At 42.5% G+C, this 72089-nt stretch overlaps 2 protein-coding genes across 2 annotated transcripts; one reads left to right on the plus strand and one right to left on the minus strand.

Moving 5' to 3' along the window:
* Positions 1-3277: 3277 nt before the first annotated feature.
* LOC119807107 (killer cell lectin-like receptor subfamily B member 1A) lies at positions 3278-34200 on the minus strand. Its single transcript, XM_042054511.1, has 7 exons — positions 34059-34200; positions 15674-15784; positions 12762-12860; positions 11544-11618; positions 10830-10984; positions 10381-10496; positions 3278-3425 (listed from the first exon to the last, which is right to left on the minus strand). The coding sequence occupies exons 1-7, from the start codon at positions 34198-34200 to the stop codon at positions 3278-3280; spliced, it is 846 nt and encodes a 281-aa protein (XP_041910445.1).
* An 8023-nt stretch (positions 34201-42223) lies between these two features.
* Positions 42224-58598, plus strand: LOC119807108 (killer cell lectin-like receptor subfamily B member 1A). The gene is made up of 7 exons (XM_042054512.1): positions 42224-42244; positions 43554-43680; positions 53462-53560; positions 54652-54726; positions 55606-55760; positions 56099-56214; positions 57905-58598. The coding sequence occupies exons 1-7, from the start codon at positions 42224-42226 to the stop codon at positions 58026-58028; spliced, it is 717 nt and encodes a 238-aa protein (XP_041910446.1). The 3' UTR covers positions 58029-58598.
* The last annotated feature ends 13491 nt before the right edge of the window (positions 58599-72089 follow it).

Raw genomic sequence — 72089 nt, forward strand, 5'->3', positions numbered from 1 at the left:
GCATGGTGGTTGAAGCAGAAGCTGAGACCTCACATCACGGACCACAAACAGCAGGCAGAGAGAGCAACCTGGGAATGATGCATGGATAAAGGCCACCCCCAGTGACATGCTTCCTCCAAAGCTGCACCTCCTAAACCTATACAAACCATGTCACAAGCTGGAGATCAAGTATTCAAACACCTGAAATTCATCTTATTTCTATTTTGTTATAATGCAGCTCTCTATCAACTGAGGTGGTTTGAACGAGATGAGACTATTCTCCATAGGCTCAAGTGTTTAAACACTTGGTCTCCAGTTTCTAAAATTATTCAGAATTTCCAGTAGATAAAGAGGAAAATTTAGGATACAGTGAAAAGATAAGATATTGTTACTATTTATGTTCTACATATTCTATGTGTGAACCACTTCACCCTGTTAAGACAAAGGGATTCTATAAATTAACCATCAACCTACATCAGCCTGTAGTATTTCCTGTAGCCCCATGACACATTGAAGCAAGTCAGTAGCAAATCCCAGTGCGGATTTCCTTTCCTGTGTTACTCATGAAAACCACTGCTGATGAATAGAGATGTCTGACTCTAAGCATCTGAACAAAGCCAGTCAAATGCAGAGGAATGAAGTCAGCCTTGGAATTTGATTGGTAATGGTTGCTGGTTGAATGTCTTTGCCCAGAAATGTTTAGTTGTGTTAGATAATTTTATGTCCACGTGACACAAGCTAAAGCCATTTGAGAAGAGAGAACCTCAATTAAGAAACTGCTTCCATAAGGTCAGGCTGTAGGCAAGCCTGTAGGACACTTTCTCTATTAGTGATTTAGCAGGAGGGCCCAGCCCTTGTGAGTGGTGCTATCCCTGGGCTGGTGGTCCTGGGTTCTATAAGAAAGCAGGCTGAGTAAGCCATGGGAAACAATCCAGTAAGCAGCACTCCTCCATGGCCTCTGCATCAGCTCCTACCTCAATGTGTCTGCCCTGTTTGAGTTCCTGTCCTGACTTCCTTTGATGATGACCAGTGATATAGAAGTGGGAGTCAAATAAACCCTTTTTCAACTAGCTTTTTGATCACGGTGTTCCACTGCAATAATAGAAACCCTAATGAAGACAGCGGTTACAGGTTACCTGCTTTCCAGTGTCATTTGCTGGGAATTTAGGATGAGGACAAAGCACACATGCACAGCAGACTCTGATTTCATTTTCCCAGGCATCTGAGAAAAGGCCTCAAGGTGGTGTTGGGGTAGTGCACAGCAGTGCAGTCAACTTGGGGTTCAGCTCTATCACTGGATTACCCCCAAATGTTGACAAACCATTCCACACTCTGCCTTATTATTTGAAAAATAATTCTCTTGGGAAAGTCACTGTTGCTACCCAGTTTAGGTACAGGGCAATGTCCATTATCAACAAATGAAATATGTGGTCAGAAGCCAGGCCAGAGTGGAGTGTTTCTTACCCAAAGCAAGGCTACAGTGCAGATTAGAATACACAGTAATGAGAACTTCCCGCCGCAGGAGTGAGTACTCTAGGCCCTGATTATTGCTTTGAGCTTCCCTTTAGGGGGTTCAAAAGGAGTGGAGTGATATTCTATTTTTATTTTAATAAATATAGCTTTCCAAAAGATCAGAGAGTAAAACAGCTGCCCTGGTCAGCCTTACAGACCAGGCAGTGGTGACACACACCTCTAATCCCAATAGCCACACTAGTTTGCTATAGAAACCGGGTGGTAGTGGTGCATGCCTTTTATCCCAGCACTGGAGAGGAATACAAGGTGGCAGGAGATAGCTCTCACACACAGTCTCATTCGGAGAATTCCTGTAGGCAGGGTCACCATTTTGGACTGAGGTAAGTGCTAGCGACTGGCTGTTTCGTTTTTCTGATCTTCAGGTTGAACCCCAATATCTGTCTCTGGGTTTTTATTAGCTGTGCTACAGAGGAGTTTTGTTACTAAGAGCTTAATCTGGGTGGTTCTCTATTTTGATTGACAAGCTTGGGTTACTTAAATCCTCCCCATAGCAATCTGTTGTTAATAATATGCTCTTCAGCTGTGCTAGGCACATGACAGTAATTAGGAGATTCTCTCTACTGCTTCACTTCTGGACACAGTTTGCCTTCTTGAGTGTGCAGCCCAAAGCAGTCTAGACCAGACTGACCCATTTACCATAGTTCCCAGATACATTAATAGTATGTTTGATTAGAAACTGTCAATGTTTGATTGATTTTATAGGATGAATAGCTTCTTCCATTGGTGAAAGTGGGCTTGCAGTGCCGTTTCTATGGGTGTGGTGGTCTTGGGTGCTAGCAGATTGCTAGGTGCATTGTTTAGAGAGTGGTGTGTGTGGAAATAGCCTGTACAGGAGAGGAACAGAGGGACCCAAATTCATTACCAGAAGAGAGGTATGTGCATAACTCAATTGAAGCAGGTTCCCAGGTGACTAAATTGTTCCCTATGCTTGCCAGCCTCACATGCAAATATATTCACTCTAATTCCAAGAGCAGGGGTTGCCTTGTTTCTAATGAGCTCACTGTCTTCCCCAGGGTATTAGTGACGTTTCTGCTGTTATGAAAATCACCATGACCAAGGTGCCCTACCGAAGTAAGAGTTTATTGTTGGTTCCAGAAGATTAGAGTTCATAATGGCAGGAAGAAGGCAGGAAGCGGGGTGGCTGGAGCAGAAAGCTGAGAGCTCACATCTTCAAATGAAAGCACGAAGCAGAGAAAACTACAAATTAGGCTTTTGATCTCAAAGGCCACCTCCAGGGACACTTCCTCCAGCAGGGCTGCACTTCTAAACCTTCCCAAACAGTGCCACCAACTGGAGATCAAGTGATAAAATGCCAAAGGCTATGAAGGACATTTACCATTTAATCCACCACACCCAGGCTGGCCTTGAACTCTCGATCCTCCTGGTTCAGCCTTCTCAGTGCTGTTCACACAGGCACGGGCCATCAGTCCTTGTATTAAGAGCATTTTAATAATGATTTTTCAAATGGCCTTCTGTGCTGTTTACAGATGACCTCAGACTCAGAGAGTGAGGGTCACAGACCAGAATAGAATTCAGTGTTCCTCAGCTGTCTGGGCTTCTTTCCACAGAGTACTTATCTGGAATGACACACCAGCTTCTCTATACCCTTCACAGAATTAAGAAACAGAACACGGGCATCTGTAAGAGTCACAGTGCTTTTCGAATGCATGCTTTGTGTCACCAACTGTGCACTGTTTGGGCCGACAGCCTAGACCGAGTGAGTGCAGAGATCTGTATGATAAAGTAATCCAAGTGAGATTCACTATCAGGAGTCATTAAACCTGGTTTCAGAGACATGTTTTGGTTCCTTCTGGCAGATCCAATAGTTGTCTGAAGCACAGTCCTCAGAAACCACTTTGTCCTTCGAGATGGAGGCACAGCTGTTTGTTTTAGCTTCACCAGTAATTTGGAATCTAAGGAGGAAGAGAACAGCCACTATTAGTGTTTAGGATTTTTCTCATAAATGTCTTGTCATTGCTTTCCTGTAGAATTTAAAGGAAACAGTAGAATGCACAGTTGTTAAGTGTAGTGAACACAAACATAATGTTATAAACATTAATGGCAGGGCTGATTCTAAAACCTGCTGTTTCTTCACTGACAAAAAAAAATCCTTACAGCAACAATCTTTATAATGAGGCATGAAACAGAGATGGTTTGAAGGGATGGAGACCTCCTCATTCCACTACTAACACGTTGCCTTAGGGTTTTTATTGCTGTAAAGAGACACCAGGACCATGACAATTATTACAAGGAAAACATTTACTTGGCATGGCTTGCTTACAGTTTCAGAGGTTCAGTCCATTACTGTCATGGTGGGGAGCATGGTGGCATGCAGGCAGATATGGTGATGGCTACATCTTGACATGCAGTCTACAGGAAGTCAACTGAGACACTGAGTGGTATTCCAAGAATAGGAAACCTCAAAGCCCACCCCCACAGTGACACACATTCTCCAATAAGGCCATCCCTACTCCAACAAAGCCACACCATCTAATAATGTCATTCCTTATGTGATTATGGGTGCCAATTACATTCAAATTACCACATCAATCCTGTGAAGAGCTCCTTTTTTTTTTAGTTTCAGTTTTATTTAATATACAAGTTTTGCAAGGGAGAGAGCCACTTGTTTGTCCCAGCCGCCAGCTACCTTAGCCCTGAAATAATCACACAGAAACTGTGTTCATTAAATCACCGCTTGGCCTATTAGCTCTAACATCTTATTGGTTAACTCTTACACCTTGATTTAGCCCATTTCTATGAATCTATGTATCGCCACATGGCAGTAGCTTACCAGGAAAGATTCGGCATGTCTGTCTCTGGTGGCTTCATGGTGTCTCTCTCTGACTCTGCTTTCTTCCTCTCAGCATTTCATTTCATTTCCCCCACCTACCTAAGTTGTGCCCTATCGAGGGCCCAAAGCAGTTTTTTTTTTATTAACCAATGAAAGCAACACAAAGACAGAAGGACCTCCTACACCTTACAAGGTTAGGGACTGGAGGGATGGCTCAGTGGTTAAGAGTCCTGCCTGCTCTTGCAAAGGACCTGAGTTCAGTTACCAGCAATCATATGGTGGCTCAAAGTATTTGTAAATCCAGTACCAAGGAATCTGATACACTCTTCTGGATTCCATGGACACCAGGCATTCATTCATGTGGTACATGGACACACATGCAGGCAAACACTCATATACATAAACTAAAAATTAATAAATCTCTAAAAATAGATTAATAGCAGAAAAACACTCATATACATAAACTAAAAATTAATAAATCTCTAAAAATAGATTAATAGCAGAAACACACACACACATACAAATATATGTACATACATGTATATGGTTTAACTACCTAACATTTGAGGAAGTATTATGGTATACGTGAATGGGTGACAACTGTTATACACAGTAGGTGCTCAATGAATGTATTCAGTATACAGAATGAGCTCACAGGGTCTAGATCACAGAACTGGATGCAGGGAGGGAAAGAGGCTCAGTTCACATGATTCATAGTCATGGTTCCTTTCATTTTCTTCCCTTAGGTTGGCAAGTATTTGATTAACACATGGGTTTCAAAATGCATAGCTCCATGGCCCTGTGCTCATGGGAACACAACTAGAATTCAAGCACTAACACACAGTATTAAAGTTTACTGTAAGGGAGAGAGGAGTTCTAAGCACACTCAAGGGTCTGATAAAGAAGGTGGCATCTGACAGTGGCCAGGCTCCTCACAGGTGTCCTTCCTTTGTTTAGTTCTTAGTAGAGCCCTTGAGGTTGAGATGTGAATCTGATGCCATCCTAGCGGTCAGCCTGCAATCCAGCCATGATTTCCCTTGGATTCTTCCATCCTCAGGATCTGTCTTCAGTTCTCAGCATCGTTTCCCTGTGGCTGATCTGTGTAGTCAAGGACTTCCTTCCACATCCCTTTAAGGCCTCCCAGGCCTTCTCCTGCTGGACTCCTGGAGAGTTCTCTGACATTCCTTACTGATCCCCAAATAACCCTGTGGGGAAACTGTTACTCTCTCCCTTTCCCTTACCTGAAACCAGGGACAGAGAGCTAAAGCAAAGGCAGGGCTTGCTTGACTGACACTTCCTACTGAGCACAGCAGCCTCCAGGCTTCTCAATTCCTTTAGTCTAATCATATGACATGTGATTAGAATGAGGAGATCACATGACATGTTAGTGATGGAATGAGAAGGTCACATTTTGTCCTCAGAGTAAAAGACAGAGCCGAGATTAATCCATACACTTCACATTTTTCTACTCTATGCCAACATTTTATGTTCAACAATTTCTATACTTAATAAATGGTCATTACATTTTAAGTAAATCTAAATTAGCATTTTACATTTCAATCTTTTCTTTTCTGAATAAGAAGTACATTTTCTTGTAAGATTTGCTTAAGTTTATTCAAACAAGATTAATAAAATGATTCTCAATATCACTCCTGAAAACCTCATAAAAAGCACTGCAGAGAAATTGGACTGAATCTTACATCCTTTTGCATGAATATTTTGTTCTCGTTATACAAAAAATAATGAATTCTGTTAAAATATATAGTTTAATTCTGAAATGTCAGGTCTCTCGTCGCACAGTTACCATGACAATCTCATATAATAAGAAAGTGGCAAGATACCAAGAGCAAACTGCTTCTTCATGAGCCACCATCCACAGTTATACTTCTGATACGCAGCAGTACCCCAAGAGGTCATGTGAAGGAAGGATAGCAGTGACAGTGTTAAGAGGTAACTGGATCATGGGTGCACTAACTCCATCAAGGAATTAACCCATTGCTGAGTTACCACCGAACAAAATGAGGCCTCCCAGAAAGATGTAGGTCATGGTGGGAAGCAGCCTTTGAAGGGCAAATCTCTGCCTCTCATCCCACCCTGGTGCTTGCCATCTCCTCTCCATCCTGCTCTCCTTCAGGTGAGCAACTTTGCTGTGCACTTATACAACATTTCTGCACTGCCACAGGGCCAGCAGCAATGCAGCAAGATTAAGAGGACTTGAGGCCCCCTGAACTGTGAACCAAAAAGATTTTCCTTTCTTGTTTATCTTGAAAGTTCTGTTGTCATCACAGCTCCTCAAATAATTGTAGCTTTCACAGCTCCAGCTAAGCTACACTGCAGCCTGTGACAATGAATGATGGGGGAGGGTCTTCTGTTTGAGTTGATTTTATTGGTGGGATCCGGTAGGACGAAAAGCAGGCCTGCCCGCTGCTGCTCACTACAGAATGGCTCCCACGTGGACAACTGAATGCACAGAAAGCTTGAGAAAGCTTGGGAAAGAATAGAGTAAATCAGGTTTTCTTGGTAGCAGCAATTTCTCGGGTTTGGCTCTGCTTGCTAGAGGCAGGAAAGCACTCTCATCTAAGAGAGGCCTCCTGACTCAGCTTCAGCTGCAAAACCCTGCTCTTTTAAGAGGTCCTGCCACGAAATACTTAAATGGTGTTGATGAAAAGCTGAACGCGTGTTTTTCAGTTTTTGGCCGTAGCAGGAAAAAGGTTGTGCCGTTTTGAAGTGCTGGCTTTCTGGGACATCCTGCAGGGGCAGGCTCTGGCTCTTTCAAGCATGCGGTTCTGACTATGGAGCTTTTGATTGCTGTTTAACACTGTTGCAGCTTGCCTGCTGGCAGGGACCTTGAACGGCCACAGAATTGTGGCGATAAACATGGCTACAGCCGGTACCTCTACCATGAGGCTGGAAAGCTAAGGAATGAGCTGGATCTAGCCGCCAAAGTCATGGCTTTAGTCCTATCGATATTCTTTCGTAATTAAAGACTCATGTGGTCACAAAAAGAGATATATAAGTAAAAGAAAGATTCAAAGTCGAAGAAAACGTCTAAATGGTTTACAATGTGTTGAAAATATATGCAGGCTAAAGGTTAAAGTTCTTAAAAGTAAAAAAGAAAGATAGTAGTTGTGTGTGGTGGTACACACCTTTAATCCCAACACTTGGGAGGCAGAGGTAGATTGACCTCTGTGACTTCAAGGTGTGGTAGCACACGCCTTTAATCCCAATGCCTCGGAGGCAGAGACAGACAGATTTCTGTGAGTTCAAGGTGTTGTAGTACACACCTTTAATCCCAGTACTGGGGAGGCTGAGGCAAGTAGACCTCTGAGTTCAAGGACAGACTGGTCTACAGAGTTATTCCAGGACAAAGATATACAGAGAACCTGTCTCAAAAAGTAAAAGTAAATGAAATAGAAGTTAAAATAAAGCCGCACAAAGATGGAAAATATATAGAGAATCTTGATATTGTATGCTATTATGCTCTCTTTGAATTGTTTGAATGCTGAGGAAGAAGCAACAGCTGTTAAAAGATACTTGTTTATAAATGCTGCTGAACTAATCCAACATAGATATTTTGAAAATACTTTGACTTCAGAATTTGGATCTAAGGATATGATACTTTGGAAAAGAGATTTTTCTTTTGTTTTTACAGAAAGTTGAGACCCTATGGATTGTTTCTATCCCAATATGGTATGATAGACCACGCCCTCCTGAAAGGTTGCTGTGAACACCCTCAAAAAATTACTTCACTCAACTGCCGACTGAGATGAACCTGGCACACAGGTTATACCATGAAAGATCTGATTAGCAGCGTCCCCATTCAGCAGGAAGCAGTTTGGAGAGAATTATCTGCGCCCATATTCCCAAATATTGTTTATAAATGTTCTTTTACATTTAAAGGGGGATATGATATAGATATGAATAATTTGCATTGATATGGATTTTAAGGTCAATTTTGTTATGTGTATATGTATTTATGATCTTGATTAAGGTATTATGATAGTGTGGTTCATTTAAAAATGTAATGTATAATTAGGAAATATAGGTTGTTAATGAATAATCATCAATAATAGTCAAGCTTATAGTTATGTTAGATTTTCTAGATATATAGAGATTTATTTCACTTAGATAAACATTCCTAATATCTTTCAAAGACTACAGAATATGGCATTTAATGTTTTAATAACTTAGATTTTTCATGACAATGAGACATGTCTGCTCCTGGCAGCACCAATCTACTTCAAGAGGAAGATGGGCATCGAAGAGGATCCTTATGGAGTTTGATAGCCATTTGGGCAAGAAACTGCTCTTGCCTGGACTATTGCATAAACTGGACATAGAGAACCCTCAGAGAGAGGACTGTTGAACTTGTCTAAAAGTGAGATGGTCTTTCGGGGTTCCTGATTCATGAAAGAGTCTGCGAGACATTCTGCAGGACACAGCAGATAGTGACTGAACTGCCTTTGAAATTTCCTGCTTCATGGAAATGTCTGCTGGACACTATGGGCCTGAAGGCCAAAGATGGATGCCCCAACAGTACAGAGGAACTTTGGGTGACTGTCCAGGCAGCAAGTTGTTTCTGTCATTTCTAGAGTTTGTAAGTTGCTTACTTCTTATTTACTTAGGTAATATTATATCCTTCTGGAGTCTTTGATAGAGTTGAAGAAGAGATAGTTATAGTTTTCCTTAGTTATGATAAAGGATAAAATAGATGTAAATATTGTAACTGTAATTCTTACTTGATAACTGTTTTGTTATATGTAATTTTGCTATGTTAAAGTTAAACCCTTCTTTTTTGTTTAAACAGAAAAAAGGGAAATGATGTGGGAGGGTCTTCTGTTTGAGTTGATTTCATTGGTTAATGAAGAAACTGCCTGGCCCATTTGATTGGCCAGCCCTTAGGTGGGCAGAGTAGACAGAACAGAATGCTGGGAAGGGAAGTTAATAAATCACCATGCCTCTGCTCTCTGAGCTAGACCACCATGCCTCTCCTCAGGGAGACAGATGCGATGAAGCCAGCCACCAGGTCAGACGTGCTGAATCTTTCCCGGTAAGACACCATTCGTGGTGTTACACAGATTATTAGATATGGGTTAGTCAAGATGTGAGTAAGAGGCTGAAACTAATGGGCCAGGCAGTATTTAAAAGAATACAGTTTCCGTGTAATTATTTTGGGTAAAGCTAGCTGGGCAGCCAGGAGCCGGGCGGCCAGGAGCCAGGTGGTGGAAAGCGGCCCACAGCTCATCACTACAAATGAGATCATTTCTCTTGGCTGAAAAAGCTCCCTGCTGACACTGCCTTCCCTTCCCCATTCACTCTTCCTCTGCTGGCTGTGACCTGAGCAACTGGTCTCACTGCACACTATGGCTCATTTCACCACAGCGTGGAAGTAACCACTTAAGAAATTCTTTGGAAAATATAAAAAATGTAAGAGTGAAAAAAAGCAAAATCCCTTCTGCCTACAGGCTCCAAGTAGGCATGTAAAAATGCATTATCTTTCCTAAGGAGTTAGTTTAGTCCCCAGCCTTAGAAGTTCATTGTATACATACATACACACATACGTACCTATGACCTTTTCATACATGGAAATTTTCAGCCACTTTTGTACTGTGGGACAATGGTCTGTATCCTGTCACTTGTATTATTTTTAAATAAATGCCGATTGGCCAGTAGCCAGGCAAGAAGTAGAGGCGGGGCAATGAGAACAGGAGAATTCTGAGAAGCAGAAATGTCAGTCTGCAGTCGTCAGCCAGACACAGAACAAGCTAAATGTGACTGCCTCGCCAGGTACCAAGCCATGTGACTAATATAGACAAGAATAATGGGCTAATATAGGATGTAAGAAAGAGTTAATAAAAAGCCTGAGATACTAAGACAATCAGTTTATAATTTATGTAGACCTCTTTGTGATTTCTTTGGGACTTAACAATGCGGGGACCAGACATGATAGAAACCTTTGTCAACACCTTTGGAGTCATATTTTCAGACTGTTCTGAACATCTTTAATCTTTGGTATTCTTATTAGAGCCCTGAGATGACCTGAAATGAACATTCGAATGAGCTCCTCCAATACTCACACATCAGAGCTTAAAGTGGAGCCGTTTATCCATCTCCAGTGCTTCTCTGGCAATGAGTAATTTAGTCCAATCCAAAATGAATTGCCTTTTTTCTCTATCGAATCCTTTATGAATCTCTACAATAAAAGCAGAAGAGAGGACTTAACCTGAGCCTGTGTGCTGTGACTCGTATTCCACAGCCTCCCAACACCTAGGTCAAGTGTCACCTGTGTTTGTTCTGAGTCCTCAGCACAGTTCATTCTTCCTCCCTTGAGGAATATGTGCCCAGCATTTACAATCCTAGGACACTCACTTTACATATGCAGTTATTGGCTCACATGTCCCATTAGTCTCTCAGACTATGAGCTTCCATAATGTAAAGTCTCCACTGCCTTTGCATGGAAGATCTGTTAAATCTAGAGACATTGATACAGCTTCAAGAACATGTTCTATTTTATAGAATAACTCACCAGTTCTTCTTGGTCTTGAATGAGCAGCAAAGTGGCTCCTCTTGCAGCACAGTCAGATCGACCTTCCTTCCAAATGTTAGAATCTCCAGAAAAACGTATGCATTTCTCTTGGTGTAGAAGCCAGTCTTTTGGGCACTGTAGCTTAGCTGGATTCCCTGAAGCGAGAAGGAGACATGGTAAATTTCTACCCTGTTCCTGCTGTGTATAGCAAGTTACACACAGTAGTTGCTTTACTAACACAATTATTAACATATGCAGGGAGAAAATTGCTATTATGACATATCAAAGAAATAGAAATAACAAGGAATTCATCTTTGTTTCTATCAATTAACTTTAAAGTTAACTGTTTGACATATCTGTTAAAACAAATATTTAAATTGACCATTTTTCTTTTCTCTTTTTTCTTTTCTTTTCTTTCTCTCTTTATTTATTTATTTATTTTTGCAGCTAATGATCAAGTATGCTAGCACGCTGAGACAGCATGCCAAACAGTTAAGATCTCAGGCTTCAAGGTCATGCATTTTCAGAGGAGTTCCCAGCAATATCAACTACCAGTCATCAGACCCTTAACAAGTTTTTATACAGCAATTCCCTCTAACATAAGACCATGGTGCTGTTTTCATGGGTGAGAATTTGAAGCCCCGGCTGATGTAAGTCCTGGTAAATAGCAAATGTCAACTGTTATTTTGGGGAAAGTGAAGCTGCAAAAATTACCTGTTAGTTCAGTTATGTTCTCTTGAATATACTCTCTGCAGTTTCCTACTGGTGGCTTTTGTATTAAGACTCGCACTAGTAAATAAGAAAACAAACAGAGAGGATTAAATACGGAAGTGAATGGTGGAATGGGTGTTTTTCTTCCCAATTCAGGAAATCGAGTTATTTCAGCAAAGCTGGACATGTGAACTGAGGGTAAAATGTCAGCCCCTGAGGAACCAGTCTGCAGACAGAACGTGCACACAAACATGAAAAGCACAGAACGTGTGACTTCAGAGCACACATCACATGTGACTTCAGACCACACATCACATGTGATTTCAGACCACACATCACATGTGATTTCAGACCACACATCACATGTGATTTCAGACCACACATCACATGTGATTTCAGACTCTGCTGAGCCACGTATCCTCTAATGGCCTCACAGAAACTGTCATCTTCCCACACTCATGCCGGAATTCCCATCTTCAGAACGAGGATCAGCACACTGTCTCTGGGGAAGGCAGCTTACTGCCACTGGGGTTCAGGAGCCACTTGATAAACTAAACACTTGAGCCTCTCCGTTTGCCACCTTGTTGTTTATGTCACAATCATGACTTTCTGGGTGCATGTGAGTTGTCGGGGTTTGGAGTTCGCTTAGAACACACACAGACACCAAATACTAAACACAAAAGAGATTTATTAACCCAGAGTGGGTGGGGCTGCCTCTTGATCTGGCATAGACAGCAGCAGGCGTTTTTTGCAGGACTGGCTTTTTAAGGAGAAAAGGGGAAGTCTGTGTTGGGATGAGTTGGTAAGTCCTGATTGGACAGGTTAGCCAGTGTAGCCAAAATATGAAGTTTGATTTTAGGCCCTTGGTGTTTTAATCATTGGACCTTGGTGCTCTGTCTCAGGAATGCTCCATGGACAAATAAGGGAGTGAACTTGGAAGCTAGTTTAGGGATATAATCTAACAGTTTAGCGAGGGAGAGGGAAGAAGAAAGGACAAAATTGGAAGGTGCCATGTTTGCCGTGCATGGGTCTGTTAGAGAGTCTGTCATCGGTAATAGCCCATAATGGCTCTCAGAGAAATTCAGAAGCACAGAAATGGGAAACTTCTGCACTGCACATGGGACACTGTCCTGTAACTACTCCTGCAAGGGGACAAAACACGTGAAGACGACCTGATAGCTAGAGGAACAATTCTGAAGCAAAAGCTCTCGGCTCACTTACCTAAAACACTCAGTCCAACCACGGTCAAGAGAAGAAGGATGAGACCAGCACAACTGAGTTTCAGAGCCAACCTGTGGGAACATGGGCACCGGCAGGCACCTGTGAAGTTAAACACCTGGTTACTGCTTAAGTCAGTTGAGTACATCTGGGATGAAAGTTAAAAGTGGTTTGGATTAATGTGAACAACTGGATTCAAGTAGAGGGTGGACTGTGGATGTGAGTGTTTCTCTGCCATTGTAAAGCAGATTCCAGGAGCTGAATTCTGTATTGTGTTCAGCTGTCTGCTCTGATAAAACAGGACTGAAAATGAATGCTCATGCCTGTCTTGGTCAATGTGAAGATCTGTTGAAAACTGCTGAGTGCTGGAAATCAAATGGTACGTCCTGCTGCAGGACTGGAGTCAACGCATCACTAAGGAGCACCTTCTTTACTCAAGAGACATTTTTGATGCTCAATTTTGAGGTAATTGTGCCTTTTGGTGCTAATGGCATGTGCTTCTATTCCTGAACATTAGGTCTGCTTCAATGAGGTCTACAATGTTGTTCTCCAACTTGAATTACAATTATCTCATGAGTCCACACCATATTTTCAGTATTTCAGTTGAGGTAGTTCCTCCTATTGGCTGATTTCTTTTTTTTTCTTTTTTCTTTTTTTGGTTTTTCGAGACAGGGTTTCTCTGCAGCTTTTTTAGAGCCTGTCCTGGAACTAGCTCTTGTAGACCAGGCTGGCCTCGAACTCACAGAGATCCACCTGCCTCTGCCTCCCGAGTGCTGGGATTAAAGGCGTGCGCCACCACCGCCCGGCCTTCTAAAGCTTCCCTAATGGATAGATGAACTGAAAATGTGCCTAATATCACACACACACTCACACACATATGCACACAAACCAAACACATGCTACACATTGTGGATATAGCTTCTACAGTGCTCTTTCCTTAAATATAGTACATTGATAATTGCTCTGTTCTTTTTCTGAGAGAGAGTTGTCCATTAGTGCAGGCTGACCTCTAACTCTCTGTGTGGCTGAAGATGACCTTGAGCTCCTCATTCTGCTGCCTCCACATCCCGAGTGCTGGGAATCTGTTGGGTGGCCCTGCTGGTGAGATGCTGCAGTCTACCACAGCCTCGCAGCTTTCTCTAAGCTCAGAAACATGGAGGACTTCTCTCCCCACAGAGAGGTTTCCTGCTCTCTGTCAGTTCTTATCTGGAGAGTGTCTCTGGGCCAGAGGTACCATCCTTGTTTGAAAGCTGTCTGTAAGCCTGGAGGCCTGACTTATCGTCAGCGTGACCTTTGGCACAGTTTCCTGCTAGACACTTTCCCCTTGCTGCACTTCTGGTAACTAAGACTAATACAGGAACATTGCCATAGGACCCTGCTGCCACATATGAAGCCTTATGATAGGAGCTTGCTGCTTAATACAAATTAAGGTTTGTCCACAGACTCCCCAATCCTATATATTTCCTATACTCTGGAATAAAGCTGAGCTGATTCATCAAAGTCATCTCCTCGAGGGCTATCTCTGTCTTACTGCCAGCCATTCAGATCTCATTCTCCACTTCTGCTCCTTCCACCCCCATGGACCAGTGCAGCCACCCAAGGAAGAAGCAGAACAACAGGATTCTATGTGTGCACCAGCCACAAGTGGTCAGCATGCAGAGAGTAAGAATCTACGAAGTCCTCCACCTTAAGTGGTACATCTGCATCCCATCCCATCCCCAGCCAAGGCTCAGGCGTTATCGCAGAAGGGGGCAGAATGACTGCAGATCCAGAAGTGCGGGATAACTACAAGGAAACACCATCTTCTGGACATAACAGGGCAGCGGCAGAGATGAACTTACACGGTGTGTGATGGCCTGCACAAGCTCAAGTCTGACAAAGGATGTGGGGGACTTGGGCATGAGGTTCCTCCCCAGCCTGGGAACATTGACAGCTGAGGGCAGCTAGGAGTGGGGGAGTCAGTTTTCTTCCAGGATACAGTCTCTAAGAAGCAACACGGCCTTCACCCATGCACACGCTGGCAGGGCTGACTGGACTCGGTGGGAAATCCAACCCCAACCCTTTAGCTGTTTAAGTCCCTTCCACTTTTACAGGTATAGACAGGAAAAATAAAGACTTTTTTGTGCCCACCACAAGTAACTTGCTCTGTCAAATCTTCCCTCTAGTTATTTAAATCCCCCACTTTTCCCAGACCCTTTGTACAGATCATAATGAAGCTCATTTGGTGACTCAAAGATTTTTTTCTGATTAAAAAATCTGCTAATTTAATAGTTCTTGACAAGCATCCTTAAAAAGTTGTGATTTACATTCTTGGCACAATATAGAAAGATTAAATTTAATGCATTGCAGTATTCTATAAGGAAGCTCAGTTACATCACAGAATCTGATACTATACCATAGCCATTTTAGACTTAATTTCTGCCTCACTGTCTGTCTCTTATCATCCACCCCTAAATTATCATATCCTTCATATTTGTCTCTGATCAGTCTTCAACATTTGTTCCCAATTCTTTCCCTCAGATTTTAAATCTTCTGGGAGACAGGGTGCTGATTCCACCAGTGCTCAGTGCTAGGATGCTGTGGAGCTGAGTCTTTGTGTTTGTGTTCTGTAGGGAAGTGTGGGCCAGGCAAGACGCTTCACAGAGTCTCTCTGCTAGAAGCATCCCTTTCCTTGTAGATGTAAAGCATCCCTTCTTCAGGGTCTTGCGACTGAAGCTGGAAAGAAGGGCTGCCATGTCTCACGTTAACTAACTGACTAGAAGGGAGGGCATGAGCTTCTTATCTCTAAAGCTGTGAGCATCTACTCTCTTCAGCATGGACAGAGCTGCTCACCTTCAAAGCAACAACAACACTGTAAGAGGAAACCATAACTCTGGAAGATATTCAAATGCCGAAGGAGAAATAAAGCTACTGACCTGTGGGACGAGATGGAGGCGATGCACACGGAGGCCCTGGAGTCGTGGATGTCTTTAAACTGTAGCAGACCCTTGGTGTGCCCATTGCGAATGGGAGATGTGACACTGAACCTGTGAAGAGGGACAAACTCCAGGGTCTAATAGGTGAACAGAGTATAAAAGGAAGTCCCCTGCGAGTGCCCTGCTGTGTGTCCACATCCACCCACACTCGTCTCTGAGGGTTTCTGTAGTCATCTTTTATTTCCATTTTAATAAATAAAGTTTGCCTAAACATCAGAGTGCAAAACTAAGTCACTAGAGGCCAGGGAGTGGTGTAGAGACCTTTAATTCCAGGATTCTGTGAGTTCAAAACTACCCTGGGCTACATAAATCGATCCCACAACAGATCCAGGTGGTGGTGGTGGTTTACACCTTTAATCCCAGTGTTTGCGAGTCAGACACCTTTAATCCCAGCACTAGGGAGGTAGAGACAGGAGAGATATGGCTGGGCGGAGAGAGAAATACAAAGGGGAAGAGACAGGAACTCATTGGAGCATGGTGGAGTCTTCAGTCTGAGGATTTGTGGAGACAGGCTCTTGCCCTTTCACACTGAAGATCTGGTAGAGATTAAAGGTCTCTCTAGTGGTTGCTGCTTTGTTTTACTCTTCAGCTTGAACCCCGATATCTGTTTCTGGGTGTTATTTCTTGTGCTACAGGTTTCTCCATTGTTTTGACCTGGGTGTCTGTCCTGCTCACACAGCTTACACACTGTTCTCTTTCTTTTTATTTTTTCTTCTTTCATACAATACGTCCCAACTGCAGCCTTCCTTCCTCCCCTCCTCCCAGTTTCTTCCACCTCCTCTCTCCCCCAGACCCCCTACTCTTCATTTCTCTCCAGAAAGGAGCAGACGTTCCAGGGATGTCAATGAACACGGAATATCAAGATGCAGTAAGACTCAGTGCAGGCCCCCATATCAAGGCTTGACAAGGCACCCCAGTAGGAGAGAAAGGGTGCCACAAGCAGGCAAAAGAGTCAGAGACAGCCCCAACTACCACTGTTAGGAGTCCCTAAGTTGAAACACCACAACATGTATGCAGAGCGCCTAGCACATACCCATGCAAGCTCCATGGTTGCTGCTTCAGTCTCTGTGAACCCCCGTGAGCCCTGCTTAGTTGATTCTGTGGGCCATGCTCTCTTGGTCTTCTCGACTCCTCTGGCTCCTTCAATCCTCCCTCCCCATCTCTGGGTTTCCAGAATTCCAACTAACATTTGACTGTGGGTCTCTGCATCTGCTCCTGTCGCACACAATTACCTTAAGAAAGGAAGGTGTGGTTTCTGTTTCTTATCAAAACTCAAGAGAGATTTCTTGTTCTAGTTCCTGTAACCATTTGTTTTGAGTTATTCTCTAAGGGGAAGCTTAGGGTGAGTGAAATGTAACATTCTTCCTCAATTCAAATTTAAGTGACCATTTCCCACAAGTTATCAGCAATTAAGATACACAGTATATTATGCTGTGCTGTAAAAATAAATGTTAACATGTGAACTTCATAGTTACAGTTGGCATAAATTGAAGCCCTAGAATCCTCTGGAAGCATCCATGCTGTGAAGGAAGCTGTGAGATATGGAAATGAGGACAAGACTGTGGGAAACACGCGTGACTGACACAACAGGAAGAGCAGTGAGGAGGGAACCGCACGCACTGCTCAGCCCTGTCCTGAAGGTCCATGAGGATGCGACATCATTCACCAGTGGAAAGACTTCGTCTGTCAGAGCATCAGAGAGTGGAGGACACGGGTCTGTGGGGCGTGCTGACTCCTCCAAGGATTTCCAGGCCTAGAGCCTTAGAGCGGGACTACAAATGCCAAGTCAGACACTCTCATATCAAGTGAAGAAGAAGAAAAGAGAAGATTTCCTTAAAGTCACTTTCTGTGATCACAGCAGAATTGTACTGGGCCCTCACAATTACGAGACAGCAGCAGCAGTCTGCTGGCTGTGAGTTCAGGAGACAGGAGGTGCACACATTGTATGGGGCTCACACTCATCCCCAAGAACACTGATGATTACGATGTAAGGGAAGTCTTGTGAGGGTCTCACAGCACACTTAGGACCCTGTGATACCTCCCCAGCTGTCACTGTTTGATGGCAATCATTTCACTCAATGCTAGGCACGTGGTCCTGCCTCATGCTCCATCTATTTAGTTTTGGAGCACTAGGAATTGAATTTATGGCCTCATGAGTTTGAGGCAAGCATTCTATCACTGAACTATGTTCCTGGCCCTTTGTGCTTTGCCTAAACCTAATATTTTAGCCATTACAGAAGATTTTCCAGAGTTTTCCATCTTGAGTCATTATTTTTTAGAATCAAATGTCAAGAATTTATGAAAATATTCTCAACTTTCAGTATATAACAATTCCACCATATATAAGGCCCTCAGGCATTAGTACATAGAGGACTCGCCTGATTGCTCATGAGTAATGCTGGTCCCTGCCTATAATCCTCTTCCCTTGCCGAGACACAGGTAGTTTTATGTGGGGAATGTGTGAATAAGCATTGCTACTATTTAGGTGTTTATCACCACCTAGTAACCTGGAAACCAATGACAACTGGGGGGATACATTAGAAAGATCAATAGGGGAAGTCTGATGCTCTTAGCAGAAGATTATGCTTTGTGGACAGTGAGGTTTCACTAAGTTCTGAAGCTGCCTGTGGCTATCAGGAATCCACAATAGCCGTGTGAAAAATAACAGATCTGAGTTGAGATATTTTCTTTAACATACTGGCAAAAGTGTGGAGTGACCAGAAGTGAGAAGAGCTCCATGCGTCTGTGGGCAGCATGCAGCTTGCAGCATGCAGTATGCAGCTAACTGCGATCATTTTGCCTAATACAGAATCTGGAATATCATCAGTCACCTACATAATCATTTATACAGTCAACCAGCATCCAGCATCCCAGGAAAGCAAAGCAAAGGTTCCAATAGTAGCTCTGGGATCTGTTAATCACAGATGATTCTTCAGCCCCAGCTAACCACAACCTCAGAGTCTTAATTCAAAAAAAAAAAAAAAAAAAAAACAAACAAGTGGCCCAATTAGAGCTTTTAAACTTTCCTCAGAGATTTCACAAGCCAGGCCTCCATCTTTTGCATTGTCTTCAACAATCTTATCTTCCAACCCCCTACAGAACAGCTCACCAAGCACTGAACACTCAATGACTTTTCTTGCGCCAAGTTCCAAAGTCCTTCTAGCCTGGCCTCAGGTAAAGCAGACGTCTTCTGTCGAAGTGTGCTGAAATACAGAACCCGGGGAAGGAGGTGCAGTCTGGGGTTGTTGAGTAGGCTCTAAGGAGTGTTAGCAGGTGGTGGGGGACCTGGGGTCCCTAGTACCAGCCTAGCCTTCAGTAAAACAGCAGGAGATGTGTAGGGGCCAGGATATGGAGTCCAGAGGTGGGGGTGCTCTTGGGAGGTATTGGTGGGCTTTAAGGAGTTTTAGCGGGTTGTGGACGATGTCCCTAGGACAAACCTGACCTTCACTAAAGCATCCGAACATGTGGACCAGGAGAATATAGAGCACAGGATAGGGAGTCTTTTTTTTTTTTTAAAGACCAGTAGTATTTGATTTTACCATAGGTCTCTCTGGCTTATTTGATGTCAAGTTTCTTGAGTTCTTTATATATTTTGGAGATCCACCCTCTGTCCTACATGGGTTAGTGAAGATCTTTTCCCATTCTGTAGACTGCTGTTTTGTCTTGTTGACCGTGTCCTTTGATTTACAGAAGCTTCTCAGTTTCAGGAGGTCCCATTTATTAATCGTTGCTCTCAGTGTCTGTGCTACTGGGGTTATATTTAGGAAGTGGTCTCCTGGGCCAATGTGTTCAAGTGTACATCCCACTTTCTCTTCTATGAGGTTCAGTGTGGCTGGCTTTATGTCAATGTCTTTGATCCATTTGGACTTGAGTTTTGTGCATGGTTATAGATATGGATCTATTTACATTTTTCTACATGTTGATATCCAGTTATTCCAGCACCATTTGTTGAATATGTTTTCTTTTTTACATTTATTTTTAGCTTCTTTATCAAAACCAAAAAGCAGATTATACTACCAGTCTACAATGGCACAAATTACACATTATCATTATAAAAGGGAGGAAAGGGTACATGGTGAGGAAACACTGAACCAAAGCAAGACTGAAAACCAGCTGGGCAAACTCTAAATTCTACATTTCCATGCCTGATGTCGAAGCACAGGCCAGATCTCCAACTCCTTTCAGCTTTGTGGACTGCAGCACACTTCTTTCTCTTGGACCATTTGAGTTTCCTCTATTGGGAATTCTCTGTTTAGATTTATACCCCATTTAAAAAATTGGATTATTTGGTTTTTTGATATCTACTTTCTTGAGTTCTTTGTATATTTTGAATATTTGTTCTCTACAGAATGTAGAGTTGGTAAAAAAAAAAAAAATCTTTGCCTTACAGAAGCTTTGCCGTTTCTTGGGGTTCCATTGATTAATTGTTGACCTTTGCCTTACAGAAGCTTTGCCGTTTCTTGGGGTTCCATTGATTAATTGTTGACCTTAGTGCCTGTGTTAGTGGTGCTCTGTTCAGAAAGTCTTTTCCTGTGTCAGTGAGTTCAAGGCTATTCCCCCTCTTACTCTTCTACCAGGTTCAGTGCAATTTGCCTCATGTTGAGGTCCTTTATCCATTTAGAGTTGAGCTTTGCTCAGGGTGGTAGATTTGGAATTTTCTACATGCAGCCATTCAGTTTGGCCAGCACCATTTGTTGAAGACATTGTCTTTTTTTTTTTATAGCTTCCTGATTAAAAACAAAAATTCAGGTGTTCATAGGTATGTGGATTTATGTCTGTCTTCAGTTAAATTCAGTGTGTCTGTTTTTATAAAATGCCACACTGTTTTTATTATTGCAGTTTTATAGTACAACTTGAGACTGGGACTGGTGAGACCTCCAGCAGTTCTTTTATTGTTCTGGACTATTTTAGCTATACTGGGTTCTGCGCACATGTGCACGTGTGTGTGTGGGGGGGGGTTGTTTGTTTGTTTCCATATGAAGCTAAGAATATCCTTTCAAGATCTGTGAAGTATTGTGTTGGAATTTTGATGGGAATTATATTAAATCTGTTACTTTTGGTAGGATGGTCATTTTTGCTATGTCAATCCTACTAATCCATGAGCATGGGAGATCTTTCCATATTTTGATATCTTATTCAATTTCTTCTTGCAATGCCTTCAAGTTTTTGTCATACAAGTCTTTCACTTGCTTATTAAGAGTTTTCTGAAGATATTTTATATTATTTGTAACTATAGTGAAAGGTGTTATTTCCCTGATTTCTTTCTCAGTCTGTTTGCCACTTGTCTATAGAAAGATTACTGACTTTTGTGAGTTAATTTTGTATCCAGCTATTTTGCTAAAAGTGTTTATCAGCTATAGATAGTTGTTGGTGGAAGTTTTAGGGTCCCTTATGTCTACTATCTTATCATCTGCAAATAGTGATACTTCGACTTCTTCCTTTCCCATTTGTATCTCCTTGATTTTCTTCAGTTGTTTTATTGCTCTAAGACTACAAGTACATTATTGAATAGATATAGAGCAAGTGGATAACCTTGTCTTGTTCCTGATTTTAGTGGAATTGCTTTGAGTTTCTCTTCATTGATGTTGATGTTTGCTATGAGATTGTTGTATATTGCCTTTATTTTGTTGAGATGTGTCTCTTGTATCCCTGATTTCTCCAGGACCTTTATCATGAATGGAGTGAGATTTTGTCAAGGCATTTGCTGCATCTAATGAGGTGATCAAGTGGCTTTTGTCTTTAAGTGTGTTTATCTGGTGGATGACATTTCTTGATTTTCATATATCTGACCATCCCTGCATCATTGGTATGAAGCCTACTTGGTCACGGTAGATGATCTTTTTGATGTGTTCTTAGGTTCAGTTTGCAAATATTTTATTGAGTATATTTACATATGTGTTCATTAAGGGCACTATGTGGAGATCAATGTTGTTTGTTTCTTCAAGACAGGTTTTCTCTGTGTAGTCCTAGCTGTTCTGCAATTCACTCTGTAGACCAGGCTGGCCTCAAACTCATGAATCCACCGAGGGCATGTGCCACCCCACTTTGCTTTTGAGAGCACTTTTGACTCCACTTGTTCTGTTAAATGCAAAGGTGGTCAGAGGGATGGAAAGAGGAGAAAGGAGAGATGTTTGTCAAGCCTGTTGGTGAACTTGAAGCTGGTGTACGACTAGTGGGAATGCAAAACAGCCAAGCTGTTGTGGGAGACAGTAAGTCCATTACTCAAGAAGCAAAGAAATGAAAGGATCATTGAATATGCCATCAATAACTGACTAAATGAACGAATCAGTGATAAAGAGCATCAAATGATCCAGCAGTCTGGCATGGGGTGTGTATCTGAGGGGAGAATTCAGGGACCATTATCATTGCATAGGATTCATAGCAGTCAAAAGGCAGCAACAGGCAAGCTTGCTTCCCCAGAGTGTGTGTGCATAGATCACATTCTTCAGCCTTAAAACAGAATTACCAGTTAGATTGTGTTGCCCACATGCTATCTATGCTGAGGAAGATTTCAAACTGTTAGTCTGCCTGAACCACTGCCATCTCCATCCCCTCTCCCAGGAGCAGAACAGACAGGCTGAGGTCCTGCCAGTGGCATGTATCACTACAGCATCACCTTTGACCTTAGGAAAGTACGCAGGAGGCTAGACCTCTTCCAGACAAGGGTTTCTGTCCTGACACATGGGGTCTTGGCTAGTGAGCAGAGAAACTCAATGGTTGTCCTGGCAGGAAGGGTCCCCGCCCACACCATACACACGCCCTGCATGTGGACCTGGGACTACTACAGGGTCTTGGGAAGGGCTGAATCCCTAAGGTCCTGTTGAATAGAGGGGACCAGCACAAGGGCCTTGGAAAAAATGAAAGATGTTGGGAGTGCCTGTGTCCTGGTGGTGTGAGAGAGGCTCATGGGGTGGGGGGAGGAGGAGGAAGGAAAAGGGGGTGGGGAATTGCACTAGGTACAATAAAGATGAAACCAGGACTTTATGTTAAATGAAGTGCAGCAAGCAAGAAAAGCTAAATACGTATAGGCTGTGGGGCAGGTGGTGTGTGCCCTATGTAGGATGTGGGGCAGGTGGTGTAGAACCTATGTAGGATGTGGGTCAGTTGTCTAGATTCTATGCAGGATGTGGGGCAGGTGGTGTGGGCCCTATGTAAGGATGTGGGACAAGCAGCTTGTGGGAAACATACATCTCTTTGGCTGGACATTTCCTGTAGCCCCACACTGCCCAGAAACCTAAAGCTGATGCAAAGAGCACCAAGGGCCTGTACCCCAAAACGAGGATGATGCAGACCAGACAGGGAAGTCGAGCACTTTGTATTTTTCAAACTATGTCACTCCCAGGAAAGTTCTTGGTTTCAAGATGAACTTAATTTGAATTAATTAATTAAATTAATTAATTGGGATGAATTTAATTCTCTAAACTAAGTAGAACTAGGCTGGGCTTAAAAGTTGAATTTCAAATAAGTTAAAAATGAAAATAGTCTTTTTTTTATTTTTGACAGGTAATATTCTTTTTATTGAAATAGGCAGGGCCTGTTAAGAAAAATAAAAGTAGCTTGAGAGAGAGCTGGGGTCGTGATCCTAGCTTTTGAAGACTGAACCATTTCTCCAGACTACAGCAAATTTTCAATCTTTCCTGAATTACTTCAAAACCATTGCGAACCAACATTTCTCTTGATCATATTCACATTTCTGTTCCCCCGAGGAACTGTTTGCCTGAGTGGGACGTTTAAAAACAAAACAGAAACCACTGGATAAATCCCAAACCTTTGCATCCGTGATTTCTGATCTAGGCGATGGCTGCTTGCTGCTTAGCACCTGCAGGCTTAGGGAAAAGAAGCCTAGGGGTCGGGAAGGCTGACGATGCCCATAGGAGGGAACAGCGTCTGTTAGGAGAGGAGAGGAGAGTGCGGGGTGGGCAGGCGGTGAGGGTCAGGAGTGCACGTGGGCAAGGGCTTGGGCAGGCGTGAGGGTCAGGAGTGCACGTGGGCAAGGGCTGTGAGCAGCGGCGTGGAGCTGGTGCCTGCCTTCCTGAAGTAGCTGGAGCGAGCTGAGTGCTGGGTGCCCAGAGGGGTTGGGGTGGAAGGAGGGCTTTGTGGTTGTTGGAGCGATGCTTTGGAGTGGGGTGTGGTCATGGATTCGTGTTTTCATGCTGAAAATAAAAAGATATATCTCCCAGGCTGGCGTCGCACTCCTGATCCTCTGTGCCTCTGTCCCTTCAGCAAAGCCTAGTGGTATTTATGACCATGACCAGAATCAAACCTACTGCCCTCACTGCAGGGATCTGCATCCTCGCGAGCCCCAAAGCCCTCCATGGGGCTTTCCCTGCAGTTCACTCTGGGAACCCGCTACCCACAGCTCCTGGGCCTGGTTGCTCTGTTGCCCAGCCCACACGTGAATTCAGCTGTACTCTCTATCCCTGTGCCCTGTCGACCCTCCACATTCACAGCGAGAGATCAGTGCGGGAGAGGCGGTGAGTCTACTCAGGGAGGTGACCTCACTCAGGGATAATTGACAGGTCTCAAAACTCAATCCTTGGGAATCTGCTGGGGCCGCTAGCAACTAGGAGGCTTGACACTGATTTCCACAGTTGGGACTCCAGGAGAAGCAAGGTCAAGGTGGGAAGAGAGCTCGGAATGAAAATAAAATAGTATGTGGACACCGTTGGGTCTTCCCTAGTCGTCATCTGTCACCAGAGCACTGCTCTCCTTCAGCTGTAGACACCTCCTTCAAGGAACTTAGGGACTCAGTGTGCATCTCATCCCAACGTTACATTTCTTTAAAAGGATTAGGTTCAGGATTTTCATCTGTGTGCCATGGACTGCTACAAGCTGCAACATTATATAGTAATTGCTCAGCCACCTTTTCATGAGCAACTTATCAGAGCCAGGGACCCTAGTAAAGGTTAAACCAAATGGCAAGGCTTTTTGGCCTTATTGCTTTGTGAATAGTGGCTGTCTTTTGCTGTAGACTTTTGCTATAGCCGACTCTCCCTGTTACATATTTGGGAATTAATTCCCTCATTCAGAACTGTTTCCCACGCCTTTGGGCTACATGTGAAAAACAGTTTCCCACCGCCAGGCCTTTGTTCCTCTCTCCTAGGTAAACTCAGAGTCTGCCTTCCTGCAGCTATCTTTATCAGCAGGCATTTGGTCAGTGTTTAAGGGAAGAGCATCCCATTTAAGATAGTCACAGATATTCGAGGCCATAGAATTACTACTTGCCCAAGTTCCTGCTCTTACCCAGCGACCAGAATGGCTGATAACAGCATACCCCAGAACTGATCATTTAGAGGCCTGGGTCTCCTCTTTGTTTCTACGACTTACCTAGGCCATAGAAACTGCAGCATCTGGTGAGTGTGCTAACATCTGGTGAGTGCAGCATCAGTTCAGGAGCCATTAACTTCTCCCTGACTGTTTACGTAGGTTGCCTGGTTACCTGGTATTCTCTATGGATGCTAGGAGAAAAGTGGTGTGCTGATTTAAACAGTCCATGCCCTGTTCATAATTTTACTGAAAATAAACCTTTTTAGCTCTTTCTAACCACCTAAAAATGTAGCATAGTGCACTAACCTTCCCATCTAGAATTCCCTGATGATTTAATTCCTTTCTTAACTAACTTTCTCCATTAAGGAGGTCACCAGATGTGCACTAGCCACTACCACCTTTGAGCTGACAGTCACAGATGTGTGTGTGTGTGTGTGTGTGTGTGTGTGTGTGTGTAAATTCTTATCTGATTTTATTGGGGCAAAAGTAATTCCAGCCCTGGGACATGCTAGGGTTAGGGAATTGCTGGCTATAAGGGTATATATGGCTGGGAATATTTGTTACAAAAAGAAGAAGAAGAAGAAGAAGAAGAAGAAGAAGAAGAAGAAGAAGAAGAAGAAGAAGAAGAAGAAGAAGAAGAGATAAATCAATAAATACAGATAGACCAGAATGTCTTTTGAGTAGACTTCTTAACCCTCAGATTCTAACCCCCAGGCTTTAGCCTCCTTAGCTTATAGTGGTGTCTTTAATTGAACCATGAAAGGGGTTTCTTAAAAGCTGGACTCTTAGGGACCCTGTTAATGGACTGGGTGTGGCCTGGACTTGGCCATCTGCTATGGAGGGCAACTGGACACCTGGATGGCATCCTATTAATGGCTTAGACTTTTCTTTGACAATTGGGGTGGCCCATGCCCTACCACATATATGTCCAAATATACAAGGAGATTTCATGACTGATTCAACAGTTTTTAAGAATTTAATGACCAAATAAAAACGGGGGAGGAACTTCAATGGGCACTATAGCAAAAAAAAAAAAAAGGAGACGGGGTGGCCAGAAGGTGTTTTAAAGAGAGAATACTGAACACACAATCATGAAGTTAATGTGAATCTAAGAAGATGGCGTGCCGCCTCACTCCTCCCCACCTTCCAGCTCCTACAGTCAGTCTTCCAACCCTATTCCACAGGATTCTCTTGGCATTGGAAGCCAAGAGATGCCTTATTGACATAGATGTCTTGTTTGAGGTTGAGGGCTCAACACTTACTTATACTCAGTACTTTGACCATCCAAGGTTGCTCTGCCTCACCAAGTCCTGTGCTGCCTCTCGGGCCTGCCCAAAGGCCTCTCTTGAGTGACTTTTTTTTTTTTTTTTTTTGCCTACACTAAGCTGTTTAGGCTGAGCTGATAACACTATGGAGGCATCAGCAGGGACAGCACAGAGCAGGGGCAACAGCACAGACCACAGAATGGCAGAGACAGAATGGCAGAGGCAGGGAAGCTGAGGGTAGCAGGCCGTGCTGTGAGCGCAGCAAGTCAGCTGCTGTTTGCCAGCAGATGTAGCTGATCAGTTTTCTAGCAGCCAGGGCAGGAGGGGGAAAGGGAGGAGGAGAAAGAGGATGAAGCAGGCAGAGGCTGAGGCTGAATAAGGCCACGAGGCTGTAAGAAACAAGTGAAGAGCAGCAGCAGGTCCTTGTTGCGGGAAGATTCCCAGAAAGCTAGAAGTCTTCACAAACAAGGGTCTTAGATCTGGGGCTGAGAGCTGGGACACAGGCTTCTGCTAAGTGCTAAGGGTCCAGAGTCCTGGGGACTGAACCCTTAAGGGCTGAGGTCATGATCATTGAGGACTATACAAGGACCGGACACTTGAGGGCGCCAGTTGCTGCTAATTCCCAGACAGCTGCTGAGGCTCACTTCCGCAATCTGAGGACAGCAGTGAAGCAAGGCAGCCAGCAACAGAAATGCAAGCATTTCTTGTCTACCCAGGTGGAGGGAAGGAACCCTCAGCCATTTCCACACACACCGTGTAATTACAAGAATGACTTGCTGGAGATTTTACATAGACACCTCTCTGACATTCCTTTACCACAAATAGCACCAGAATCAAGGGGAAACAAATATGAAAGCTGAAGGAAAATTCATTTCAGAATAAATATTTTAGGATAAATATCATAAATATATAGCAACCTGATCATAGTAGGTTAAGTTGTGGACAAATTTGACTTTGATAAAAGAGTTTCTGCAATAGACTAAATTAAGAGAATGAACATAAAAAACAGGGAGTAAATGAGGCCGGGCAGCAGTTAGCAGAGACATAGAATACAATGGGAACTAAAGGGGACGCAATGTTGATAATAGGATATAGCCACCTGTCAGCCAGGTTAACGCCATAAGAAGGTAATTGTTAAATAACTAGGGATCTGGAGAACAGACAGCACAAAAGTTGAACATTCATACCAAAAATATTCTGAGCAGTCAAGGAAGAAACACATCCCAATGAAATGCCCTTTTTCCTATATAAACAGAGGTAACTCTCAGAGGTAATGGGTGATAGGAGGTTTCAGAAGTTATTTGCATTTGCCATTCCTGTGAATTCATCATAAATATTCAGTGATAAGTAGCATATATTTGTTTATGTCATTTTTTTATCTTGTGGTATTTCCATAACCAAAGAGCCCTAGTCATCCGTTTAAGACTTCCCACACTTCAGGTAAATCGCCTGACTTTTACTCTATTCCTAACAACAAAACCATCCATCTACACAACATCACGTGATTAGCCTTTCCCCAGGCCTTCTTTTCTAATTCTGGCAATCCAGCTTATACGTATACAATTGTCATACATGATGTGTAGTCCAACCCTTCAGTTTTCCCATGGAACCCTCCCAACAAAGAGATGTGGCCTGCAGCTCAAGAAGATTGTAGTAGACTCTTGACTGAATGGTTGAACTGGAGTGACTACCTAATAGATGGGCCATATTGTTGCTAAAAGGGGAATTGGGAGAAGAGTGGCTTCCCAGGGCTGTCCCCATTTTATCCTCCACCTACAATTTTTGTTTTTGATAACAGAATTACAGAGCCATCTGTTACAGAAATAAACAATATCGATATCACAGAACTCCAGGCAGAAGCTAATAGGCTTGTTAGGGCACAGATGGTTGCTGTGTCTACTGAGCAGAATTATAAAAGCCTGCTTCTCAGAGGCCACGATCCATAGCCAACCACTGGGCCAAGCTCTGGGAGCCCAGGTCGAAGGACAGGTGTTTGGTTGGAAGTGTTTATCCACCAGCCCGTGGCACTCCTATACCCAAAGAGTCTGAAGTGTTTGGGTTAAAGCTTCATCTCAGCCCCTGGCCTCCACATATTCAAAAAAGTCTGGAATGTTTTAGGTGGAAAGTTCCATCCCAAGCCCTCTCCTTTGGGAGTTGCCTCAGTCCAGACTCCACCTCTGAGAAAGCCGGCCAAATGGTGGCCCCTCCCCAGAGTTGCTCAAGACCACAGTCATAGGGTATTAAACTGCCCCCCAGATGTGGTTTCCCCATCTTCCTTCCCCAGCCACCCAGGAGCATTAGTATCCATTAAAACCTGGGCTTTTTAAAAAAAATTCAGTTTGATTTGGTCTGATTCAGATTATTGCATTGGCAGAGAGGATTATCGGTCCACAAACAACTTTTCAAGAGGGAGGAGGGATTATATGAGCAAGGGAGAGAGGATCAAGATCATGACAGGGAAACCCACAGAGACAGTTGACCCAAGCTCATGGGGTTCATGGCCTCTGGACTGACAGCTGTGGAGTCTGCACGGGAACTAGGCCTTCTGTATGTGGGGTGACAGTTGTATGGCTTAGTCTGTTTGTGGGACCCCTAGTAGTGGGACCAGGATCTATCCCTGGTGCATGAGCTGGCTTTTTGGAGCCCATTTCCTACTGGGTGGGGGATGCCTTGCTCACCCTTGATGCAGGGTGGGGGGAGTGGCTTGATTCTGACTCAACTTGATTTTGCCAGGCACATGGGAGGCCTTACCCTTTCTGAGGAGTAAATGGGGGTAGGGGGAGGTGCAAGGAGGAGGAGAGGAAGGAGGAACTGTGGTTGGTATGTAAAATAAATTTTAAAAAACCTGCTTCTTTGAAGACCTTTGTGGTTGTTATTTCCTGTGCACAAAGACAACTGGCCTGCTTTTGTTTGCAGTGGAAATCCTGAACCTTGAATATCAAAGGCTTTTACCCAATGTTCCATTTCATCATGACTTTGAAAGTTTCTGTGTAGTGGTTTCATTTATTACAGGACAAGTCAGAAAGAGCACTTGCTGTTTAGAAGACTTTGCACTTAAAATCTGATGCTAATCAGCGGTTTCACTGGCACTGGCGAAGTCACGATCTCTATTTGTCCTGTGGGTAATCAATAACCATCTGTTCAGCTATAATACGGCAGTCATATATATAGAGAATATCACTGACAGATAGAGCTGGCTCAGAGGGGTGACTCCACTTGCAGCTGTACCTAATGACCTGAGTTTGATCACGAAAACCCACAGGGTAGAAGGAGAGAACCAAACTCATGAGTTAGCACTTCATAGTAGTGCATACCCACATACAAACATAATAAATAATTTTCAGAGTGTTAACAATGTAAAGAGTTATTTGTAGATAAATGCTACCACTGGACTGGTTTAAATATACTAGGGTATGTTATTAACTGTGTCCCCTCCTATTTGTATGTTGGGGTTCTAATCCTTGATGCCTCAGAATGGGATGGGTATTGGAGACAGGGGTCTTGGTTCACTATTAAGATGAAGCTTTTAAGTTATACCCTAATCTACTATGACTGATGACAAAAAGATTAGGGTATAATGATACAAGGGAGGGGGAACCTAGAGAGACAAGAGTGCTTTGAAGTCATGAGGAGGCCTCAGATGAAATCAACTTTGAGAGCACTCTGGTTGTAGACTTCGGCTTCCAGAACTTTGAGACTATAATTCCTTTGTGTTTAAGCTGCCCAGACAGTGGTACTCTTTATGCAAATCCTAGACAATCCAATATGGGGAAGTAGTTCACATCTGTTCCTCAGTGCAAATGAAAGCATAGTACACACACCGCAAATGTGTCACAGTTCACTTCTGTATATACCCATGTCATCATGGACAGGAGTGGACGAGGCTGTAGAGAAAATGTTTTCAGCCTGACGTCATTGAGTATGATGTGAGTCAATGGCTTTTAGATGTAAACATGTTTAAGAACACTGATTTTTTGTGTGTGGTGCAAGCATGACAACACATGAGTGCCTTAGAGTGTTTGTGGAGGTCAGAGCACAGAGAAGCTGTGGAAGCCATCCCTCACCATCATGTGGGTCCTGACGGTTGGACTCAGACATCATTCATTGTGCTTGGTGGTAGGAGCCTCTCCCCCAAAGAGCCATCCTCCCAGTCTGGGAACTGATTTCAGGATGGACTTCTTGATAAACTACTTGATACACATCTCAGGATGAAGAGATGGTATAATCTTGTCAAAGCAGCTTCTACATTCACAGAGATGATCATATGTCTTTTGTCTTCCTGTCCGGTTCTTATTTATATTGCTAGATAGTTTTGTTCATTCATCATTTCTCTATCTTCCATTAGTGCTTTCTCTGTTGTTCTGTCAGCTGACTGAGCATGTTTAGTACATTTTTTTAAAAGTATTGTCAAGCGGCTCACACATCTGTGACACTTTAGTCTGTGGAGCATCACTTTTCTTCATTTGATGGGCCATCTTTCCCTGTTTCTTCATTTGATGGGGCCATCTTTCCTGTTTCCTCATTTAGTGTGTGGAATATTTTCTGCTTTGTTTTTTGCTTGGTTTGGTTTTCTAAGGCAATGTCTGTCTACATAAACCCTGGCTGCTCTGGATCTTGCTATGCAGATCAGAACGTCCTCAAACTAACAGAGTTCTGCCTGCCTCTGCCTCTGCCTCTGCCTCTGAATTTGCCCATTCTGTCCTGGGATTAAAGGCATGCACCAACTATGCCAGTTCTCACTGTGGCTTCAGCATTTGAAAACCAAGTCATCTCTTTTAGGTTTATAAAAGCTCTCCACCCAAGGGAACTCCAAAGTCCAGTTTGAATTAATGGCACTCCTCAAATCTTTTCCTCATCTCTTGCTCCCCCTAGAATCTGCCTGGGAACTGCACTTGGAACATGTTCTGTGAGCTCCAAAACTGTAATTTAGCAGGGGAAAGTCACTAATCCCTTTGTCCCTCTTCCCATTGTGGCCATGTTGAAGAAACCTACCATTCTGATCCCCCATGCACTATTAATTTGGCTATTTAAATTGGTTTCAAGGGTGGGTGGCTGAATCTGGCTTCTTGGGCTACATACTTAAAACTAAAGTTCTTTAGCAAAATCGGCAACGCTCCTTCCCATCAACAATCCAAGTAACGGACAGAACCACCCCTGGACACATCCCAGACGAGCCAGAAACACTCCGTGTGTGCTGTTTGATTTCACTGAGAGGAAGGAATCCCTGTATGGGGGTCTTTCCTCCTAGATTCTCTGGAGAATGGGGCCTAGGAGAATTGCACCAATCTTCTCTTTTGTATTTCTAGGTCTGGGTTGACTAACTTAGAACAATTTTTTTCTAGCTCCATCCATTTGCCTGCAAACTTCATGATGTCAATTTTTTTTATAACGCTAAATAATAACTACATTGTGTTAAATAGACCTCATTTTTCTTTATCTTCTTTATCTTCAGTTGAGAGAGATCTAGGTCATTTCCCATTTCTGTCTATTATGAATAACAGCTACTATGAACAAAGTGAGCCCTTATGTGGTCCTTGTGGTAGGATTGGAGGCACCTTTTGAGGATTACCCAAGGATGATATAGCTGGGTCTTGAAGTAGATTAATTTCCATTTGCTAAAGAACTGGCATATTGATTTCCAATAGTGACTGCATGCGTTTGCACTGCCACCCGCAATGGAGGCATGGACCCCTTGCTTCATATCCTCCCCAGCATTCACTGTCATTTGTGTGATTGATCTTAGCCATTCTGACAGGTATAAGATGCAATTGCTAGAGATGCGGAACATTTCTTTACATGTTTTTCAAATATTCGAGATTCCTCTAACAAGAATTCTCTGTTTAGATCTGTACCACCCACCCTTTTGGGCGGGGTGGGGGGGGTTGGTTTTGTAAGACAGGGTTTGTGTAGCTGAGGGCTGTCTTGAACTTGCTCTGTAGACCAGGTTGGCTTCAACTCACAGAGATTTGCCGGCTTCTGCCTCACAAGGACTGGGATTAAAGACATGCACCATGAACATCTGGCAGGGTACCCCATTTTTAATTAGAGTGTTTGGTTTGTTGATATCTAGTTTTTTTAGTTCTTTGTATATTTTTGATTAGCCTTCAATTGAAAGTAGAATTGTTGAAAATCTTTTCCCATGCCAGAGTCTACTGTTTTGTCCTATTACAGAAACTTTTCAGTTTCCAATTAATAAATGAGGTCTCATTTATTAATTATTGATCTTATTGCCTAAGCTATCAATGCTCTATTTAGATAATTGTCTTCTGTGCCAATGCATCCAGGGCTACTCCCTACTTTCCTTTCTGTCAGGTTCAGTGTATCTGGTTTTGTGTTGAGGTCTTTGATCTACTTGGACTTGAATTTTGTGCAAGGTGATAAATATGGATCTATATGCATTCTTCTACATGCAGACATCCAGTTAGACCAGCATCATTTGTTTTGAAGATGCTTTCTTTTTTCCATTATGTATTTCTGGCTTCTTTGTCTAAAATCAGGTGTCCATATGAACCCTTTTCCTCCTAACTGATATTGCCTCATCCAGCTATAGGATCTGTGCCTAGCCTTATTGCATCTTGTTAGGTTGATAACAATGGGGGGAAGTCTGCTCTTTTCTGAAGGGAAAACAGAGGAGCAGTGATCTAGGGAAGAGAAGAGGAGGGACCTGTGAAGAGTAGAGGGAAGGGAGGCTGTAGTCAGGATGTGTTCCTTGAGAAAAGATAAAGAAAAGAAAAAATAAGATTAAATTATAATATAATAAAACTATGTACATACATGTGTGAAATTATATGTGTGTGTGTTATGCCCAAATCTGAGAAGTCCCCCCAAAACCAACAAGGATACTGAGTCCTGTATGTAAAAGCAAAGAGCATTTATTTTATGCAAGTTTTGCAAACTCAATCTCTCCAGCACTGTCAAACATAATGGAATAAACAGAGAGCCCCCAGCTCAGTTAGAATTGGGTTTTTATAGTAGTACAGGTAGGGGTGAGGGGTTTCCTGAGGTTCAGGACCCCTGATTGGCTGACATTTGTCTACGGTGTTCTAGTGAGTGTGTGATGGCAGATGATTCTATCTACAGGTTGGAATGTTAGGCATTTCCTTTGGATGATGTGTTCTTGGTGGTGCTTGGGTAATCTCAGTTTGTGGTCTTTCCTGCAATCAGGTATTGCTTCAGGGTAAACTACTGAGACTCAGGCCTCTATAAATTTATTGATGGCTGAGTCCTACTCTGGCAGTGATAATGGTTGGAAGTTAAGAACTTCCTTTGTGTGATCTGTTTATATTTAGCTTATCATGGCTGACTCCTACATATGTATGTATTAGAAATGTTCATGAAGACCTAGCAAGTCAGATATTTTTACAATTTAGGAGACTGGCTGACTTTAATTACAACATAAATCTAAGTACCTATTTTTATGAAAAAGCTAGTAGGCATTGTTATTCTTTTGGCCCTTTAAGGGGCAAGTCACACCCACTCCCAGTGACCCCCGACCTCTTGCCGCCATCTTGAATCTCTCTTTCCTGTCTTTTCTTGGTGTGTGCACATGTCTCTCTGTCTCTCTGTCCCTTTCTCTCTCTCTCCTTTCTCCTCCTCCTCCTTCTTCCTTCTCTCTCTCCTCTCTCTCTTCTCTCTCTCTCTCTCTCTCTCTCTCTCTCTCTTTCTCTCCATCTAAGTAATAACTGTCCCCCTTCTATGTCTGCCTACTGTGTCTATGTGCCTTTTACCCACTGCATGTCTAACCCCTCCCACTTGGATGGCTCTCTCAAACCCGCTGTCCTTTCACCACTCGCCACATGGAGGGATAGCCACCACTCGTGACCCGCCTGGGGACCTTGGGTGACCATGCTCGGGACCTGCTGGGCTCCCACTGCTCTGTGAGCTCGCCACCTGCTCACATGGCCCCCGGGGATCTTGCAGTGACCCCACATTCATCTCTGCCTTGGGACTGGCTGCTCCCAGGAGTCCGCTGCCTGCCTAACAGCTGCCACCTGGGACCTATAACATTTTTTAAGAAACATCAGGCATCATGAAAGAATGGTGGATAATTTGAAAGTGATTTTGTACATTCCATAAAATAGCTTGTCCGGAGCATCTGGATTTTGCAGGAAAAAAATAAAATATGTTTTAAATATTTGCTTTGTTTGTAGAAACAAACAAATGGAGCTCAGAAAATCATCTGTGAAAGCAGAAAAAATTTCAAGAAAATATCTTTAAACTCTCGTGAGAGATCTATGGCAGTTCATTGTCCAAATTCCTAAAAAGATTACTCCACTAACAGAAATATTTTCAGAGGTTCTCTGAGTTGCAATGCTGCTTTCTATTTCAGTAGCCTCTTGATTTCCAAAACAGATTCAGACCTATTTGGCATTTTCTTTACAGGAAAGGATAAACAAAATTTAAAAGTATTAGAAGAGAAGAAAGAAAAAGAAAATGGTCTGGCATCTTGGTTTTTCAGTTAGTCTTCACACAAGGTGTAAGATATTTACACTGCTGGCCCTTGAGGAACAGGTTGGTGAGCCATTTTAATCGATGTTTTGCCATGTTCTTCTGTGTTTTCTAGCTTGAACATGCTGTGAATCACAACCATTATACAGTAAAAGTACAGCTCACAGATCACTAGACAAACCCACAAGTGTACAACTTATGGGGAAACCCAGTTTTGCAAAGCTTCCGAACACCTGTCTTTTGGATAGCACTGTCAGTTCTGTAGAAATCTTGTGAAGGCTATGACTCCCATTCCATAACAGCATTCATCCCAAAATATGCCAGCAGCATATAAAACATTCTTTAAACCTGACTTTCCTGTGCTGGCAACTGTAAACCTCCCACACCATGGGGCCCTAGTGTGAAAGCACTCACCTCAGCCAACCTTTATTCTCAGTCAAATCTACATAAAGCTAGACCGTCACAATTATCCTTATTGACAGGACTTATTGACAAGAAAGGAGCTCTGAGCAGGAAGCACTGAGAAGAGAGACTGTACGTCTGCTCTCACCAATAAACAGGTCTTGGTGGCCCCCGAATCTCTAACAGCAGCTCAGGAGACTATAACTACTGGCCTTTCCTCCACCCTAACAAGCTATAATATTCTGGGGCCTAGATTCATAACCCACACAGGGGAAGAGCTCGACCCCACATAACTGGAGAGGGGGGTTTTAAAGGAAGAATCTGAATCTGGGTTTTAAAGCCCAGTAATCTGAAAGGGGTAGGGGGTGTCCACAGAAGTTCCGAAAAGTACCAGTAATGATCACAAGGTGGGCAACTCCCTGTTTCCTCAAGATTATAGTCAAGATTACAATCTAACTTATCTTCAGCTAGTTCCTGAAACTGAACCGCTAATCTGGATTTCTGATTCATCTCTCCCTGCTTAGATGTTTGGCTCTATCTTTCCTGCTAGGGGGTCTGGATTTATCCAGGTCTTTCAGGAACATCACAGTCATGTCATAAAACACCTACCTTGTTAGTCTTTGGTTCATCCTGTTAGCCCTAAGAAATGCGATGTGGTTATTGTGTGGTTATTGTTATGGTTTTTTATCCCTGGGTCCTTTTAAGAGGCAAGCCACGCCCACTCCCGGTGACCCTCTGACCTCTCGTAGCCATCTTGGATCTCTCTCTGTCCTGTTCCCTCCTGGCACAAAACGCGGGCACTGTTCTCCCCTGCTTCTCCACTTCTCTCTGTCTCTCCTCCTTTCTCTTCTCCTTCTTTCCCTACTCTCTCTCTCCTTTCTCTCTCCTCTAAGTTAATAAATGTCCATTTCTATGCCTGCCAACTGTGTCCATTTGCCTTGTGCCGGCCGCCTGTTCACCCTTTTCACACCCGCCCCGCCATCTTGGGTGGCTCTCCTGACCCTCCGCGAGCTGTCTCTGCCGGCTCACCCGCTCAGCGAGCAGCCCGCCCCGCTGGGGACCTGGCGCCGCGCTGGGGACCCACCGGGCTCCCACATGCTCTGTGAGCTCACTTGCCTGCTCCCACGGCCCCCGGGATCTGGCCGGGAGCCCAAAGTCATCTCTGCCTTGGGACTGGGCTGCTCCCAAGTCCACTGCCTGCCTACAGCTGCTGCTGGGACTCACCAGCATTTTTAAAAAAAACATTTTAGTTATATGAACTGGAAATCTCATGGAATGAAAAGAAGAGTGAGGAGGCATCAAGAGGGAACATCGAAAGGGAAACATCAATAGCAATTAGAGAGCATAGAAAGAATAGATGGGACTTATGTGAGCTAATTTATATTTTGCTTACCCTCAGACCTTCTTAGTCAGGTTTCGGCCTGCTATAGCCATCCTTCTGAATCCTCTGAATCCTGAGAGGGTTAGTGGGGTTTAACTTCAGCATAAACCACGATATGAGGTGAATGGTTTCCTCTCATAATGACCACTTTCTGTTTCATATTTTCACCTTGTTCCAAAAAATTATTATTTTATTACTCTTGTTTTCAATGCCTCACTTCATTCAAGGGTAATGTATTTATATTAGTTTTTGTTCCATTTTCTACATGTCCAAAATCCCATTATTAGCTTGAGTTAAATATCAAAACAGCTTTTAGTAAAAACTTGTCTTATTCTGGGTGGTTTGTGGCACGGCCTTTAATCCAAGCATTTAGGATTGCGATTGAATGAGCAGAGGAACACCAAGCCCCTCTGAAGGGTTGACAGCCGGGGGCAGACTGAGGGGCCCACTGATAGTGATACTGGGATATGTCTCCACATGCATATACCAGCTTGCACTGGATCCTATTCTCTTGGATGTAAACGCTTGGCTCAACCTAGATGTATAGGGAGGGGACCTTGGTTGCAAATGAAAGTAATAAAAGGCGAGACATATAGATAAATTATCAGGAGAATTCCCAGTGAGTAACTGAAAAATTTGCCCAACTTTTATTCTTCCTTACTGCCTTAAAAATACCCTAATCCCAAAAGGTAGGAGGTACGAATAAAAGGACTGTATTAAAACATGATACAAGGAAATGAACGTAACCAATTGAAGGTTCTGGTTGGGGGCTACATTTCAAGGTTAAGCCATTCTATTACCTAGAACAAAACAAGTCACGTTTATACCCTAGACCAAAATATTCTGTATTCAAACCAATCTCTGGGTGGAATCCTAAGTTATCTTTATAAAGGGAACTGGAACTTAGTTGGGGTCCTTAGACTCTTGTTTGAAGTAGGTAACAATCTACTTCTCTATTTCCTGGAGCTCAAGGTCCTGCCTATCAGCCACACTGTTGACAATAACCTTGAGAGGAGCAGAACTCTCTGACCAAGTCAGCTAGGGTGGGACTGTGAGGTAGAAGCCCATAACCTTGAAGGGAACTAGAGCCAAGTTCCACTCTCTGACCTTTGGTCAACATGGAAAACAGGCTCACAGTTTCAGGCCTCCACAGGTTTTATTTCTACATGTACAATGATGATTATAAGGATTTTTGCTGTGTAAAGATTATGCAGGGTATTTAATGATGTTCCAGATACTGCAATCAGGCAAAATGAATCGCAGTTAGCTGCGTACTGCATGCTGCCCACAGACGCATGGAGCTCTTCTCACTTCTGGTCACTTCACACTTTTGCCAGTAACAGCTAAAGAAAACATCTCACCTCAGATCTGTTGTTTTTCACAGGGTCACTGGGGATCCTGGTAGCCACAGGCAGCTTCAGAACTTAGTTAAACCTCACTGTCCACAAAGCATAATTTGAATCTTCTGCTAAGAGCATCAGATTTCTACTTATTGATCTAATGCATCCCCCCATTGTTATTGGTTTCCAGGTTACTAGGTGGTGATAAACAAGTAAATAGTAGCAATGCTTATTCACACATTCCCCACCTAAAATGCCCTGTGTCTCTGCAAGGGACCAGCATCACTCATGAGCAATCATATGGGTCCTCTATGTACTAAGGCCTGAGGGCCTTATAGATGCTGAAATTTTTATGCACTGACAGCTGAGAATATTTTTACAATTCTTGATATTCGATTGTAAAAAATAATGGCTCAAGATGGAAAAAACTCTGGAAATCCTTCCGTAATGGCTAAAATCTTCAGTTTTAGGCAAAGCATAGAGGGCAAGGAACATAGTTTCAGTGATAGAGTGCTTGCCTCAAATTCATGAGGTCATAAATTCAATTCTCAACACTACAAAAAAAAAAAAAAGATGAGCATGAGGCAGAAGCTGTGCCTGGCATTGGGTGAGATTATTGTCATCAAACAGTGACAGCTGAGGAGGATTCATAGGATCTTAAATGTGCTGTGAGACCCTCACAAGGCTACCCCTCACTTTGCAATCATCAGTGTTCTTGGGGGAATGAGTGTTGAGCCCATACAATGTGTGCACCTCCTGTCTCCTGAACTCACAGTCAGCACGACTGCTGCCTGTCTCATATTGTGAGGCCTTGGGTCATCCATACTGATCACAGAAAGTGACTTCAGGAAATCTTTGCTTTTCTATGACAATGTCTGACCTCGGCATGTGCAGTACCCACTCTATAGGCTCTAGGCCTGGAAATCCTTGGAGGAGTCAGCACGTCCCACGAACCCGTGTCCTCCACTCTCTGTAGCTCTGACAGACGAAGTCCTTCCACTGGTGAATGAGTCCGCATCCGTCCTCATGGACCTTCAGGACAGGGCTGAGCAGTACTGCGGCTGCCCCTCCTCACTGCTCTTCCTGTTGTGTCAGTCACGCGTGTTTCCCACAGTCTTGTCCTCATTTCTGTGTCTCACAGCTTCCTTCACAGCATGGACGCTTCCAGAGGATTCTTGAGCTTCCAATTCATGTCAACTCTAACTGTAATGGTTTAAATAAAAATCCTGCAGGTCCTGAGTGGCGCAGTGGGCAGCGGGCCATGAGACCATACCATAGGTTTCCTGAGTGGTGGCGGGCAGCAGCCAGCAGGTCCTGAAACCACATTGGGCCTCGAAGGCATCCAGGTCCCAGGCAAGAAGCCCGTGGCAGGGTGAGAGACCTAGACAGATAGGCACACCGTGCAGTGTGAAGCAGGATATTTATTTAGTGGGTTATAGAAGGGAAGGGGAGAAGGGGATATAGGCACAGAGAGAGCAGGGGAGAGGGGGGAAGCCACAGCAGCAGCTACCTCTTCGGGGGAGAGAGGAAAGTAAAAGACTCTGACTGCAGGCAGGAAGGAAGATCTGCCTGCTTCAGCAGTAGATGGTTGGAGGGAGTGGGCAGGGCTTATCTCTTAAAGGGACACGCATTCCATTACATTCCCATTTCTTTTTAATAATAAAAAGGTGGGAGGTTAGGCACAACAAGTTAAAGGAAATTGGGACAGCAGAATCTCAAGACTGCTTCCTGCTTATTTGTGGGTGTCATTTTGAGGGGGGACCTGAAAAGGCTGGGTGCTGGCCACATCCTGGCAGAGCTGGTCTCTTTGCTCCTGTCCGGTGTTTGTGGTATGGAAAAATCTAGTGTCTCTTACACCTGTTTAAGGTATTGGCAGAACAGAAGACAAAGTTAAGTTTAGGGAAAAAAAAATTAGGGCCATGGGAATTGAGAGAGGTGTATCTGACCTGTTTAAGGTGGATCCTTCTATTTGGCTCCCTGGAACTCACAAGTATTCTTGGGTTTGTGAAAACATAAGTTTTAGACATACACATTATATAAACAGTAGCATATTTATGTCAGAATGACTCTTACAGATGTTTTTTGCACAATGTATGTCTTTTTAAGACTATGGAAAGCAGCATGAGAGAGAATTTTGATAACTTGTATTTGTCCTCACACCTTTATAACTTGCAAGGTATACACCTTAATAAACTTGTATTTGTGTTTTACTGAAATTTGTTTGGTGAGGTTGTCCTTTTAAACTGACAAAACCTCTACAGCTGTCAGACTACATCAAAAATCCTTGAGAGCCAGGCGGTGGTGGGCGCACGCCTTTAATTCCCAGCACTCGGGAGGCAGGAGGGCAGGCGGATCTCTGTGAGTTCGAGGCCAGCCTGGTCTAACAGAGCTAGTTCCAGGACAGGCTCCAAAGCCTTAGAGAAACCCTGTCCTCGAAAAAACCAAAAAAAAAAAAAAAAAATCCTTGAGAATGATAAAATTTACTTGAGAAGTTATTGATTAAAAATGACAGAGAACTTACTTGGTTGGCACCTAGAGTTACTCCTCGGGGTCCTCCATGGTCACTGAAGGTGATATTGATTTTGCTGTTTAGTGCAGGGCCTGCCAGTCTCCAAACGATCCTGTGAGCTAAGAAATCTATAGGAAACAAGCCTTCCTTGACCTGAGCAGCTAGGCTGTTGATTCCAGTGATTCTGTCCACATCTGGAGATCTTTAGTTTAGATGAAAGGCAGTTTTTCCCAGTGGTCAACACTTGGCAGTTGAAACAAGTGTAGATGGACATTGTTTTGTGCCCATTTGCCCTTCTGTCCTTCTTTGGAGAAAATAGAGTGCTGCTGCTAGGAGCCAGCCTGTCTCTTTTGGGTATTAAAAGTCTTTTAATAATTAAATATTTAAATGCCATATTTCCCAGATCTCTGCACAGTTCAGGGCTGTTTACTAGGTGTAACTGCAGTATAGAATCTGTCTGGAGAGCTGGGTCTAAGATTGACTGTATTGGCTCTCAACAGGTAAAGGAGGGTTACATTAGATATAAAGTATTTTTGCAAGAGACTTAAAAGTACATACCAGCTTAAAACATGAGATTTATTGGTTTGTAGTCTGAAATGACATACAATGAACAAAACAATTTCAACATTAACAGTAAACATAGGTGCATTTAAGTTACAGGTATGAACACACACACACAGAGTGAACAGGAATTGGGTGCAGTGGCTCTTGGTGGGCCCTACCAAAGGCATGCCGCTGTGCAAAAACACATGCAACAGAGTCAGCAAGAGGAATTTAGAGACAAAAATATAAGTAAATTGGGACCAGACAGGGAATACCTCAGTAAAAGATGGTGGAACTTGATCATCTGACCTGGCTCTCAGTTAAGATGACAGGGAAGTCACCTGACCTCAGTTAAGATGGTGGTAAGGTCACCTGACCACAGTCAAAATGGCTGAGGTCACATGTTATATGGAAGAGAAACCTAGAGGCATGATCCATCCTGTTGCGGAGCCTCCATGCCACAAGCCGTGGTGAGGAGCAAAAGGCTGGGAATTGAAAACAGCTGCCTCGTGGATGTAACCAATTTTGGTTGACAGCAAGTGGCAGTGACCAGGGACAGTTTGAGGAAAAGTGGAGCAAGTGGAACTGGCAGGACACCGGCAGAGTGAAGGTTTATACCATAGCTGAAAACATAAAAACCCACGAAAATGGCAATATCACAAGGCTTATATAGGGGGACATCTCCCCTCTATAGATGGTGGTGTGAAAGTGAACATTGCGAGGCTTGTAGAAGAGCGTTCTCTATCTGCAGGTGGGTATTAATGCCTGACGGGCTCCAGTCCTGGTAACTCGGAAGCCAGAGGCTAGAGGCCATTCCCAGCGTTTTCTCAGGGCGGGGACCACTGATGAGTGGTCAAAAAAAAAAAAAAAAAAAGAAACAAAAAAGAAAAAAAGAGAAAGAAAAATCTGAGGGGACCCTGGGCCCCAGTGGAATGCACCACACAGCGTGTGCAGTGCTAGCACAGGAGGAATGACCCCGGGTTGACGGTCAATGTTTTTAGCTACGGAAAGCAGCAAAGGGGCTCAACTGTAGTGGTGAAGGATGTGTTTGGGGGCTGGGAGGGGAAAACTCACCACCAAGCTGCTGGCATGCATGGAGGTCTGAGCTCAGGCAAGATGGAATATGTGGTTGTTGTGGAAAAAATACCCCGGTTCCAGATCTCAACCCTGGGAGAGGACGGGAGAACCTACTTGAATCATGGCACAATGTAGGGTTTACATAAAAATGCTATGGGTCCCCAAGTGACAGCAGAGGGCAGCAGGCCATGAGACCATGCCACAGGTCCCCGAGTGGCATCAGGGAGCAGGCAGCGGGTAGCGAGACCATAGCAGGCCATGAAGGCAGCCAGGTCCCAGGTAAGAAGCCATGTGGCTGGTGAGAAACCGAGACAGATAGGCACGCCATGCAGAGTGAAGTTGGATATTTATTTAGTGGATTATGAAGGGAAGGGGAGAAGGGGGGAATAGCAGAGAAGATAGAGTGTGTGTGTGTGTGAGAGAGAGAGAGAGAGAGAGAGAGAGAGAGAGAGAGAGAGAGAGAGAGAAAGAGGGAGAGAGAGAGAAGAGAGAGAGAGAGAGAGGGGATAAAAGGGGAGAAGGGAGAGAGACAGAAGATGCCTCTTAGAGAGAGGCAGAAAAGGAAGGGCTCAGACCAGAAGCAGAAGGAAGATCTTCCTGGACAAGGGAGGGAGTGGGCGGGGCCTGTTCCCTTAAAAAGACAGGACAGACCATTACAATAACTATGAACTTTCACATGTTAATATTTATTTTTTACAACACAGCATAATATACTGTATAGTCTTAATTGCTGATAATTTGGGGGAAATGGCCACTTAAATTTGAATTGAGGAAGAATGTTACATCTCACTCACCCTGAGCTTCCCTTTAGATAACAGCCTCAAAACAGATGGGTTACAGGAATCAGAACAAGAAGTCCTCCTTGAGTTTTCTTAATAAAAAGAGACCATATGCTAGTCCTTCTTAACACAATAGCAATGTGATGAGAGCAGATACAGAGACCTTCAGTCAAAGGTTAGATAGAGTTCAGGAACCCCACAGAAAATGGGGAGCAAGGACTGTAGGAGGCAGAGGGTAGAGGAGACCAGGAGGACACAGCCCACAGAATCAACTGACAGGACTCACAAGGGCTCACAAAGACCGAAGTGCAATCAAAGAGGCTGCATGGGTCTGCACTATGGCCCCGTGCATACAAGCTTGGGGTTTTCACAGGGCCCTGAACAGTGGGAGTTGGGGTCACCAGACACCCAACTCTTTTGCCTGCGTGTGGGACTCCTTTCCTCCTGCTCGGTTGCCTCATCAAGGTTTGATATGGGATTTATGTCTAACTCATAATACTTGTTGTTATCCTGCATTCACTGATATCCCTAAGAGCTTGCTCTTTTCTGAAGAAAATGAAGACAGAGAAAGGGGAGGCAGGCAGAGACTGAGAAGAGAGGACTAAGAAAAGACTGCAGTCAGGATCTATTGTATGAGAGAAGAATAAAGAAAAATTTAAAAAGAAAATAGTGTGTAAGCTGTGTGGGCAGGACGACACTTACGTCAAAACAATGGAGAAACCCCTCAGAGGCAAGTGTGAGTGGGTGTGGACACACACATCAGAGCATTCACGAGGCGCGTCCTTTGATCATTTCACTTACAGAAGTAGTTTATTGCTGTTCTCGAGTTCAGTGTCACATCTCCCATTCACAATGGACAACACCAAGGGTCAGCTCCAAGGCAGAAGACCCCAATCCAGGGCCTTCCGTGTGCATCACCTCCATCTCGTCCCCCAGGTCAGTAGCTTTATTTCTCCTTCGGCATTTGAATATCCTCCAGAGTTATGGTTTCCTCTTACAGTGCTGTTATTGCTTTGAAGGTGAGCAGCTCTGTCCATGCTGAAGAGAGTAGATGCTCACAGCTTTAGAGATAAGAAGCTCATGCCCTCCCTTCTAGTCAGTTAGTTAACGTGAGACATGGCAGCCCTTCTTTCCAGCTTCAGTCACAAGACCTGAAGAAGGGATGCTTTACATCTACAAGGAAAGGGATGCTTCTAGCAGAGAGATTCTGTGAAGCGTCTTGCCTGGTCCACACTTCCCTACGAACACAAACACAAAGACTCAGCTTCACAGCATCCTAGCACTGAGCACTGGTGGAATCAGCACCCTGTCTCCCAGAAGATTAAAATCTGAGTGAAAGAAATGGGAACTAATGTGGAAGACTGAAGTAAGACAAATATGAAGGATATGATGACTTGGGGGTGGATGATAAGAGACAGACAGTGAGGCAGAAATTAAGTCTAAAATGGGCAAGGTATAGTGTGAGATTCTGTGATGTAACTGAGCTGTCTTATAGAATACCACAATGCATTAAATTTAATCTTTCTATATTGTGCCAAGAATGTAAATCACAACGTTTTAAGGAAGCTTATCAGAAACTATTAAAGTAACAGATTTTTTTAATCAGAAATGTCTTTGAGTCACTAAATAAGCTTCATTATAATCTGTACAAGGGGTCTGGGGAAAGTGGGAGATTTTGGAAACTATATGAAAGATTTGACAGAGCCAGTTATTTGTGGTAGGCACAAGAAAGTCTTTGTTTTCCCTGTTATACCTGTAAAAGTGGAAGGGACTTAAACAGCTAAAGGGTTGGGGTTGGATTTCCCACTGAGTCCAGTCAGCCCTGCCAGTGTGTGCATGGGTGAAGGCCATGTCCTGGAGCATAGGTGACCTCTTAGGGACTGTATCAGTGAAGAAAACTGACTCTCTCACTCCTAGCAGCCATCAGCTGTCAGTAGCTTCACAAATGGTGTAAGCTCATCTGGGCAACTGCGCTGTTATGTCCAGAAGATGGTGTTTCCTTGTAGTTATCCAGCACTTCTGGATCTACAGTCATTCTGCCCCCTTCTGTGATAATGCCTGAGCCTTGGTTGGGGATGAGATGGTATACACATGTCCCATTTAGGGTAGAGGACTTTGTAGTATCTTATTCTTTATGTGTTGACCACTTGTGGGTGGTGCACACATAGAATCCTGTTGTGCTACCTCTTCTTTTGTCCACAAGGGTGGAAGGAGCAGAAGTGAAGAACAGGGTTTGGATGACTGTCAGTAAAACAGAGATAGATCTGCAGGTGATGACGTTGATGAATCAACTCAGCTTCATTCCAGAGTATAGGAAATATATAGGATTGGGGAGCTTGGGGACAAACCCTAATTTGTATTAAGCAGCACGCTCCCTATCATAAAGGTCCATATGTGGCAGCAGAGTCCTACAGGAATGTTCCTAGTGTAAGTCTCAACTACCTTAAGAGCAACAGGAGAAAGGCTTCTAGCAGGAAACTGTGCCAAGGGTCAGGATGAAGATAAATCAGGCTTCCAGGCTTGGAGACAGCTTTCATAGAAGGACAGTCCTCCCAGCCAAGAGACATCCTCCAGACAGCAGAAGGTAGAGAGCAGGAAATCTCACTGGAGGGGAGAGAGTCCTTCATGTTTTCGAGCTTAGAGAAAGCTGCGAGGCTGTGGTAGACTGCAGCATCTCACCAACAGGGCCACCCAAAAGATTCCCAGCACTCGGGATGTGGAGGCAGCAGAATGAGGAGCTCAAGGTCATCTTCAGCCACACAGAGAGTTAGAGGTCAGCCTGCACTAATGGACAACTCTCTCTCAGAAACAGACCAGAGCAATTATCAAAGTACTATATTTAAGGAAAGTGCACTGTGAAAGCTACAGCCACAAAGTGTTGTATGTTTTGAGTTTGCATGTCTGTGCATGTGCTTGTGCATGTAGTGTGATATTAGCCACACTTCCAGTTCATTTATCCATTAGGGGACTTTAGAACTCAGTTAGTAGAAGGAACTAACTCAATTCAAATACTGAAAATATGGTGTGGACTCATGATATGCCCCTCCTTGGATGCCATAACTTTAATCCAAGTTGGAGAAGGACCTTGTAGACCTCAGTGAAGCAGACCCCATGTTCAGGAATAGAATCACATGCCATAGCATCAAAAGGCACAATTACCACAAAAGTGAGCATCAAAAATGTCTCTTCAATAAAGAATGTGCTCCTTAGAGATGCACTGACTGCATTCCTGCAACAGAACGTGCCGTTTGATTTACAGTGCCCAGTGGTTTTCAACAGATCTTTATTTCTACCAAGACTGAGATACCCAATGAGCCTTTGTGCAAAGTACATGCATGAGCATTCATTTTCAGTCCTATTCTATCAGAGCAAACAGCTGTTCATAATGCAGAATTCAGCTCCTGGAATTCTGCTTTACTTATTTATTTTTTTAATTGATTTTATTGAGCTGTACTTTTTTCTCTCTCCTCTTCTCCCTTCCTGTCCACTCCCCTTCAACTCTCTCCCATGGTCCCCATGCTCCCAATTTATTCAGGAGATCGTGTCTTTTTCTACTTCCTAATTAGATTAGATCCATGTATGTTTCTCTTAGGGTCCTCATTGTTGTCTATGTTCTCTGGGATTATGAATATGTAGGTTGATTTTCTTTGCTTTATGTTTAAAAGCCACTTATGACTGAGTACATATGATAATTGTCATTCTGGGTCTGGGTTACCTCACTCAATATGATATGTTCTAACTCCATCCATATGCCTGAAAATTTCAAAATACCATTATTTTTCTGCTGTGTAGTACTCCATTGTGTAAATGTACTACATTTTCCTTATCCATTCTTTGGTCAAGGAGCATTTAGGTTGTTTCTAGGTTCTGGCTATGACAAACAAAGCTGCTTTGAATATTGTTGACTTTAACATAGTAAAATTACATATAACAAACAGTTATCAAGCAAGAATTACAGTAACAATATTTATATTTACCTTATCTTTTCTCATAACTATGTATAACTATAACTATCTATTCTTCAACTCCATCAAAGACTCTAGAAGAATACAATATTACCTAAGTAAACAGGAAGTACATTGTTATCAACTTCCAAATCTCTAGAATTGACAGAGACATCTCACTGCCTGGACAGTCACCCAAAGTTCTTCTGTACCATTGGGGCATCCATCCTCAGTCCACAGGCCCATAGTATCCAGCAAACTTTTCCACGAAGCAGGAAATTTGAAAGACAGTTCCACCTATACTGGCAGTTTGTCTGTCACAGTTTTCTGTGTCCTACAGAATGTTTCCCTGTCATGTAGCAGGAACCCTGAAGGATCATCTCACCTTTAGGCAAGTTCAGCAGTCAATTCTTTGTGGGTCCTACATGTCTAGTTAAGCAGTTTAAGCAAGAGCAGTTTCTTTCCCAAATGGCTAACTAACTCCATAAGGAGTTTCTTCGATGCTCATCTTCCTCTCAAAGTAATTGGTCCTTCTAGGAGCAAACATATCTCATTGTCATTAAAAGTCCTAAGTGATTAAAGCATTTTAAATGCCATATTTTGTAGGTATCTGAAAGATTTGAAGAATACCTAACAGAAATATATCTCTATACATCTAGAAAATCTAACATGATTAAAGTTTGATTATCTATTAACCTATATTTATTAATATATATTACATTTTTAAATGAGCTACACAATCACAATATCTTAATCAAGAGCATATATATACATACATATATATGTATGTGTATATATATATATATAAACGAAATTTTCCTTAAATTTGAATCAATAAGCTAAGAGGAAAGTTCATAGCACTAAGTGCCCACTTAAAGAAAACGGAGAAAGCACTCATTGGAGACTTAACAATACACCTAAAAGCTCTAGAAAAAAAAGAAGCAGATTCACCTAGGAGGAGTAGAAGACTGGAAATAATCAAACTGAGGGCAGAAATCAACAAATAGAAACACAGAAAACAATCCAAAGAATCAATGAAACAAAAAGCTGGTTCTTGGAGAAAATCAACAAGATTGACAAACCCCTAGCCAAACTAATCAAACGGCAGAGAGAGAACAAGCAAATTAATATGATCAGAAATGAAAAAGGGGGACATAACCACAGACACAGAGGAAATTCAGAGAATCATTAGATCTTACTACAAAAGCCTTTACGCCACAAAATTGGAAAATGTAAAAGAAATGGACAGTTTTTTAGATAAGTACCACATACCAAAGTTAAACCAGGACCAGGTGAACAATCTAAATAGTCCTGTTAGTCGCAAAGAATTAGAAACTGTTATCAGAAACCTCCCTACCAAAAAAAGCCCAGGACCAGATGGTTTCAATGCAGAACTTCCAAGAAGACCTAATACCTATACTCCTTAAGGTATTTCATAACATAGAAACAGAACAGTCATTGCCAAATTCCTTTTATGAAGCTACAGTTACCCTGATACCTAAACCACACAAAGACTCAACCAAGAAAGAGAATTACAGGCCAATTTCACTCATGAACATTGACGCAAAAATTCTCAATAAATACTGGCAAACCAAATCCAAGAACACATTAGAAACATTATCCACTACGATCAAGTAGGCTTCATCCCAGAGATGCAGGGCTGGTTCAACATACGAAAATCTATCAATGTACTCCATCATATAAATAAGCTGAAGGATAAAAACCATATGATCATCTCATTAGATGCTGAAAAAGCATTTGACAAAATTCAACACCCCTTTATGATAAAGGTCTTGGAGAGATTAGGGATACAAGGGTCATTCCTAAATATAATAAAGGCTATTTACAGCAAGCCAACAGCTAACATCAAATTAAACGGAGAGAAACTCAAGGCCATCCCACTAAATTCAGGAACACGACAAGGCTGTCCACTCTCTCCTTATCTCTTCAATATGGTGCTTGAAGTTCTAGCAATAGCAATAAGACAACATAAGGGGATCAAGGGGATTCGAATTGGAAAGGAAGAAGTTAAACTTTCGTTATTTGCAGATGATATGATAGTGTACATAAGCAACCCCAAAAACTCCACCAAAGAACTTCTACAGCTGATAAACTCCTTCAGTAATGTGGCAGGATACAAGATCAACTCCAAAAAATCAGTTGCCCTCCTATACACAAAGGATAAGGAAGCAGAGAGGGAAATCAGAGAAGTATCACCTTTCACGATAGCCACACATAGCATAAAATATCTTGGGGTATCTCTAACCAAGGAAGTGAAGGATCTATTTGACAAGAACTTTAATTCTCTGAAGAAAGAAATTGTAGAGGATACCAGAAAATGGAAGGATCTCCCTTGCTCGTGGATTGGGAGGATTAACATAGTAAAAATGGCAGTTCTACCAAAGGCAATCTATAGATTCAATGCACTCCCCATCAAGGTCCCAACAAAATTCTTCACAGACCTTGAGAGGACAATAACCAACTTTATATGGAAAAACAAGAAACCCAGGATATCCAAAACAATCTTATACAATAAAGGAACTTCTGGAGGCATTACCATCCCTGACTTCAAACTCTATTACAGAGCTACAGTATTGAAAACAGCTTGGTATTGGCATAAAAACAGAAGTCGACCAATGGAATCGAATAGAAGACCCGGATCTTAACCCACAAACCTATGAACACCTGATTTTTTGATAAAGGAGCCAAAAGTACACAATGGAAGAAAGAGGGCATCTTCAACAAATGGTGCTGGCATAACTGGATGTCAACCTGTAGAAGAATGAAAGTAGATCCATATCTATCACCATGCACAAAACTCAAGTCCAAATGGATTAAAGACCTCAATATTAATCAGAACACACTGAACCTGATAGAGGAGAAAGTGGGAAGTACTCTACAACATATGGGCACAGGAGACCGTTTCCTGCGTATAACCCCAGCAGCACAGACATTAAGGGCAACATTGAATAAATGGGACCTCCTGAAGCTGAGAAGCTTCTGTAAAGCAAAGGACACTGTCACTAAGACACAAAGGCAGCCTACTGACTGGGAAAAGATCTTCACCAACCCTGCAACTGACAAAGGTCTGATCTCTAAAATATATAAGGAACTCAAGAGACTAGGTTTCAAATTGCTAATTAACCCAATTAAAAAATGGGGCTCTGAACTGAACAGAAAATTCTCAACAGAAGAAATCCAAATGGCCAAAAGACACTTAAGGTCATGCTCAACCTCCTTAGCTATCAGGGAAATGCAAATCAAAACAACTTTGAGATACCATCTTACACCTGTCAGATTGGCTAAAATCAAAAACACCAATGATAGCCTGTGCTGGAGAGGTTGTGGGGTAATGGGTACTCTAATCCATTGCTGGTGGGAGTGCAAACTTGTGCAACCACTTTGGAAAGCAGTGTGGCGGTTTCTCAGGAAATTTGGGATCAACCTACCCCAGGACCCAGCAATTCCACTCTTGGGAATATACCCAAGAGATGCCCAATAATACTACAAAAACATTTGTTCAACTATGTTCATAGCAGCATTATTTGTAATAGCCAGATCCTGGAAACAACCTAGATGCCCTTCAGTGGAAGAACGGATGAAGAAACTGTGGGATATATACATATTAGAGTACTACTCAGCAGTAAAAAACAATGACATCTTGAATTTTGCATGTAAATGGATGGAAATAGAAAACACTATTCTGAGTGAGGTAACCCAGACCCAAAAAGATGAACATGGGATGTACTCACTCATAATCAGTTTTTAGCCATAAATAAAGGACATCAAGCCTATAATTTGTGATCCTTGAGAAGACAATAAGAAGGTGAAACCAAAGAAAAATATATAGTTATCCTCCTAGATATTGGAAGCAGACAAGTTTGCCATGCAAAAATTGGGATCTTGGGGGTGGGGTGGGTTGGGGGCAAAGGGAGATGGGGAGAGCAAAGTGTGAAGGGGAGGATAGGGAGAGCTTGGGGGAATGGGATGCTTGGGATATAGGAAGGGTGGATATGGGAGCAGGGAAGCATATATCCTAATTAAGGGAGCCATCTTAGGATTATTAAGAGACTTGACTCTAGAGGGGTTCCCAGGTATCCAGTGAGACACCCCCAGCAAGTTCCATGGGCAGCTGAGGAGAGGAAGTCGGAAAAGGCCAGATCCTATAGCCATACTGATGATTATCTTGCATATCACCATAGAATCTTCATCTGCCGACAGATGGAACTAGAGACAGAGCCCCACATTGGAGCACCGGACTGAGTTCCCAAGGTCCTGACAAGGAGCAGAAGGAGGGAGAACATGAGAAAGAAAGTCAGGACTGTGAGGGAACCTTCATCTGGCGATGGATGGAAATAAAGACAGAGCCACACATTGGTGCACTGAACTGAGCGCCCAAGGTCCAAATGAGGAGCAGAAGGAAGGAAAACATGAGCAAGGAAGTCTGGACTGCGAGGAGTGCTCCCACCCACTGAGATGGTGGGGCTGATCCAATCAGAGCTTACCAAGCCCAGCTGGACTGGGACTGAAAAAGCATGAGATAAAACTGGTCTCCCTGAACATGGCAGACAATGAGGGCTGCTGAGAAGCCAAGGACAATGACACGGGATTTGGACCCTACTACTCATACTGGCTTTGGGGGTCCTGGCCTGTTTGGATGCTCACCTTCCTAGACCTGGATCGAGGGGGGAGGAACTTTGACTTCCCACAGGGCAGGGAACCTTATTGCTCTCTGTACCGGAGAGGGAGGGGGAGTGGAGGAGGGAGGGGGAGTGGAGGAGGGAGGGGGTAATTGGGAGGCTGGGAGGAGGCAGAAATTTTTAATAAAAAAGGAAAAACATGATTGTTTATGAAAAAAATTGTATCAATAAACCAAGATCCATGCCAATGCAAATCACTATAGCATATCTATGTTATATTGCCCTTTAAATGTAAAAAAAAAATGTTGACACTATTTGGGAATATGGGAATAGTTTCTCCAATCTGGTTCCTGCTGTTTATTGGACAAAGTATTTTCTTTGTCGGGGTGTTTACAGCAACCTTTCAGGGGGTCTTCTTCCATCAAACCACACCAGTCTGGAAGCAATCCATAGGTTCTCATCCTCTATGGAAACAAAAGAAGAACCTCTTTTCCAAAGCAACATATCCTTAGACCAAATTTGGAAGTCATGATACCTTTAGAACACATGCTGGTTTAGCTTAGCAGCCCATACAATAAAATGTCTCCCTGTACTTAGCTCATTCACAGTCAAAAGATTCAAAGATAGCACAATAATCTACATAATCCAGATTCTCTATGAATTTTCAATTTTTATGTGGCTTATTTTTCTTTACTCCTTTTGATTCATGACTATCTGTACTCTGTCTCTTTAAAAACTTTACCCTTTTTTGAAACATTAACTTTATTTTATGACTCTCTATACTCTTTTTCTTCTCACTTTTAAGCCTATGTACATTTATCCAACACTGTGACTCATTTAGAGTTCTTTTCCATCTGGATTTTTCTTTATTGCATCTCTGTAATTCTTTTTCTGACCAGAAGTGCTTATTAAAATGCTAAGTGCTTAAGAATCTAAGCTGCAACATTACTAGGATAAATACAGTACTCCTTGCCTTGCCCATTCCAAAACGTCAGAGTTGCTCACTGCTTCTGAGACCCACACACACCACCCTACTTCCAGGCACACAGCCAGTCCACATTGCCATTAAGCAAGTTGCAGCAGTCTGCTCACAAACCCTATTCAAATGCTCTGTGGCCAGATCTCCTGCCTGAAAGAGTCAGATTTGCATTGGCAGCACCGCCATTTAAACAGCATGGTGTTTTTTTTTTCTTTTGGTACCAATGAATCTTAAAGGATTATTTGCATGCTGTCAGTAAACAGCAAGAAGCTATATTAAACTTTGTAATTTTGTGTCTAGAATTCTTTTTCAAACTATCTCAGATTTTAAGTGGATTTAGCTGGCCACATGAGGGCCAATTTGTTGTAATAGGCTGCTTGTTGGTTCCCAGCAGCTTAGCCCCAGAATAATCACACAGAAACTTTATTAATTAAAACACTATTTGACCTATTAGCTCTAGCCTCTTACTGTCTGTTATATCTTAATTTAACCCATTCCTATTAATCTGTATATCACTATGAGGTAGTGGCCTACCAGCAAAGTTTCAGCAGGTCTCTCTCCAGTGCTGGTTCCATGGTATCTCCCTGATTCCACCTTCCTCCTCCCATGCTATAGGCCAAGCCAGTTCTTTATTCATTAACCAATAAAATAACACATAAAGAGAAGGACCTCCCAAACCACCATCTGTACTCCTATCTGTTTTTATGACAATACCAGACTGGTTTCAGTACTATAGCTCTGTAGTAGAGTTCAAAGTCAGGGATTGTGATGCCTCCTGATGTTCTTTTATTTTATGGGATTGTTTTCCCTATTCTGGGTTTTTTGCTTTTAAATAAGAAGTTGAATAGCATTCTTTTAAGGTCTATGAAGAATTTCAATGGGTATGGCATTGAATCTGTAGATTGCTTTTAGTAGGATTGCCATTTTTATTATGTTAATTCTAACTACCCAAGAGCATGAGAGATCTTTCCACTTTCCGGTGTCTTCTTCCCTTAACAAATTGAATCCTGCTTTAAGTTGGCAGAGAAACACTCATATCTTTAGCCCACCCTCTACTTGAATCCAGTTGTCCACGTTAATCCAAAACACCTTCAACTTTCATCCCAGATGTACTCAACTGACATAAGCAAGTAACCAGGTGTTTAACTTCACAGATGCCTGCCGGTGCCCATGTTCCCACAGGTTGGCTCTGAAACTCAGTTGTGCTGGGATCATCCTTCTTCTCTTGACCATGATTGGACTGAGTGTTTTAGGTAAGTGAGGCTAGAGCTTTTGCTTCAGAATTGTTCCTCTAGCTATCAGGTCATTTCACGTGGTTTGTCCCCTTGAGCTGGGAGAAGGTCAACCATATGAGTGGTTACAGGACAGTGTCCCATGTGCTGTGCAGAAGCTTCCCATTTCTGTGCTTCTGAGTTTCTCTGAGAGCTGTTAGGGGCTATTACACTTGAAGGGTTCTCTAACAGACCCATGCATAACAAACATGGCACTTGCAGGTTTTGTCCTTTTCTCTTTCTTCTTCCTAAACTGCTAGATTACACTCATAAACTAGTCCCCAAGACAAGTCCATTCCTTTATTTGGCCATGGAATACTCTTGAATCTGAGCACCAAGATTCAACTATCACAAAATCAAAATCCAGCCATCAAAGTTAACTATTTGGCTACCATGGTTAACCTATCCAATCAGGACTTACAACTCATCCTAACACAGACTTCCCCTTTTCTACTCAACAACCCAGTCCTTCAAAAACACCTGCTGCTGCCTATGCCAGATTAAGAGACAGCCCTTCCCCGCTCCTGACAGGTTAATAAATCTCTTTTGTGTTGAAAATTTGGTGTCTGTATGTGTTCTTAGCTGACTCTAAGAACCCAATAACACATGTCCACACAGAACCTAAAAAAACAAAAACAAGTCATGATTGTTACATAAACAACAAGGTAGAAAACTAAAAGGCTCAAGTGTTTAGTTTATTAAGTGGCTTCTGAACTCCAGTGGCAGTAAGCTGCCTCCCTTGGAGACAGTATGATAATACTTGTTCTGAAGATGGGAATTCAGACATGAGTGTGGGAAGATAAGAGTTTCTGTAAGGCCATTTAGATGATACGCGGCTTAACAGTGGTCTAAAATCACATGCGATGTGTGGTCTGAAATCACATGTTCTGTGTTTTTCTTCCTTGTTTACACATTCTGTCTGCAAACTGGTTCCTCAGTGACTGATAATTTATCCTCAGTCCATATGTTCAGTTTTGCTGATATAACTCGATTTCCTGAATTGGGAAGAAAAACACCCATTCCACCATGCACTTCAGTATTTAATCCTCTCTGTTTGTTTTCTTATTTACTAGTGCGAGTCTTAATACAAAAGCCATCCATAGAAAAATGCAGAGAGTATATTCCAAGGATCGCAGCTAGCTCAACAGGTAATCGTTGACCAAGTTTTCGTCCCAAAGAAATACACATAGGTCTACATTAATCATAAACTAGTTGGCCTATTAGCTCAGTCATTTTTTTAATTCTTATGTCTTAACCCATAATTCTTGTCTGTGTCAGCCACGTGGCTTGGTACCTTTCATCAACAAGGCATTCTCATCTGTGTCTTCTATGTCTGGGTAGCGACTGCAGACTGAATCTTTCCTCTTCCCAGAATTCTCCTGTTCTCATTGCCCTGCCTCTTCTTCCTGCCTGGTCGCCCAACCTCTACTTCCTGCCTGGCTACTAGCCAATAGGCACTTTATTAAACAAGTACAAGAAGCAAATCTTTACAGGGTAAAACCATTGTCCCACAGCACATAATTTTTGCAGCTTGATTTTTCCAAGAAAAACATTTTACATTTACTATTTACCAGGGCTTACCTCAGTGGAGGCTTCAAGCTCTCACCCATGAAGACAGCACCAACGGTCTTTTGTTAGAAAAAAATTGCAGTATAGAAACTTATCGAGGTCTCATGACTGGTAGTTAATACTGCTGGCAACTTCTTTGAAACTATGTGACCTTGAATCCTGAGATATTAATCACTTTGCCCTGTTGCCTAGAATGCTATCACACTAGACCAATAGCTTTAAAAGTACCCTAATAAAATGTTTGTTTTTAAAATGTATTAAAGTTAGCTTTGTCTAGTTGATTGATAGAAACAAAAATAAATGCTGTGTCATTTATATTCCTTTGATGTGTCATAACAGTGATCTTGTCCCAGCACGTGTTACTAAAAGTGTGCGTTAGCAAAGCAACTACTGTGTGTAACCGGCTGTGGTGCAGCAGGGACAGGGTAGAAATTTACCATGTCTGCTCCTCACTTCAGAGAGTCCAGTTCAGCTAACGTGTCTCAATGACTGGCTGCCACACCGAGAGAAATGCATACAGTTTTCTCGAGAGATCGGTGTTTGGAAGGATGGTCTATCTAACTGTGCTAGAAAAGGAGCCACTTTCCTGCTCATTCAGGATCGAGAAGAACTGGTGAGTTCTGCTATAAAATAGAGTCGGGAACACATTTCTGAAGCTGCACCAAAGTCTCTAAACTTAACAGATTTTCCATGCAAGTGCAGTGGAGAATTCACATTATGGAAGCTCAGTCTAAGAGACTAATGGGACATGTGAGCCAATAACTGCATATGTAAGGTGAGTTTCCTAGGATCATAAATGCTGGGCACAGATTCCTCAAGGGAGGAAGAATGAACTGTGCTGAGGACTCAGGACAGACACAGGTGACACTTGACCTAGGTGTCGGGAGGCTGTGAAATACGAGTCACAGCACACAGGCTCAGGTTAAGTCCTCTCCTCTGCTTTGATTGTAGAGATTCGTAAAGGACTTGATAAAGGAAAAAGGCCATTCATTTTGGATTGGACTAACTTACTCATTGCCAGACAAGAACTGGAGATGGATAAATGGCTCCACTTTAAGTTCTGATGTGTGAGTATTGGAGGAGCTCACTAAATATTCATTTCAGGTCATCTCAGGGTTCTAATAACAATACCAAAGATTAAAGATGTTCAGAAGGGTTTGAAAATATGATTCCAAAGGTGGCTGAAAATATTCATGTATGAAAAGTTTCTAGCCTTTTATAAGGTCAAATGTGCATGTACATATGTCTGCATGTATGTATGTATGTATGTATGTATGTATGTATGTATACAATGGACTCCTAAGGCTGAGGACTAAACTAACTTCTTAGGAAAGAAAATGCATTTTTTCATATGTTAAATGTTTTCATAAACAATTTTTTCTCTTTTTATGGATTTTTATTGAGCTCTACATTTTCTCTGCTCCCCTCCCTGCCTCTCCCCTAAACTTCAACCCTCTCCCAAGGTCTGCATGGTTCCAATTTACTCAGGAGATCTTGTCTTTTTATACTACCTATGTAGATTAGATATATTTAAGTCTCTATTAGTGTCCTCATTATTGTCTAGATTGTCTGGGATTGTGATTTGTGGACTGGTTTTTTTTGCTTTATATTTAAAAACCACTTTGAGTGATTACATGTGATAATTGTCTTTCTGGGTGTAGGTTTCCCCATTCAAAATAATGTTTTCTACCTCCATCCATTTGTCTGCAAAATTCAAGATGTCGTTATTTTTTCTGCTGTTTAGTAAAAAAAAAAAAAAATGGAGTACAGACCTAAACAGAGAACTCTCAACAGAGGAATCTAAAATGGCTAAAAGGCACTTAAAGAAATGCTCAACATCCTTAGTCATCAGAGAAATGTTAATCAAAACAACTCTGAGATTCCATGCTACACCTACAAGATTGGCCAAGATCAAATACACTGATGACAACTTATGCTGGAGAGGTTGTAGGGTAAAGGGAACACTCCTGCATTGCTGGTGGAAATGCAAGTTGGCACAGCCCCTTTGGATGTCAGTGTGGAGATTTCTCAGAAAATTAGAAAACAACCTTCCTCAAGACCCAGTAATACCACTTTTGGGTATATATCCAAAGGATGCTCAATCGTGCCACAAGGACGATTGTCTCATGAGCTGAGCCTCGTTCCCTCCCTGCATCCAGTTCTGTGATCTAGACCCTGTGAGCTCACTCTGTATACTGGACACATTTAGTGGCTGCAGCAGGCAGTGGGCCATGATACCATGCCTCAATTCCCCAAAGTGTCATCAGGCAGTGGGCAGCAGGTCCGAGAGTAGCCAGTCCCAGGCAAAGATGAAGCAGTTCCCCAAGTGGCTGCAGTGGGCCACGAGTCCCAGGCAGGAAGCCACAGAGAGACCTAGATGGTACAGCCAGTTCTAGGAGGAGAGACAGACAGATGGGCCTGCCATGAGACCACACTGCAGGTCTCCACATGTTAGCATGTGGAATGAGGAGGTCATATGACATGTTAGTAGTGGAATGAGGAGGTCTCCATCCCTTCAGATCATCTCTGCTTTATGCATCATTATGAAGATTGTTGCTGGAAGGTTTCTTTGCCAGTGAAGAAACAGCAGGTTTTAGAATCAGCTCTGCCTTCAATGTTTATAACATTGTGCTTGAGTTTACTACACTTAACAACTGTGCATTCTGTTTCCTTTAAATTCCACAGAAAAGCAATGGATGACAGGATCATTATAAGAAAATCCTAAACACTAATAGTGGCTGTTCTCTTCCTCCTCAGACTGAACATCATAGGTTATTTTAAACTAAACAGCTGTGTCACCGTCTCAAAGGACAAAGTGTTTTCTGAGAACTGTGATTCAGAAAACAAGTGGATCTGCCAGAAGGAACTAAAACGTCTCTGAAACCAGTTGTAACGACTCCTGACTGCGAATCCTGTCTCGATTACTTTATCATCCACACCGGATCTCTGCACTCACTCTGTCTAGGCCATTGGCCCAAACAGTGCACAGTTGGTGACACAAAGCATGGACTCTAAAACCACTGTGACTCCTACAGATGCCCATGTTCTGTTTTTTTTTTTTTTTATTCTGAAGAGAGGATAGAGACACTGATATGCTGTTTCAGAGAAGCGCTCTGTGGACAGAAGCCCATACAGCTTAGAAGCATTGGGTTCTAATCCTGGAGTCTGTGGCCCCCACTGTCTGTGTCTAAGGACATTTGCAAACAGTTCAGAAGACCATGTGCAAAAACATTGTTAAAAGCTCTTAATGCGGGGACTGATGTCACATGCCCCTTTGAAGAGCACTGGGAAGACTTAAGTCAGGAGGGTCGAGAGTTCAAGGCCAGCCTGGGTGTGGTGGATTAAATGATAAATGTCCTTCATAGCCTTTGGCATTTTATCTCTTGGTTCCCAGTTGGTGGCGCTGTTTGGGAAGGTTTATGAGTGCAGCCCTGCTGGAGGAAGTGTCCCTGGAGGTGGCCTTTGAGACTAAAAACCTCACTTATAGTTTTCTGTGCTGTATGCTTTCGGTTCATGATGTGAGCTCTCAGCTTTCTGCTCCAGCCACCCCACTTCCTGCCTTCTTCCTGCCATTATGGACTCTAATCCTCTGGAACCAAAATGCGAAATACAGTCTTACTTCTGTAGGTCACCTTGGTCATGGTGATTTTCATAACAGCAGAAATGTCACTAGTACTTTGGGGGAGACAGTGAGTTCATCAGAAACAACAAGGCAACCCCTGCTCTTGGAATTAGAGTGAACATATTTGCCTGTGAGGCTGGCAAGCACAGGGAACAATTTAGTCACCCAGGAACCTACTTCATTTGAGTCATGCACATACCTCTCTTCTGGTAACACACTTGACACCCTCGGTTCCTCTCCTGTGCATGCTATGTTCACATGCACCACTCTCTAAACAATGCACCTAGCAATCTGCTAGCACCCAAGACCACCACACCCATGGAAACGGCACTGCAAGCCCACTTTCACCAACGGAAGAAGCTATTCATCCCACAAGGGCCATCAGACATTGACAGTTTCTAATCAAACATATTATTAATGTATCTGGGGAAAATGGGTCAGTCTGGTCTAGACTGGCTTGGGGTGCACACTCAATAAGGCAAACTGTGTCCAGAAGAAGCAAATCAGTAGAGAGAATCTCTTATTTACCATGGTAATCCTAGCACAGCTGAACATGCATATTTTTATCAACACACATGTGCAGTTGGAGTTTTCTTTGGCCACGGAGACATTGTTAATTGTGAATTCTCCATTAATTGTGAATTCTCCATCTTAGCTTGGGCATGTCCCACTAGCTCCTTTAATTTAATTTAACCTGTTTTTCTTCCTATGTCTTGCCTTGGGGATTTTTACCTTTCTTTCTTTCTGTATGTCCTACATTCCTGCTTCCTCTGCATCTGGCTGGCTGGCCCCTGGCATCTCTTTTCTCCCTCACCCCCGTATCCTAAATTCTTGATGCTTAGTCTTCCTACTAGGAAGTTTATCCTATACCTCCACCAGCCATTCAGCTTTTAATAGACCAATCAGGTGTCTTATGCAGGCGAGGTAAAACAACAGCACATCTTAACATGATTAAACAAATATTCTGCTACGAACGTGTTATGGAAAGAGTTGTCGGCCAAAATAGAGAAACACCCAAATTAAGCTCCTAGTAACCAAACTCCTCCTTCTCTTGTACCCCCTAAAAGGAAGCTCCAAGCAGCAGCCAGTGCCCTACAGTACTCACTCCTGCGGCAGGAAGTCCTCGTTACTGTGTATTCTAATCTGTCCTACAGCCTTGCTTTAGATAAAGCCACTTTCCTACTCCTTGAAAGAGGAACCAAAAACCTGCAAACACTCCACTGTGGCCTAGCTACTGGTAACATATTTTATTTACATATATGGTTGTTGAATATGCATGTTACCCTGTTCCTAAACTGGGTAGCAACAGTGACTTTCCCAAGAGAACTATTTTTCAAATAATAATGCAGAGTGTGGAATGATTTGTCAAATTTTAGGAGTAATCCACTGATAGAGCTGAACCCCGAGTTGACTGCACTGCTGTGCACTACCCCAGCACCACTTGAGGCCCTTTCTCACACGCCTGGGAAAATGAAACCAGAGCCTGTTGTGCATGTGTGCTGTGCTTTCATCCTAAATTCCCAGCAAATGACACTGGAAAGCAGGTAGCCTGTAACCACTGTCTTCATTGGGATTTCTATTATTGCAGTGGAACACCGTGATCAAAAAGCTAGTTGAAAAAGGGTTTATTTGACTCCCACTCCTATATCACTGGTCATCACCAAAGGAAGTCAGGACAGGAACTCAAACAGGGCAGACACATTGAGGTAGGAGCTGATGCAGAGGCCATGGAAGGGTGCTGCTTACTGGATTGCTTCCCGTGGCTTGCTCAGCCTGCTTTCTTATAGAACCCAGGACCACCAGCCCAGGGATAGCACCACTCACAAGGGCTGGGCCCTCCTGCTAAATCACTAATTAAGAAAATGACCTACAGGCTTGCCTACAGCCTGATCTTATGAAAGTTGTTTTTTTTCTTTTCTTTGTTTTTGGTGTAGTAATTATTGTTGTTTAGACAGGGTTTTTCTGTAGCTTTGCTGCCTGTCCTGGAATTCACTCTGCAGACCAGGTTGGCCTCAAACTCACAGAGATCCACCAGTCTCTGCCTCCCAAGTGCTGAAATTAAAGGAGTGCACCATCACTGCCCTGCCCTGAAGCAATTTCTTAATTGATGTTCTCTCTCCACTTCAGTGTTTGTCAACTTGACATAAAACTATCCAAAACAACAGTTAAACATTTCTGGTCAAAGACACTCAACCAGCAACCAATCATATTCCAAGACTGACTGTCATTCCTCTGCGTTTGACTGGCTTTGTTCAGATGCTTAGAGTCAGACATCTCTATTCATCAGCAGTGGTTTTCATGAGTAACACAGGAGAGGAAATCCGCACTGGGATTTGCTACTGACTTGCTTCAATTTGTCATTAGGGGCTACAGGAAACACTATAGGGTGATTTAGATTGATGGTTAATTTATAGAATCCCTTTGTCATAACAGGGTGAAGCGGGTTCATACATAGAATGTGTAGAACATAAACAGTAACAATATTTTATCTTTTCATTGTATCCTGAAATTTTCTCTTCATCTACTGGAAATTTTGAATAATTTTAGAAACTGAAAACCAAGTGTTCAAACACCTGAGCCTACGGAGATTAGTCTCACCTCATTAGCCACCACAGTCCATAGAGAGCTGCATTTTATACCATATTATAAAATAGAAATAAGATGAAATTCAGGTGTTTGAATACTTTGATGGGGAAGCTCAGCCAATCACATCTGGTGTGGGTGTGGCCACCTGGAGCCAGGTAGATAAACAGGGGAGATAGGACTGCCTCAGAGAGGGCACCAGATCTCAGTACAGATGGTTGTGAGCCACCATGTGGTTGCTGGGAATTGAACTCAGGACCTCTGGAAGAGCAGCCAGTGCTCTTAACCTCTGAGCCATCTGAGATGGCTGCAAATCTGATGCATGTGCACAGGCCAGCTGGAGGGGAACTGAGGCCTGCGGGAGGGCTGAAGTGCACGATGATGGGGTGCACGGAACAGGGGTGTGCAAAGATGCGGGTATCTATGGCCAAATGCATGCGATGTGGCCCCAACTGACCAGAGCCTTAAAGGGTTGGGTGCCAAGTATAATTGAAGATGTATTCAACCAGTATGCTAATTTTAATGTTATAGGATCCCACGATTTAGAGGCTTTGAATTTTACAAGTCCCTGGATGCCTAGACTTTAACAGGTGGGCCATTTCTCCATGACGTCTGCATAAGCTCCTGCAGTGTTTGAGTTTCTGTCCTGACTTCTTTGATGATGCACAGTGCTGTGGAAGTGTAAACCAGACAAACCCTTTCCTCCCCACCTTGCTTGGGTCCTGGTGTCTCATCACAGCAATGGCTACCCTAACTAAGGTCATTGTGCTGTTTCCTTACAGCATAGAGCAGTACTAGAAAGGACATACGATGTATGTATTTTTTACACTACCCATGCCCTGGTGAGCACATAATTAGTTTGACCTAGTTATATGTTTTCCTAATTTAGAATCTATGGCAGTGACCTGCTAAACAGACATAGGCCAAATGAAATACTAAAAAGAAAACCTCTGAAAATTGTAGTTTGTATGATCAGAGCAAATAAATCAGTAGCAAATGATTCAAAATCACGTCAAAGTAATTGACGAAATTGTCTAATCTGGCAGCAAAAATGTAGCGGCATAAGTCAATACAAATGACGTTGGCCTCTGATGCCCATGACTGTGAAGCTTTGCTGCATGCCGATCATCTCAGCATCCACTGACTTTGTGTATCAGATGGGATTAACTGGGAATCTGTACTCGTCAAGTCTCAGCTTACCCAACCTACCCACGATTGGTTGTCTGAGACCAGGCTGCTCTAGGCTGAGTCCACCACACGTGGGAGATGAGCTCAGGGACCGTGTGGCTGACACACTCATGTGTCTCCAGTTCTCAGACAGCTTGTTTGTGGGTCACTGAATAGATGTCAACTAGGAACTCCTGCCCCTCACATTCTGCTAGGTAAATCAAGTCAAAAGACCACCCTAGGTGTAAGTGTGGGGAACCTGTTGTCTTGTCTCTAGGGAAGGAGAATTAATGTCACTTTAGAGTCAGCATGGATCTACCATGAGGGACCTACTAGTGGCCACATCCTCAACAAAAGAGAGATTGTCTTTCCCTGGGCATCTGTCCACTGCCACTAACTGCTTGGTAAAGGGTGGAAATCTTCTACCCCAGCTGTGTGGTAACCAGAGCTGCTGGAAGTTCACGAGTGAAGTAGAACACGCGTGCCGTGCGTGGAGGGCAGCTTTCACCCAGTCACTGACTGGACTCTGAGTCTTATTCTCAGCACTCAGGTCAGGAAGGCATCTGTCTGCCGGGCTCTTCACTGCCCAAAGAGCTTCCCTGACCCAGGCCAAGAGTAGCCCAGGTCCATGAGCATAACCATGTTTAGGAGGCATTTGACAGCATGACCACTAGAAAAATCACAATAGCAGGCTGGGACAGGACAAAGAAGAAGGGCTGGATTTTTCTACACTCTGAGTGCTGGATTCACAGCTGCAACTTTGAAAGTGTAGCTTAAGGCAGTAGGCTCCTGGAAGGGGCCCTAAGCAAGGTGATTATTGCATAGTTCACAGTGTGGTTTTCCTTAAAGGGCTAGTCTACTTTCTTTTCCAATAACACATATAAAACATTTCAGCGTTGCTGGTTCAAAGTCTGCCCTATCACTGTGGTCTCCACATTCTGAATCTGTTACTTTACACTGCCTCCCTGTTAGGACCCACCAGTGCCATTCAAGACAGGGGGCTCCGAAGCAGAAGAAATAATTGACCCCAAACAGCTGTGTTCTCTGGCAAGAGAAAAAAAAGAAAGAAAGGAAGGAAGGAAGGAAGGAAAGAAGGAAGGAAGGAAGGAAAAAGAACAAAAGAAAGAAAGAAAGAAGGAAGGAAGGAAGGAAAGAAAGAAAGAAAGAAAGAAAGAAAGAAAGAAAGAAAGAAAGAGAGAAAGAAAGAAAGAGAGAAAGGAAAGTAAAAAAGAATGAAAAGAAAAAAATCACAGAAATCCAGACATTTGATCTTTTCATTGAAATTTTCATCTAGTATATCTAGTATATAAAACATAGAATCAAGGCTGGGGCAATGGCTTAGCAGTTAACAAAACTTGTTCCCCTTCCAAACCATTCCAACATCCATGTGGGGTGGCTCACAGTTTCCTGTTACTCCAATTCCAAGGGATCTGATGCTCTCTCCTGGCCTCTGTGGGCACTGCACACATGTGGTATGCATGCATGTGAGTAGACACACACACACCAAATCTTTAAAAACACATAAAATTGTGCATATCTATAGGATTGATGTTTAGATGCTATATACATTGTATAATGTTTGAAGCAGGGTACATGTAGCTACCCTCAAATACTTATCATTTCTTCTTCTTCTTCTTCTTCTTTTTCTTCTTCTTCTTCTTCTTCTTCTTCTTCTTCTTCTTCTTCTTCTTCTTCTTCTTCTTCTTCTTCTTCTTCTTCTTCTTCTTCTTCTTCTTTTGGTTTTTCGAGTCAGAGTTTCCCTGTAGTTTCTAGAGTCTGTCCTGGATCTAGCTCTTGTAGACCAGGCTGGTCTCGAACTCAGAGATCCGCCTGCCTCTGCCTCCCAAGTGCTGGGATTAAAGGCATGCGCCAACACTGCCTGGCTTATCATTTCTTTATAATGAAAGCATTTAATCATTCTTTTAGCTTTTTCTCTTCCCTTTTAAGTACTGTATCACATCCACGGTCACCCCCACTGTGTACCAGCACATGGAAACTTTATACTCCTGCCCAGTGGCAGCTTAGTCCTTACCAATCTACCTGTGTGCTCTGAGAATAACTTCTGTTCTGCAAATAGAGACACTGCACAGAAACATTCATAACATCTATAATTGCATATACATCTAAAATTTCAATCTTATTTGTGTATGTGTGTGTAAGTGTAACCAAACAGGAAGTGGTGGCTCTTCCAACCAAAAGAAAAGCTCCAAATCTTCAAAACCATTCTCTTCATTTTGCCTCTCAAAGCCATATGTCTTGGTAATTCACAAAATTAACCATCATGGGTTTGAGCCCAGATCTCTCTCAAGGCCAATAGTTGCTTATTCGACTTCCAGATGATTTGCACGTTAACTACTCATTTGTGAACTCTCTCGGAGCCCCCTGACTTCTGAGGCACCTTCATACATTTCTCTTCCTAGATCAAGCAAATGAGGATTTTACGTTAGGAAGTATTTGCTTCTGATGCAGTTTGGGTTACAGAAGTGTTTTCACAAAAATTCAAAAGTGAGTCTATCGCCACCTTGTGTCCATAATATGCAGTTGCAACGTTGAAAGCATAGCACTTTAGGGGCGTTTTCACTTTTATTCAATTGATGGACAATGTTCACTGAACACTGGTATCTTCCTTATACAAGTCCAATAAGTTATAGTTTTTCCAAATGTCCTTAACCTTCTTCTTGACTCCTTTTTTTCTGAATGATTTGAAAGTCGTTCATAAGGAAGAAATTAAGACATGAAAAGACCAAGACCAAGCTCATATTCTAAGATACTTCTTTTTTTTTGTTTGTTTTTCGAGACAAGGTTTTTCCAAAGGTGGCTTTGGAGCCTGTCCTGGATCTAACTCTCGTAGACCAGGCTGGTCTCGAACTCACAGAGATCCTCCTGCCTCTGCCTCCCAAGTGCTGGGATTAAAGGCATGCACCACCACCACCCAGCTTCTAAGCTACTTCTTATATCTGAATTTTCCAAATTTAACTAAACTATTGTTAATATGTTTTGGACCCCCACCTTCTCTAACCAGAGTCCAGTCCCAGTTCAGAGTTTAGAGTTGGCTGTTGACACTTTGGTCTCTTTTTTAAAAGAGCCATCCATCCTTCCCTCCCGCTCTGGCATCCGTTGATTGATGAGTCTAAGCCAAGTTTACTGCAGAATTCCTGGCATTTTGGATATGTGTGACTGTCTCCTCATTCAGTGTCAGTGTTAAAAGTTGGGTCCCAAATTCTTGGACAATTTCCCCAGGGAAGAGTCCACCTCCACGTCTTGAACGAGATTAGACTTTTGCTTCAGTGAATGGGGGTGGGACAGAGTGGGGGAGATGCCCGGTGGGTGCTGATACACAGCTCGAGGAGGCTCTGCCCAGTCCCCCTGGGAAACTTGTTTTGGGATCTCCACAGGAGAAGAGACTCTGCGTGTGCTGTGTCTGACCAACAGTCCCAGGTGAGGTTCAGGGTGATGCACACCCTTCTCCACGGGTGTGTAAGTCAGGAAAGCCCCCCAGCTAGAGGAACCACCTGCGTGTGACTCCAGTGGAAACTGAGGAAAACACATGGTGGAACCAGGTGGGCCTCCATGCTATAGTAGATGGTCATAAAGGAAGGGATGCTTCAGTCTGGCTCATTTGGGGGGAATTTGCTCAGTAGTACATAGAGCTTATTAATACAATAAATGATTGAAACAAATTTATCTTTACTGCCCCTTCAGCTCCAAGCTCTGTTCATGAGGCTGATGGCCCTGGTGATGTTTCAGAATCATAGATTACTTTTCATATACATAAATAAATAAATTATGAGAATTTTCTGGTCTAAAGGGATTCTTTCCCAATCCTTCAAACTGTTACAACATTTAATGTTTCTAGCAACTGTTTCAATCATTGAAGTCTCGTCTTTCAATGAGTAAGTGAGTGCTATTGATCTCCAATGCCAGCACCAAGTCATTTCTTATTTCACTATTTATGCTTGCTGTAGGGACAAGGAAGAAGCTGTGACAGCAGTTCCTTCCTTTTTCTAAAAAGTTTCTTTTTATGTATCATGTACATATAGCACAAGCAAAAAGGAGATTCTCTGGACTGAGATCCCAATTCGGCCACTCAAATTGTCTGATCCTCAATAAGTCATGGGGTGTTTTAGATGCAAAAACATCCAGCACAGAGATGGTCTCTCCAAAAATGATCTGGTTCCGTCCCATGTATTCATATAGGCAATGCTACCAGTATCATTTATTATGAATATTCTACTAGGAAAATGTATATTTTAAATACTCCATGGTGGCTGTGCTGCTGATGGCAGTAGTGACAAAGATCCCTTCCTTCAAAGGATGGTGGTGGCTTTTGTTTTCATGGTGTCTCTCTAGGAAAAATGAATTCCCATGTTCAATCATGAAGGGATGGGATTGGTGATTGTTGCAGAAAAGTTGTTTCTACATGTTTAGAGATAAGACTGTATCAATGATGTGGGACTCCCTTCTGTATGCCATAATACCATTGGTTAATAAAGAAACTGCTTTGGACCTATAGCAGGGCAGAACTTAGCTAGGCAAGGAAAACTAAACTGAATGCTGGGAGGAAGAAGGTGGAGTCAGGGAGAAGCCATGGAGCTGCTGCCAGAGACAGAAGCACTGAAACTTTACTGGTAAGCCACAACCTTGTGGTGATGCACAGATTAACGGAGATGGGTTAAATTAAGATGTAAGAGTTAACCAATAAGAAGCTAGAGCTGATTGGCCCATTAAATAATATACTTTCTGTGTGATTATTTTGGGGCTGAGCAGCCAGGAACCAACAAGCAGATTCATACAACATATCAATAGTATTGATCTAGTATTGATCAATATAGTATTGATCAATATAGTACTGATCAATCTAGTATTGATACTAGATACCGTCATATCTAATCAAACCTGTTTACCATAGGGAGGTGCCCTAAACAGACAGTGGTGGAGTTTTTTTTCTCACCAATTTTTGCAATAACTCCCTTTTAGGACATAGAAAATCTACAGTTTCGGAAGGTTTTTTGGTTTTGAGTTCTGTTTTCTGCTGAAACAGAAGCTGTTTTCATAAAGTGTAAATTTTTATGAAGTTATTTAGAATATTTCCAGTGGAAAGCCATTAACCAGTGAGCAAGCAACAAAACAAAAAACAAAGCAAAACAAAATGAACACACCACTATCTGTACAAAGGATGACCTTTCCCTTTTAGCCTGGAGATGTGGGGGAGGATATTTACATCAGTCAGTCATACATGTTTCTGGATTAAATCTGAATCTGTAATTGAATAGCCTCCTTGACACTTTAAATATGTTTTGTTTTTAAATCTATACTGTTGTTAAATAAAATGAAATTAATATTATTTGAAGGAATCTACAAAGGACCTATGTAAAGACTAGATAATTTTCCAATAAAGGTTAAACACTGGGAGCTTAAGCAGGGTCAAGCACTCAGGAGGTAAGAGAGGAAGATTGTAGTATGTGAAGAAAGAAAACATATAAGAATCATTTATTATTTTATTGATTTTACTGAGCTATACATTTTTCTCTCCTCCTCCTTTTTCTTCCTCTCCCCTCCCATGCTCCCAATTTACTCATTAGATCTTATCTTTTCCTATTTTCCATGTAGATTAGATTCTTGTTTGTCTCTCTTAGGGTCCTCATTGTTCTCTAGGTTCTCTGAGTTTGTGAATTGTAGGCTGATTTTCTTTGCTTTATATTTAAAAACCACTTATGAGTGAGTACATATGATAATTGTCTTTCTGAGTCTGGGTTACCTCACTCAAACAATGTTTTCTAGCTCCATCCATTTGCCTGCAAATTTCAAGATGTTATTTTTTTCTGCTGTGTAGTACTCCATTGTGTAAATGTACATTTTCCTTATCCATTATTCAGTTGAAGAGCATTTAGGTTGTTTCCAGGTTCTGATTATGGCAAACAATGCTTCTATACACATAGTTGAGCACATGTCCTTGCGGCATGATTGAGCATCCTTTGGATATATACCCAAAAGTGCTATTTCTGGGTCTTGAGGAAAGTTGTTTGCTAATTTTCTGAGAAATCGCCACATTGATATCCAAAGGGACTGTATCAGCTTGTACTCCCACCAGCAATGCAGGAGTGCTCCTTTTACCCCACAAACTCTCCAGCATAAGTTGTCATCAGTATCTTGGCCATTCTTACAGGTATAAGAAGGAATCTCAGAGTTGTTCTGATTTACCTTTCTCTGATGACTAAGGATGTTGAACATTTCCTTAAGTGTCTTTCAGCCTTTTTAGATGTGTCTATTGAGCACTCTCTGTTTATGTCTATACTCCATTTTTATTGGATTATTTGTCCTTTTGATGACCAGTTTCTTGAGTTTTTGTATATTTTGGAGATCAGACCTCTGTCTGATGTGGGGTTGGTGAAGATCTTTTCCCATTCTGTAGGCTGCCCTTTTGTCTTGTTGGCCATGTCCTTTGCTTTACAGAAGCTTTTCAGTTTAAGGAGGTCCCATTTATTAATTGTTTCTCTCAGTGTCTGTGCTGCTGGGGTTATATTTAGGAAGTGGTCTCCAGTGCCAATGCATTCAAGTGTACTTCCCACTTTCTCTTCTATAATGTTCAGTGTGGCTGGATTTATGTTGAGATCTTTGATCCATTTGGACTTAAGTTTTGTGTATGGTGATAGTAATGGATCTATTTTCATTCTTCTACATGTTGACATCCAATTATGCCAGCACCATTTGTTAAATATGCTTTCTTTTTCCATTTGATATTTTTTGCCTCTTTGTCAAAAACCAGGTATTCAAAGGTGTGTGGATTGATAGCCAGATCTTCCATTTGGTTCCATTGGTCCTCCCGTCTGTTCTTATGCCAATACCAGACCTTTTTCAGTACTGTAGCTCTATAGTAGAGTTTGAAGTCAGGGATTGTGTTTCCTCCAGAAGTTCTTGTATTGTACAGGATTGTTTTGGCTCTCCTTAGTTTTTTGCTTTTCCATTTGAAATTGAGTAACATTCTTTTGAAGCCTGTGAAGAATTTTGCTGGGATTTTGATGGGCATCGCATGAATCTGATTGCTTTTGGTAAGATTGCCATTTTTACTATGTTAATTCTATCTACCCAAGAGCATGGGAGATTTTTCCACTTTATTGTGCCTTCTTCAATTTCTTTCTTCAAAGATTTAAAGTTCTTGTCATACAAGTCTTCCATTTGTTTGATTAGAGTTACTCTGAGATATTGTATGATATTTGTGGCTATTGTGAAGTGTGATGCTTCTCTTATTTCTTTCTCAGCCCTTTTAACATCTGTGTACAGGTGGGCTACTGATTTTTTTTAGTTAATCTTGTATCCTGCCACATTATTGAAAGTGTTTATGAGTTGTAGAAGTTCCTGGGTAGAATTTTTGGTGTTGCTTATGTAAACTATCATATTATCAGCAAATAGTGAGAGTTTGACTTCTTCTTTTCCGAATTGTATCCCGTTGATCTCCTTTTGTTGCTCTAGCTAGGACCTCAAGAATTATAATGAATAGATATGGAGAAAGTGATTTACTTTACTTGTTCCTGATTCAGTGGGATCACTGGGAGTTTCTCTCCATTTAGTTTGATGTTGGCTTGCTGTATATTGCCTTAATTAGGTATGTTCCTTGTATCCTTGCTGTCTCCAAGACCTTTATCATGAAGGGATGTTGTATTTTGTTGAAGGCTTTTTCAGCATCTAATGAGATGATTATGTGGTTTTTATTTTTCAGTTTGTTTATAGGGTGGATTATGTTGACATATTTTCATATGTTCAACCATCCCTGCATCTCTAGAATGAAGCTGACTTGATCATGGTGGATGATTCGATTTGCCAGTATTTTATTTAGTATCTTTGCATCAATTTTCATGACTAAGATTGGTCTGTAATTCTCTTTCTTAGCAATGTTTTTCTGTGGTTTGGGTATCAGGGTAATTGTAGCCTCATAAAAAGAGTTTGGCAATGTTCCTGAAGGAACATTCTATTGTGTGGAACAATTTGAGGTGTATTGATATTAGTTCTTCTTTGAAAATCTTGTAGAATTCTGAGATGAAACCATCTGGTCCCAAGCTTTTTTTGGTTGGAAAACTTTTGATGACTGTTTCTATTTCTTCAGCAGATATAGGTCTGTTTGGTTTGCTTGTCTGGGCTAAGCTAGTTGGGTGGCCGGAACAAACAAGCGTGCCCTCTTTGCAATAATTGGAAAATGTTTTCCAACCCTTTACTCTGAGGCAATGTCTGTCTTTGAGGTTGAGGTGTGTTTCTTGCATGCAGCAGAAGGATGGATTCTGTTTTTGTATTCAGTCTGTTAGCCTGTGTCTTTTTTTTGTTTTGTTTTGTTTTGTTTTTTTGTTTTTTTGTTTTTTTGTTTTTTCGAGACAGGGTTTCCCTGTAGTTTCTAGAGCCTGTCCTGGAACTAGCTCTTGTAGACCAGGCTGGCCTCGAACTCAGAGATCCGCCTGCCTCTGCCTCCCAAGTGCTGGGATTAAAGGCGTGCGCCACCACCGCCCAGCAGCCTGTGTCTTTTTATAGGTGAGTTGAGTACATTTATGTTAAGGGATATGAATGACCAGTGATTGCTATCTGTTAATTTAGTTTTTGTTGGTGGTGATGTTATTTTGTGTATTTTCCCCTTCTTTGAGATTTGCTGCTGTGAGATCAAAAATTGTCTGTGTTTTTGTTGATGTAGCCAACTTCCTTGGGTTTGAGTTTTCCTTCTAGTACTTAGTAAAGGGCTGGGTTTGTGACTAGATATTGGTTAAACCTGATTTTGTCATGTAATATCTTGTTTTGTCCTTCAATGGTGATTGAAAGTTTTACTGGGTAAAAGTAGTCTGAGCTGGCATCCATGGTCTCTTAATGTCTGCATAACTCTTGACCAGGACCTTCTGGCTTTCATTGTTTCCAAGGAGAAGTCAGGTGTAATTCTGATAGGTCTGCCTTTATATGTTACTTGGCCTTTTTCCTTTGCAGTTCTTAATATTCTTTCTTTATTCTGTATGTTTAGTGTTTTGATTATTTTGTGGCAAGGGAACGTTTTTTGATATATTTTATTTGGTGTTCTATAAGCTTCTTGTATCATCTTCACAGGTATATCTTTCTTTAGGTTGGGAAAGTTTTCTTCTATGATTTTGTTAAATATATTTTCTGTACTTTTGAGTTGCACTTCTTCTCCTTCTATACCTATCATTCTTAGGTTTTGTCTTTTCATGGTGTCCCATATTTCCTGGATATTTTGTGTTAAGCTTTTCTTAGATTTAATGTTTTGTTTAACTGATGAGTCTATTGTATCTTCAGTGCTTGAGATTCTCTCTTCCATTTCTTGTATTCTGCTGTTCATGCTTGCCTTTGTGGTTCCTGATCATTTTCTAATGATTTCTGTTTCTATAATTCCCTTGGTTTGTGTTTTCTTTATTGTCTCTATTTTAGTTTTCAAGTCTTGTATAGTTTCATTCACCTTTGATTGCTTTTTTTTTTTTTTTTTTTGGTTTTCTTTAAGGGATTTGTTGATGTCTTCCAATTTTTTGTTTGTCTTTTTCCACTATTTCTTTGAGGGAATTTTTCATTTCCTCTTGACAGGCCTCA

The sequence above is a fragment of the Arvicola amphibius genome, chromosome 2 (assembly GCF_903992535.2).
Source record: "Arvicola amphibius chromosome 2, mArvAmp1.2, whole genome shotgun sequence".
Lineage (NCBI taxonomy): Eukaryota > Metazoa > Chordata > Mammalia > Rodentia > Cricetidae > Arvicola > Arvicola amphibius.

Bases quoted from the DNA above. Each gene is read 5' to 3' on its own strand.
- LOC119807107 (XM_042054511.1), bottom strand. From the start codon at position 34,200: ATGAATGTGGGGTCACTGCAAGATCCCCGGGGGCCATGTGAGCAGGTG. The intron at 10,497-10,829 runs GTGAGTTATTCT...CTTTTATTGTAG, and splicing joins TTCAAGACCAAGAAGAACTG to AGATTCATAAAGGATTCGAT. The intron at 3,426-10,380 runs GTGAGTATTGGA...CTTCCTCCTTAG, and splicing joins TCCACTTTAAGCTCTGATGT to ATTCCAAATTACTGGTGAAG.
- LOC119807108 (XM_042054512.1), top strand. From the start codon at position 42,224: ATGAAGGCAGCCAGGTCCCAG. The intron at 43,681-53,461 runs GTCAGTAGCTTT...TTAACTTCACAG, and splicing joins ACCTCCATCTCGTCCCCCAG to ATGCCTGCCGGTGCCCATGT. The intron at 53,561-54,651 runs GTAAGTGAGGCT...CTTATTTACTAG, and splicing joins GATTGGACTGAGTGTTTTAG to TGCGAGTCTTAATACAAAAG.